The 55,039-nt window shown below is 43.5% G+C and overlaps 1 protein-coding gene across 1 annotated transcript; it reads right to left on the bottom strand.

The window, feature by feature from the left end:
• Positions 1 to 6,701: 6,701 nt before the first annotated feature.
• On the bottom strand, positions 6,702 to 53,160 carry SRPX (sushi repeat containing protein X-linked). The gene is made up of 10 exons (XM_035542121.2): positions 52,992 to 53,160; positions 27,455 to 27,514; positions 20,673 to 20,864; positions 20,017 to 20,193; positions 13,822 to 13,948; positions 12,559 to 12,680; positions 11,731 to 11,910; positions 11,129 to 11,262; positions 9,666 to 9,787; positions 6,702 to 7,245 (listed from the first exon to the last, which is right to left on the bottom strand). The coding sequence occupies exons 1-10, from the start codon at positions 53,059 to 53,061 to the stop codon at positions 7,065 to 7,067; spliced, it is 1,365 nt and encodes a 454-aa protein (XP_035398014.1). The 5' UTR covers positions 53,062 to 53,160; the 3' UTR covers positions 6,702 to 7,064.
• Between the last annotated feature and the right edge of the window lie 1,879 nt (positions 53,161 to 55,039).

The raw sequence follows: 55,039 nt of genomic DNA, 5'->3' as shown, positions 1-55,039 counted from the left end.
CTGGAAAAAGCATGAGATGATTAACTGCAGATGTGATTTCTTGTTTCCCAGATATTTGAACAAATTGCCTGTAATTGTGTGTCATTGTGTACCATGCATTACTAGGCTGCACAAAAAGATGGAAAGCCAGGAGTCAGACTAAAGCCTTCCTTATGTATGTATGTTTGTGATATTGAGGATGTATGGCTGGTTTAAGGCTAACTTTTAGGAGAAAATAGCCACAATGTTAACACTGATTCATAAACTCCTGTCCTGAGTACTTAGGCACAGAAGAGCTGATGTTTCTAAAATATTTCTCCACACAGACTTGAATAACTTAAGATGCTTCAGTGGAGAAGAACTTTTCTCCACACTTTTTTTTTTTTAAATGTAAAACATGATGCATGTTACTAGCAAGGGAACTACAGGGCTTTCATTGCTGTCTTCTCCCTCCTTGTGATTAGATTCTGAGGGTTTGACCCATTAAAGAAAAATTAAAATACAGCTTTGGCTGTAAAGCGTCAAGTGGGGACAGTAAATAATCTCTTGACAGTGTGGTTATTGCCAGTATCCATCAGGAAGAGCTGATGCTGAGCGTTGTCCAAGCCCTGCTATCAGACTTGAGTATCCAGACCTGTTTTCTGGAAGTTTCTCTATTCAGCTTATCAGTTACACAGGGACTTTAGGCTTCTAAAAGTTCGCGCTTGCATATGTAGATGCTAAAATAGGTTAAAATGGCCTCCTTGTCTCCTCCACATCCATCATATTACATTTGAATGAGGGTGGGAGGAAAACTGCAAAGGCAGTGAGGCTATTGCCATCTTCCTGTTCAAAGTGCCATTGCCTTCCTTAAATGCCTTTTAGACACCACATTTTGATTTTTCATTCCCACATAGATGCTTAGCAGATGGTTTATGAGAAAAGGTAGTGGGATGGTGAGTATGCTTTGACCATGATCACAGAATCATTATGGTTGGAAAAGACCTCCAAGATCATCTGGTCCAACCATCCCCCTGCCACCAATGTCACCCACCCAATGACACCCAATGTCACCAGGTCCAACCTTTCCTTGAACACCCCCAGGGACGGTGACTCAACCACTTCCCTGGGCAACCCGTTCCAATGTCTGACTGCTCTTTCTGAGAAGAAATGTCTCCTCATTTCCAACCTGAACCTCCCCTGGCACAACTTGAGGCCATTCTCTCTAGTCATATCACTGGTTATCTGCAAGAAGAGGCCGACCCCTAGCTCCCCACACCTTCCTTTCAGGTAGTAGAGAGCAATAAGGTCTCCCCTGAGCCTCCTCTTCCCCAGACTGAACAACCCCAGTTCCCTCAGCCGCTCCTCACAGGACTTGTGCTCCAGGCCCTTCACCAACTTTGTAGACCTTCTCTGGACACGTTCCAGGGCCTCGATGTCCTTCTTTACTGAGGAGCCCAAAGCTGAACACAGCACTCGAGGTGCAGCCTCATCAGAGCTGAGTACAGGGGGATGATCACCTCCCATGCATTAGTCTGGAAACCTACCATTCTGTGTCTCTTCCAATACAGATTATGCAAAGTTATCATGGAAAAAAAAAAAAGCATTTTTAAGTATTGTTTTTTGATTTTCTTTTCCTGCCTGGTTAGGCCCTGTCAGGTGCAAGTGTCCAAGGCTGTATTCTGCAAATATGAACTAAACTACAACAGCAGAGCAGCCATTGAGCATCCACTGGTTCCAACTGATAAGGTGAGATAACAGGAGGGTTGCATAAAGACTGGCATTATTTTGGCTTCACAAGAGGTATGCACATTGACCAACTTCAGACACGTAAAGCTTGTGGTTTGCTTGAGTCGATGAAGGCTCCTTGGATCTCTTACACCTTAAAAGAAGAGCTGAGTCCTGTCTCCACAGTTGCCTAGTCTGTGGGTTCACACGAGACATTAAGGGTTGTACCTGAATCTTTGCAGGATCTTTTCCTTCCATCCCTCTCTTCAGTTCAGCAACCCTCACCAGGAAATTCTCCAAAGATTCTGTCAGTACGTCAAACTGTGACCCCATGTCCCACCCAAACATGAATCTACAGTACCCAGAAGAAGGCACATGCAGTAGTTAAGTGATAACTCCACTTACTTTCATCTGTATGAGGTAAAAACTGAAATTATCCTTCCCTAACACACAATGGTGATTTTTGATGGACAGAAGTAGTCATCTCCATGTGCACTTTATAAACTCTTTTTTTTTTGATACATTTTTTAAAGATGATTATAATTTATTTATTTTTACATGTGGAAATGTTAACACTTGAGAACCCTAGAGAACTTGAAGTTAATTGTACGAACATGCAATTAATTCCAAAATAAGATGCAGACTTTTATTTGCAGAGATGTCTTTTACCATAACTCAGTCTGAGATACAGAGAAGCGTGCTAGCAGAATCTTACCACTGTGTCCCCTGAATTTCCTGCCTAGTGATTTCATGTTTGCAAATGCCATTTGGTAAGTGGTAATAATTCAGTGTTAATTATACTGTGTATATTGACACTGGAAAGTGAATCTCAACTTGCTTTTAGGTGTTCTTTAGGTTGCTTTTGAAACTCACCCCTGCTGTATATTGGCCCTTTATTTAGATTACCTATTTCAACTGTTCTGCTTTGTGGCAATAACACGTTTATGGCTGTGTACTACTGCTCCTGAGAGTTGGGTGTGTATTTTTGAGGGTAGCTCTAATTGTTGGGGTTTGCTTAAAGCCAACTGTAGTCATTTGTTGCAGCAAATAGAGAATGTCATGTATCCCTCGTGCAGCCTTTGTTCTGCTTAAAATCTGTTGCTAGCTATTTGTTTAGTTATTCTGCTGGACTTGAACAGAAGTAGCAGTGAATGCCATTGCAGTATGTTAAGTTCTGCCCAAATCTAGACAAAAAATGTTTCCTGCCCAGAACATATTTGTACTGTGCACTGTATGTTCAGTTTTGTGGACAAAGATGGCTGGTAATACATTTGCAGCTGTTGTCAAGATTATTGTTCTATCTTTTAAAATTAAAATAATGAAACGTTGCTGTGTCACATCTCTTCTAAAATTCAGTACAGTGAACTATAAGCACGTCTTTCAGGAATATCCCATATTATCTAAATGAGGTAAGCACATTGCTTCATTTCTATGTAATAACAACAGCAGAGGCCTGGCATGTCTTCAGAGATGGGACTCCGTTCACAGTCTTTCCCTCTGCTGTTTTTTTCTTCACTTCTACATATTACATCATTTTTATGTTTATTTTTATTTTTGTTTCGTAAGCATTAAACTTATTTTCTAGCTAAGAATATTGGAAATACACTCTTTTCCACCTTGCTAGAGAATTATTTTATCTGTGTCTTAACCCCGTGCATTCAGTTCCTTTCCTCCATCTCCAGATCTCCTCCCCAATCCCTAGTTCAAGGTCCTGCCCACCTGAAAAATCCAAGTGGTGTGAAGCACCCGTTTTGTCCTTGCTGTGGACGTGCAGCACAGCAGCCATTGCCAGGGGAGGCCGGGACCGAGGTGAGTGGCTGGAAGTGCTTGAGCACCAATATTGCATAACCTGAGCTCCATTATTTCACTGCCTTAATTTAAAAAGCGGATTGTGATTGTAAGAGTATTTAAATGCACTTCAGGTTACTTTTTAGCCGCTGTGTTTTCATTAATCATGCTATGCAGTCTGACTCAAGCTTTTATGTAAGTACTGAGCTGTAACGAAACGACACACTGCAGTCATTTAGCACAGAGCCTCAGTTCGGAGCTGCAAGGGTCATTGGTGCTTTCATTAAAATGTGAGACTTTCTGTCCCAGAGGAGAGGGTTTGAGCTTCGAGAGTTAGGGACATGCAACTTTGACGTTAGTCTCTGCCTCTGTAGATGTAGAATGGTTTTGGGGTGTGCGATGGCAGGGATTGCTCTCATCACATAGGTAGATTCTTGGGTAGGACTGGGGGAAAATCAGGCCATTTAGAGAGTTGTTTGGGGTCATGAGAAATTGCTGCCTCCTACAACCTATCACAGTGTGTTTATTGCAAAAGGTTTTACGTGACAGAAAGAGTAATTCTGTTCAGTTCTAAAATGATTGAGCTTCTTTGGTTGTTGAGAACACATTCACAACCGAAACGTATCTCCACATTGATGCAAAAACCTCGAGCCCGTGGCGCTATCTGCACACTGTGATCTGTCACTTGTGCAGTGAATAGCCTGGAGGGGGAGAGGAAAGGACAAGAATCGCTGCAGGTCTGGCTTCTTGGAAACAGCCTTTAATCCTCCCAACCCAATCTGTGATTTAAACAGGATTTGCATTTTGACAGCAGTGTAAGATTAACAGCTGTGGCAAGAGCCATGTTAGAAGCACAACAAAGCCTCAAACCTGCATGATTTTGAAGGAGGTAAATTTTTTGTTAAACATTAAAAAAAAGCAAAAAAAAAGCACTAGTGTAGGTACTGCACCTTGTTTACACAACATTATTTTTCTGGGACCAGAAGTCTACAGGATGAACTACTCGAATATATTTGAATATTTGGGATTTATTTAGATATACAAAAGCTGGGCTAAAGCCAATAATACCAAGTCTCTTGTTCAAAAAGTCCTTCCCTGAAAGGCAAATCTGCCACATTCCTGCATACCATACTTGCAGGATGATTTGACACCAAAACAGAGATGGCACATGATGTTTTTCACTGTTCCATTCCTCCCCACAAAAATATACAACAGAAAATGCCAAGAAGCTGATATTTGTAATCAAGAACATAAACACAAGATTTCAACAGATGTTCTGTGTAGAACTCTAACCAGTAATCCGATCACTTATGTGCTTCCATCCACTTAATTCAATTTCCTCTAACAGCCTAGTGATTGCAATCACTTTCCTGGTTGTAGCGATTGTAAAGCCCCACTCCTGTCCAGCCAGGCATTAAAGATGACTGGATGCATTGATTCTGCACCCAAACCAAAATGGAGCAGCAGCAGGTTGGAACTGCACGAATACAACAGAAAAATCAGACCCATCAGACCTCCAGATTTATTTATTTATTTGAAAAATCATTGGGGATTAGTTGATGTGCTTTTTTGACTGAGGAGAGTTGGGGGAAACCACCTGTCCTCTCTTGTTATGAGTGCACTGTGGCCATAGCAGTATGTATATAGCTGTGTCTTCAAGCTGGCTGCTCTACTTTTGACTCTTAAGGCACAAAGTGATTTGATGTGCTATCTAGTTTCCATAACCTCCAGTGTTACGCAGGCAGAAGAAAGGAAACTTGTGGGGTACTGCTGTATCCAGCAGCATACCGGCGCTTACCTTCTTTACTCCGTTGTAATTGATCGAGGATGTCTTTTTGGTTTGGCCAGGTCTGGAACAGAAAGGCTATTTATTTCTGTGATTTTTGTCATCAAACCTGTCCTTGCATCTTGGAAATGCTGGGAAAGTGCCTGCAAAGGAAGGCTTCCTTGTCCTCCAGTCGGTCATGCTCACAGACCTGGCAGCACCACCTGCAGAGGTCAGGGTGTAGCTGGATTTTCTTTGCCTTTGGCATCAGCTCTGCAGGCAGTCGCTGCCTTGGCTGCGTCATGCTTTCATGCCTACTCTCGGGTGTTTGGTAAGTCTCCTAATGAGCTCAGAGGCAGACCAGTCTGCTCAGAAAAATCCCTCTGCCTCGATGCCCTTGCACTTCAGTCTACAAATTAGCTTTTCTTAGCTAGTGTCAGGACTGAATTCCCTATCTACACATTCACTCCCTCATTAATTTGTTTGCAGGAGCAACATATTTTTTCTTTTTTTTAAATCCTAATTTCAGAGAGTGTGAAAGATTGTATTCCTTGTTAAGGCTTGCTTTAAGGATGCTGATAAACTGGTCCCCTGCTGACACAGGAGTGTAAAATTGAACAGTCAAAGACAAACAAGCATTTGGCTGGAAAAAAAGGCTTTGCTCTGAACAGTATGAACAGCACAGCCACTGAAATGCTCTTCGGTGATGTGAAGTTATGCACCTGATCCTGTAAGCAAGTGGCCAAAGCTTTAACTCACAATTTTCATTCCTTTGGGTTTGTATTCTTCATGCATGATGTATATTCTTTGCAATGGCTTGTCAAGTTTGTGGGTTATAATAAAACACTAGAGAACTATTTACTGTTTTGATTGCCTCAACACTTTTTGCTAAGCAGTGAACTTTTTTTTTTTGTTAAATTGTAAATGATGCGTTGCAAAAAAAACTTTCCACAGATCTGGAAATGACAAATCCTTGATGAAGCTTCCCTGTAGGGGATGTTCCCCTGCCATCAAATCAAGAGCCTGATCTGTCTCCAAGATGAAAAGGGAAAGAAATCTGTTACTCAGAAATAAGTCACTGGACACGTAACACCAGAAGCAGACACATACCAGGTAGGAGCAGATCTTCTATCAAGTATTGCAGGATAAGGCCTCTAGTAATTTACCACCCATTTTCTGTGTTGCTCACTCTTCTGTTACTGAATTCCTTCTGGCAATGATTTCCATACTCCTGCCATCACCTATTTTCTTTGCCACTGCTGAAAATAGGTACTCGTGTTGCCTTTGGCTTACGCGTGGTGTCTGTGATTGACTGTATTATAACGGGTCTGAAAGACACTGCTGGGTTGCTGTACACTACGAACAGAAACATTAGCCTCTGATTTAAATGGTTTACAGAGGGGTAATTTGATTCAACTTTTGAGTAAATCAGTCAACTTTATCTCTGAGGGTTAGACACCTATTTCTTTGCAAAACAATATTTTATTAAAAAGACTTATAAACAGTAAGAAAGAAACCCCAATTTTACACTGAATGAAAAATCCAAAATAAACTCCTAGAGACGTGCCTCAGGTCTTTGCTGTCTGTACAAGAAATTCCATTGGTTGGTAATCCTACGTACACGTTTCTCTAAAGATGGCTGAAAGTACAAAAAAGCATCATGCATATGTCTATGCAGAGTAGCTACACAGCTGGACAGACCTAACAATACACACAAAAAATCTGTACATCAGTGATTACAAAAGCCATGCTTTGTGTAGCACCAAGGGGAGAATTATGTGGAGAAAAAAAATTCACTGGCAAATGCAAGCCCTGCAATTCTCAATTAGGGGCACGATTGGCCAATTTCTGCTTGCAGTTTCATCTCTTCTTTTCTCAAGGGAAAATTGTCAATAAGTGCAAAGAGCTCGGCTGGCGTTGCTGGGAAAGGATAGCGTTCCTTGTCCATTCCGTGCTTGTCCATCACCACGATGTTGAAATTATAATGGGGGATCCTCAGCAGCAACCTGCAAAATAAGGAAGTCATTTTGTGAAAGCCCATCACGGGCCTCGGCACTTCAGACAGCAATAAATGGCAGAGCCAGGCTGCTGGCTCCAGGCAGAGGACTCTGGGGATGGTCAGAGGGGGCTACACAGGGTCTGCTTTGTCTCAGCTATAAGAATGGAGTCAGGCAGTGAACAGGTGTCTGCCTGTGCTGCAAGGCTGTACCTCTGCAGTAAGGGAGGGTCAGAGTAACTGCACTCAGCGCTGTTTTCTTCTCAGACGTCTGGTTTGGCAGTATGGCACATGCCCTACCTATTGCTCTCACAAGAGAAGAAAAAAGACAAAGCAAAGTACAGTACTATATACATTGCCTAAAGAAAAAACGTTGTGATGGAGCTCAAGAGTTACAGGTAGGCTATTCCCTTTTTTTTTTTTTTTTTGCTGCCAGGCAGTATAAAACAAACAAACAAAAAACAATGAGAAGGAGCAGAGCAAAATTACTGGAGTCAGTTCTCATTGCTTCCTAATAGTAACTACCTACCTGGTGGCAACTCCAATTTAGCAGAAAAAAAAAAAGCCACCACTAATCAGGGCAGAGTCCTTTCCTTTGGAGTGGTGAAATGGGTCATTCAAGCTCCGCTGGAGGTGCAACAGTAAGAAAAGTATATCCTTGATGCTCATTTAATCTCGTCCTTGAAGGAGTTATGAATTATAAGATCCTCAGACATGCATACAGTCAACATCACTGGTGTGGGGAAAATAAATTCAGGCATCTGTGATGGAATGGGGTCAGGACAGGAAAGCTGCCGTGAAGAGGAGGGTCTCTTGGGAGCTGGATTTCAGAAAGGTTTGAAGCATAAAAATCGACCTTCTTCTGCCTTCCAATGGGTTCAAGTACTCTAGTTGTTGCTTTGTTATGGTGAGAGAGCTTGGCTATTGATTTCAAACTAAAACAATGTTGGAGCTAATTTATGGTGATAGGTGAGATAAGGCAGAGGAGGAATTCGGTTTCTTAATGAAAATGTTTACCCACTGCAACTCCAAATGCCAACCCCTCCGAGTTTGCTCAAGTTTTAACTAGGGTACCTGTGACTGGTTAGTTGACAGAGTACTAACTCTGGACAGCATCTCTATTCAAGATGTTTCAGGGAGTGTTTCATTTTGATTTAAGGGCCTTCTAGAACTGGAATACTAACTCACACCGTGGTAGCAACAGAGTCTAGGAAAAAAATCAAATGGAAAGCTAACTTCCACTGAGTGCAGGACAGGTTTTATAGCATCCCAATTTCTGAAATTGAAGGCTGGGGGTGGGGAGTGGGGTGGCAGGCAGCAGGAGGACTCAGGGAACAGGGTTATTACCAGAGTGTATTTTCTACAAAGCCACAAGAAAACCACTTCAACTTTAGTAAATGCACTTTTTTCTTTCCTTTTTTTTTTTTTTTTTTTTTTTTTAAGTAAAAAGCAGCTCTTTGTGTTCCCTCCTTCTTTTTATAGGGAACAAATGCTTTTATTTCTTTTTTCAATCCAAAAAAACTCTCAGACTTGTCAGCAGCCTGAGAGAAGAACACATTTTTATTGTTCCAAATTAAAATTTACACCATTTTCTTAGGCATATCACAGAAGATGCTGCCTAAAATGCTCCTGGACTTCTTTCCCAAGTAACAACTTCTTTCCCTGCCAAACAGGCCTTTGCTTTTGGCTCTTGTAGCCCTCCTAACCCTAGGCAGTGCTGGCACTTGAAGTTTCCCTTTCAAGTAAAAACCAACCCCCTGCTTGTCCAAAACTAAGTCAAAACAGTTTAGACTTTAGTAAAACTGTTGAATGTCAGTCAGGCTGGGGAGGCTGAGCTCAGTTACCCTTTGAAATACTGCCCATATCATATCTACATGTGGGGCTTCATAAAACAACCACTGCTTCTCCTCTGGCCTGGCCGCAGCCATGATGAGCCGGTGGCGACGTTTGGGGCTGCGCTGGCAGCTGCTCCGAGGCTGTTCTTGCAAAGTGATTGCAGGCCAGCAGGACTGCAGCAGGCCAGCTCCAGCACAAATACAAACACGAAGTGTTTTCAGTGACTCAGACCCATAAAGACATGAGGGGATGCACAGAGAGCTCACCTAAATCCAGTGCCATTTGGTTTGAGCAAAGAAGCAAGGGAGGCACAGCACTTGAAAGAGTCAGCCCCTTTAAATACGAAACACACTGAAGCCTATGCTCTTAATTTCATAAATCCCAAACGCCTATGAATTTTCAGCAGCTATTTCACAGTTAATAGAGAGGGAACTAATGCTGAAACTTACTCATGAACATCTACATACCTTCCCATGTTGAGCTAAGTACACTACAGTATAATACACCTATTTAGATAATACGATGCAGGAAATCAAAAGCAATACGTTATATATGCTACAGTGCACACACAACAGTAGCCAAACCTCACTTTACCTGAGTTGCAGTGCAAGTGATGGGGGCAGCAGCTTTACCCCTATTCTTCCTATCTGTGCGGGGAAGACACCAACCAATTCAACAACGGTAACATGTCGGAGGTCTAGACCACACTGTGCTGGCTGCAAGGGTTAGAAGAAGAGAGAGAGATGTTAGAGAGAACATTGGGTTGTTGTTCATAACTGGTCTGATCTTGCGTTAGTGAGATGGTTTAAATTGAAATGAATGTGCTTTGAAGGGTCTCTCATTCCCACTGCAAAGAACTACAGCCTCACAACTCCAAGGGCAGTTAAACGATGGATTCTTAGCTACTCTGAGAACACCACCACACAGGGACCACCTAGGAGAAATGTATACTTGTGTTGTAATGACATGAAAAGATGCCAGCGTATCACTGTATTAAGCTTTGTGCCAGTAATCTCATCTGGTAATCAAAGCAAAGTATGTGAAACGGAAGGCAATTGCAGAAAGTCATTTTTTTTCATGCCGACTTGTTTGACCAAGCAGTGGGAAAAGTAATACGGCCATTAAAATAGTATTTGAAACTACCTCATTTCAATCAATATATTGAATTTTCTTGCCCAAGTAATCTACTGTGGGAAAAGAAAAGCTTTTCATTTTGTTTCTAACACACCTGTGACCGAAGCCAGCAGTTAAAAACATTATCACGTTCATAACACAATAACTATTCTTTCTGGATGTTGTTCCACTTGTGGGAAAAGAAACAATGTGCTAGCATTTGCCACTGTGAAAGAACACAGGACTGACTGCTTCCCCAGGACACAGATACATTTTTGAGGTACACCCCTTAGTCTAGCAAGAACCCAACAAGAGAAAAAAAAATAACATAAGGACCATTACCAGGTGTTCTTTTTTTTTTTTTTTTTTCCCTTATTTGGAACAAAATACCACAGTGGTATCTCCACTCCGGGTGATTTCTATGCTGAGCCTCTGGTCCTTTGTCTGCTGATACACAAGTTATTTCTATTTTATTTCTATCTGTTTCTTCACATTTTTCATATTGTAGTTACAAAGCCTGTAAGCCTGGTTTGCATGAAGTGTAGCCACTGAAGTGCTGGATGTTTTGTTTTGGTTTGTTTTTTTTTCCTAACTCCTCTAGGAACTGAGTTAGGGAGTGCTTATTAGAGCACAAGTTTAATATTAATTTAATCTTGGGAGGGTGGAAGAGGGCCAAAACTGCCCAGGATTGAGTAACTGGTCAGTCAGAGGCAGTACAATCCAGAACAGAGCCAAATTAGAAACTGGGGAGATGTTTAAAGTAAAACAAACATTAAAAGGATTAATCCAGAACCACCACCACTTCAGCTAGATCCTCTGCTGGCTGCAGTGCAGCATCTGAAGTTTACAGATTTATACCAACAGTAGAGCTTGTTCTCCTGTGTCTTTAAAGAGAAAAAGTGGTTGCTACAACCCCCTGCAACCCACCCTGAACTGTGCTTTACCTGCAGCATTCCCAACTGCATCCTGTAGAAGAAGTTGGCTGCAGTAGGAGTTGAAATAATTAGCAGCCTTCGCTTCTCATAAAATTGATCCAGAAGCGCAGCTGCAGTCCTCACATTCACGTTAATATTCATGGCTAGAATTAAATTTAAAACAAAAGTTATAGAGCATAACTGAAAAGAGATCTAGTTCTAAAAGGACAAACAACTGTTAGGTACCAGAAGCACAGCAACAAGAGAATAATATAAAGAGGATACAAGTGAAAGACTGGCCTCATAGAAGCCAACAATTTTATCTTAAGCTGTACTCTGGCTTACAAGGTGGATCGACTCCAGTATGTAAAGTTTTGTACAAAGGTCTGGGCTGAAACACACTGCCAGTTTTAAGGCACCATCGTTACCTCCTAGGACAGAACAGCCAAAGGTAGCCGATGTTTCAGGTGTAAATGCAAATTGGCAGGAAGACGAAGATGCTGAGTTTCTTGTCTCTAGGGCATTAGAGTTTGTAGCTGTATTCCACCCCAGGTCCCCTTCCCAGATTCTCTCTTCTGTGAGAACCAGTGCTCCGGTAGCCCTTCCGGTAAAGTGCTGAAATACTCACTTACGTGCACAGGTTGGCTCCACTCCCGACCACCCCAGATTGTACTGGCACACTCTAGCCGGGCTTCCTTGCAGCTCGTAGCCACCAATGCAGGAGAACTCGCACGTAGCACCATAGTTATTTCCATCACCTGAACACTTGATGTAGCCATTATCCGGGACGTTTAATTTCACACAGCGCCTGACTTAAGGTAAGAAAGAGGTGAAAAAAATGAAAGACAAGGCATGAATCAGCTCGCTACTCGGGTAGCACGGCCAATGGAATACCAGGATGGAAGATGTTTTTCTATTTGCTACCTCTATTGTTAAAGGATGTAAAAACAAAACACAAACAAGCAAACAAACAAAAAAACCAAACCCCTTCTTAAATCATATGTAAATTAAAATGATGCAGATGGGTGTGTGTGCGTAGATGTGACTGTGGTATAGGGTGACCAAAGGTCACGCTACACAAAGAGATCCCTTCTCCATGGATTTGACTCCGGATTGCAACACCCGGTGAAAGAGAAACCCTTCTTGACAGATGTGAAGCATAGCTGAAAAAAATCCCTCAGTTATTTTTTTCAGCAGCCCACGGGCTCAACGTTATGGAGCAGGACTGATCAGCAGAGCCCTTCCGCAACTTGCGGAGCGCCTGGTGCCCACTCTGCTACAAGCCTGGGTCCCCAGGGAGCCAGCAGGAGCAGGATGGTGCACTCAGTTACAGAGTCAACATCAGCTTTATATACACATATTTATGCAGACAAATATAGAGCTGAGGATGTTTCTAAAACTGCCTCCTAAGCCAGATGCAAATCAGTGCCTGTATTTATAGTGTAAAACATCAATCTTACCTCTGACTTTAACGAGAAATTTGCAAGTGCCTTTGTTTTCAGCTCTGTCATATACGGTATATTGGATTTTGTGGTCGCCTTCTGGAAAATGTGACCCTGGTGGCAGGCCTTTCAAAATAACACTAAAACAGGAGATAAAATGGGACAAACATTCATAAATTCACCAGTATTGTCCTACTGCCAAAGCTGTAGAAGCCTAAAAAGAGTGAAGTCTGGTGCATGCTGAGCTTGTCTGGCTGTGCTACATGACTGAAGACAGAGAGCAAGCACAGGAAGAAACTGCAAAGCAGAGACCAGGGCAGTCAAATATGCAGGTCCCGTTCTTAACAAAAGGGACCTGTCCTGCTGACAAGAAGGGAGCAGAGCAGTCAAGGAGTGCTTGTTTCCTAAAAGACAATTCATAGCATAGCCAACCATCATGTAATGCCCAAGAAATTTTGGTTAAGCTTAACCAGTCCACTAATATACTTTTAAAAGATTTAACTTGCCTCCTGAAAGAAGCATATATATATATATAGATATACACACTATACTGCTACCCTTACAATAAGCTAGATAGATGGATATAAATCCTGTATGATACAGGTGGGCAAATCAGAGACAGTGGCACCATCGCATATGCACCTTTGCTCTTCTGGAAAGTAGAACTACGAAACCATAAAGATGAACAGGATTTCTGAAGAAACTGTTAAGTTTAAATGAAATATTTATAGCTACTTAAGTTTCAAATGAGAAGCATTACTTTAAAGGTAACCAAAGAACTCTTTAACAGCAGTTAGAGACTTCTGACAGCCAGCACTGCTTCAGGAAGAAGCTTAAAAATGATCACAAATATTGTGACACAATATATTTTTTAAAGACAGTCAAAATTGTCTTTCCCTTCCTCCAATGCAGTATTCTCTTTCCATTGTTTTGTGTAAAAAAACTTGTCGATATGAGAAGAGACCCATAAAGCAGCTCTGGAAAATTTCGCAGGTGCAATCAAAATGCTACTGTTATTTAATCCATCAGCTCTGAAATAACCACACTAATTTGCTACCATTCTACATGCCAGGTCCTGGGGGATTCACCTCCAAGCTGTCAGTTTTTTTCTTTTTCAGTTAAAGCAATTCTTTACAGGTCATTGATACACAACACCTATAAATAAGCATCTTTAATGAGTGAAGAGGAAAGAGTCCTGGCCACCCTCATGAGCTGAATTACTAACCAAGGATCCTAGGAATAAAAAAAGAGAAAATACAGACATCAGAGATTTCCACCCACTCTGTCAAAATCCCATCGGCGGTGTCCCTTCCCTCCGGGGTGTCCCAGAAGACTCTGGCCGTCAGCTTGTTGGGCTCTGCGGTTTTCTCCTTCACGCTCGGGCACTGGATTCTCGGAGGCTCTGTATCTGTTGAAATAAACCTCAGAGAAATGGGCACCTGTGCGTCTGTTCTAGCAACTCACGTTCTTCACAGCTCCCTGCCGTTGGTGTAACCCGGGGCCGCGTTCAGGTGGCCTCCTCAGCACCAGAGCTGATCCAACCAAGGCAGGCGGAGCCAAAGTACCTCTCATAACTTTCCCTATATAGTCACCATTTAAAACATGTTGCCAAAAAATTACGTGCCTTTAGCTTTGAACTCTAAGGAAGGATGCCTGAGATTGTACCCAAGGAGCACGGACCTTCTGTTTACCTGCTCTGTCTGTTGTACATCTGTGCAGTGTTTGTTGGGATTACCTATGTCTGTACAGCGCCGAACATAAACCTGTCTCTGCACGTTAACTTTGCACATTGCCGTGAACTTGTTGGTTATTTTTTCCTGCAGCAATGGCAAAAGAGAAGCAGCAGAAGATTGATAAAATCATCATTATTTTGCTGAGAATTGCTGCTGCATTTGATTTTCTCAAGTAATTCTTGTAATAATGCCTTAAGGGTAATACAAAGCAAAATGTAGAGCTCGAGTGAAAGTTTGATTAAGTGCTACCAGAATGCTGCGACGATCATTCAGCAGAAAGAGACCAGTGGTGATGATAAGAGATGCTGATGTGCAGGATAAAGGTGATGCACAGCTACTTGTCTTTCCTTGTCAATACAGCCAGCAGAGGAGAAATTCACAGGTGAACCAAGTCCAAACACCATCACAAGCATTGAAACATCTACTTTAAATAACTTAGTCTCTTTTTTTTTTCTTTTTACCATCTCTTGGGTTATGCCCAAAATGAAGTCTAAATCCATGGAGTCACACACCAGGCTTTGCAAATAAGCAGTGACATGGGATTGCTCTTCACCTGCAAATAGAAGACAGTCCCTAAAATGCTGCTGATATTTAAAGGGTGGCAGGCCTTGGTTTTTCATTTGCATGGCAGACACAAATTACAAACTGGCTGTCTTTCAAAAAAGGAAATTAAACGAGAAAAGGTTTAGGTATTTATAAAGCATCAAATATATAAGATGATTTTATAGACCCTCATATTCTAAAGCAACACAGTGTTTCCTACCAGTATAATGAGGACAAGTGCAACCCTGCTATGGTATTCCAGGAACTCAGGACCCCAAAAAATTCGCTTCTCCCTATTTCCAGGAGGCACTGGCAAGTAAGTGTCATACCAAAGTTACTCAGAAAACATGGGGAATATTACAAACTGCCTTACGGAAAGAAAAACTGTTTTTTTCTTTTTTCTTTTTAATAAACAATGAAATATATATCTCCCTATAGTACTGGTATGATAACTGTTCATTTCTTTCTAGATCCTACTAGAAATTGGAGCTAGCAAGAGTAGGTTCACACTACACAGAGTACAGCAAAAATAAAGAGAGTCCTCTGAACAGCTTTTGAAGTTTCCTGTACTTTACACTAACGCACTTTACTAAAGATACATAACACACTTATTTTTTTCTTTATGCTTCTTTTAACTTATGCACTCGGTGAGGGCACGCACAGATCCTGCTGTAGGATGAGTCAGCAGGATTTCCAAGCTTCCACTCCAGCTGCAGGGAGCACTTTGTCTCCTTTCCTCATGTTTCTTTTTCACTCCCTTATTTTTAGAATATATTCCTGTTATGTGTGGAGACCTGCTCACACCGTAGCTGAGAGCTCTGCCCTCCTCTGCAAAACCGCACTGCTCTCAGTAACCCACAGCACAGATGAACTAGGGTGAAAACCAGCCAGATCTCACCACGTCTGCTTCTTGCCTGGTCAGTTTGCTGTGCTACAGCTCAGCACCCCGGTATTGACAGGATGAATTAAATAAATGTAAGGATGGAACAAAAGTCTGAGTGGTATTTACGAACCCAGCGCTTTAAGCACTTAATTCATTAGAAAGCTCATTGCATTATTTAGCATGCAGAAGACTGGCTGGTACAACCCAGCCTGGACTTCCACATCACCAAGACAAGACATACAGCTCCTGCGGGAACCAAATCACCAAGCAGCCAGGGCCCAGGCAGCCTTGTTAGCTGGACGTAAAAAATCCTGGAAAAGATATTTTCTTCGGTCATTTCCAATGTCTCTTAGCATTCAACAGGCACTGAACGAACCCCACCAGAAAGAATAATTCCACTTTGAAATGGACCGCGGGAATGCAGCTGTCTACCAAAGAGGCTCTTTATCTCAAGGGGCCTCTGGGATTGTTACACCAAGCAGCTCCAGCTCTCAGGTCCTTTTTCGCACGCCCTCCTGCAGCGTGAGCACTTTGGCCACAGCTTGGCAGAGGGAAGACAGGGCAGAAAAAGAAATCATTTAAATGCAGAGGTGGTGACCACAGAACATACAGGCAAACGCACAGGTGACAAAACCGAAACACAACCCCCCAAATCTTCAATGCAAATGTGCGACATGAGTGAGGTGCCCACCTGGAGGTTAGAAAATTAAGCTGATTCCAAAACAAACCCCAGCGGAGGTAAGATTGCTGACTGCTGGGGAGGTTTTTAGAAGAGGGAAAAAAGATCCTGGAAGCGGTGGCTTGTCACAGACTCTCACTTAGCACGTAATTCCTGGCCAGAGCTGGAGCCAGGACACTGCAAGGTGCTCCGGCCCCCCACGGCTGTTCTTACGCTGTTACTGCAGCATCACTGCTGAAAGACCGATGACACATCAGAGCCATTTATTTAAGCTGTTTGGCAGAGCTGTGTAGTCAACGGGTGAATCTTGCCTGCAAAGTTGACAGCATAGGCAGGGAAAAGGAGTTTTCTTAAAAAAATTCGGAGCTGTTCTGCCACTGCTCTTACATTCTTGTCAGATACCACTTTTCTTGGCTCCTCAGCAGCAGCAACTGGTACCCTGTCCCATGCTTGGCAGCGGTGTTGCAGAAATGGCAGCATTAAAGCAGAGGAATATTCAGCAGAGGAGTATTCAATTTTAAAGCAGCCTTTTGAACTTCGAGGAGCAAAAATGCTAAGTTTTTTAATAGCTTTTGGATTTACTCTGTTTTACATACTTCTGGGAGTGGCCCTTACTGCCTCGCTCGCAGTTGCTTGTGAGCTTGGGGTGAGGAGAGGTCTTACCAGGAAAGCAGGAGAGGGGATGGTATTGAATGGCCAATGCTTACTGAAGAGTCCGTGTGGGGTAGGTAAACAGCCTGCTGCTACATAAAAACCCTGTCATTACTGCTTGCTGATGATGTTAACGACGGCTGGAAGTTAATTCAAAACATTATTCTGCGTCAAAAGCTTGAAGAGATTAAGAGACTCAAAAGCATGAAAGGGTGAATGAAAAACATTGTTCTGCTCTCCCCACCCCCTCCACAAGGCACTGCTCTGTATTTCAAAACATCCATTATCAGAGCCTGTATAATTAATGACTCAGAGTGCAGAGCTTGTTTCAGGCATCGTGGCTGGAAGCTGTTCGTTTACTACCTATCGATACGAGATCTTCCGAGGAGGTGACAAAAGGATGACTTAGCACGGTGCAAGCCATTTACCACAGCACCTCTTAGACAATCTGCAGGAAAATGAAACCTTCATGGAAGGAAAAAAAGGTGACATTTTTCAATCTTCTGGAGGAAAATACCTGTTTCAATCTATGTTACAGTGCATTATGCATACAATATTCAAGTGAGCATTGGCATTTTTAGCTAACTGATAACCGAACTGGCTATACATTGAGCTTTTATAGTTGAAGTTATTTCAGCATCAATGAGGACATCCTTCTCCTTACAGGAGCGACAGGAGACAGGCTCGTTTTTTAGGACAGAATACTGTAGGAATTCTATAAGGACTTCCATAAGTGACTGTTAAAACATACCTAATTTTCTTGGAAAAAATAATATTTCCCATTTTAATGAATACCTGTTTCAGCAATGATACTAGCCTGATCCCTTTCCTACATGGGTTTTCAATATCGCACTGTGAACCCCAAGTGCTTATGGGCAAAAATGCTAAGCAGTGCAACTACAGTATGAAAGGGTAGAGGAGAGCCCCATGTTTTCAAGAGGATTATAAATTCGGGTCTGGAGTAATTATCCATACTTATGGTAATACCTGTGGTGTCCCCAGGTCTCTTCCCTACCTGTTCCCAGTGACATGAACTTTACCAGCCCGTGGCTGTGATCATGTGAAACATCCCCACTGTGCACAGTGCAACTAATTGCTCATATGTCTAGAGTAACAAATAAATAAATAATAAAAAGCCCCTTGCCTTTGCATTTCATTGCTCCCCTCACCTTAATTTTAATCCTCAGCTGAAAACAAGGAAGAGCCTTTGCTCAGCCAGTTCTCTTCTGGTCCATGGGAAGCTTTGGCCCAGTTCACTACGGTGTCTTTGTACTACTGAATTACAGTAAGGGATGTGTGTTGAATCACAAACCGCATTATGCTGTTATGGTCATGTCTGGTCAGAAAAAAAGTCCCCTTCCTACCTGTCAACAGGCCAAAAATAATCTTCAACAGTTTGCTAAGTGCTTAACTTGCTAAGTGCAAGAACTGTGTGCACACAAGGTTTGAAGGGGTCCTCTCCATACCTCTGTGTGGTATTGTCAGAACTTAAATAATGGTCTTACTTTTACTGGGTTACTTGCGACTTGCAATCGTATCCTGTATAACAACCAACCTGCATTTCTGGAACAAAAAAGAAGTGTAAGTGCTATCCCTAGCTTCTCTTTTTTGATCAAACTGTATTTGCTTACCCCCTACTCTGCAAGACAGCATCCTCTGTAATAAGCACCCTGTTGCTGCAAGCAGATGAGGTTCTGAAAGTGCCAGGAAATACAGAGAAACAACATTTTATCATTCCCAAACCTAAAAGGGTTTGTTTTTCTTCCTCTGCACACACCACTGCAAAGGACACAGCTTGTTTTTGTAAATAAAAACAAGAGATACCACAAACAGGTTGGATCCAAGCAGCAGGATCATTTATACATTTGTACAACAGCAAGTAACAGGAAAACTAAATAAAATTCTATGAATGGAAAGCCACAGTGGAGAGACTCCAAAGATATCTACTAACCTAGACTGAGCCACAGGCACTCTGAGGAAAACCAAATTATCATACACAAAAAAACCTGAGCATAAATATCCTGCCATCCATGAGCTTAAATTACTGGTAGCCAATTCAGATGGCCATAAAGTGCTTTCTTTTGTGGGTAGCTGCTGACCCTTTAATCAGAGACTTCCCAGAAACAAGAACACCAGCTGGGACCTCACTATCTGCTGAAATCTCATTAGTAAGAAGAAAAGTTAAATCTCAACATTTGTTTCTCTCTGTTTTGATGTATGGATATAAAAACAGTTATTCCAGCCAGGGTTCCAAGGAGACTGCTGACTACCTAATGCAAATTGCTGGCGTAACTCACGTGAACTTGGCTGAAACTCAGCCTAGCTCACTGCAGCCACGCTGATGACTATAATCCACCCATATTCACCAGGAATTGCTGGAGGCCTTGATAGCAAAACCCGAATGCAACAAGGGAGGTCAGAAAAAGGGTTTAGTTTCCAACTTGTTTTATCATTAAATTATAGGCAGCATGACAGACAGACAGCATGGCAGCACAGAGACCTTGCTAGAAAAGCAGCAAGGTAATTACAACCTAGAAAAAGAGTCACCCGTGAGATCAGGGAGGGTTGTTGTAAGTGTTGTAAAGCACAGACCACTGATAGTAGCCTCATCTCTGGCGGTGTTTAAGGAAAGGTTGGACATGGTGCTTAGGGACATGGTTTAGTGCGTGACATTGGTGGTAGGGGGATGGTTGGACCAGATGATCTTGGGAGGGCTTTTCCAACCCTAATGATTCTACGATCTTTATTAAAGTGGCAATGCCTGGAGCTGACAGTGCGTGCACTAGAAAGATGGCCACTTGTGACTGAGTACTAAGGGACAGAGAGCATACTGTATCCCTTGGAAAACTGTTCCCTGTTTCCAAAAAGGACAGCTGCTTTTCTTCCCCCAGGAACCAGAGACAAGCACATTTTGGAATTCATTTGCAGGACCCAAGCAGCAGCAGCTCCAGAGAGCCCTCAAGATGCAGACAGAGCATCCTACTCACCCACGCAGGAAGCTGGCCGGCCGCTCCAGACTTTGTTGTCCATGCACGTCACTATGCGGTCGCCTTTCAGCTGGTATCCCGGCGAGCAGTAGTACTCGCACCTCGAGCCGAAGTAGGCGCCATCCAGACACTTGAAGCCCCCGTTGGTTGGCATGGAGAGGGTGGGGCAGCGCTTCTCTGCAAAACAGGAAACACGGATTTATGGAAATCCCACTTTTTAGAGTAGTGTCACTCAGCTACTGTCTTCTCAGAAAATGTTTTACTGCAAGAGCCCACTCAGACATCCAATACAAATAGCGTCAGCTTACAAAACCCATGATGGATGACATTTTAAAGAAGTTTTATGGCTCTTGTCATAAAACTCTCCCTACAAATCAACATCCCACACTCATAAAAATCCCACACTCATTATCTTTGTCCTCTCATGATACTTATCATGCCGTGTACGCCTGCAACATCCTCAGGTGACAAGCCAGTCTACGTAGCCAAACAAATTGTTGATATCTATAATACAAATGACCATCAGCAGATGGCTGTTTCCTTTGAACACCTTAGCACTCGCAGGCTGCAGCTACACCGAGCCCCAAAACAAGCAGAACCCAGTGGCTGCCCAGTCTGGGGAGCAGCCCACACGCACGGAGCCCAGCACTACTCACGCTTGCACAGCACCTTCCCGGACCAGCGTTTGCTTGACTGACAAATGAGCTGCTGAGGGCCGTGCAGTTCGTAGCCTTTTTGACAACGAATGTCGCATCTTGTCCCCAGCACGTTCTTGTAATATTCCCCTTGAGGTGTCCTGCAGTTTGCATAACCATGTTTCACCTTAATGGGAGAGCACCATGGTGTTTCTAGCACAGAGAATTAAAAACAAAAACAAAAAAAACAACACACACAATACTTCACAAAATGTAAAAGGGCAGACACAAATATAAATTTATTCAAGGTCACAGAGAAGAAACAGAAAAAATATCTTATTTAAAAAGACCCCTATCCTCAACAGTGGAGAAGTAACAGTGCTCACACAGCAGAAGGTCAGGCCTTCAAGGCCTGGCAGCTCTTTTTTATTACAAACATTAAAGATCATAGCCAATATACTGGGGGGGTAGGAGGGGGAAATCTGGTTGTTTGTTTTTTTTTTGTCCATGGAATAAGTGTGCCACCATGTGGACAGAGCGATGACAGACAGAGCTTTTTTCCCCCCCCCTCTTGCGTTTAAATGGATGCATCTAACTTCTCTTTGGTAACAAATTTTTGCAAGTTTAATTTGCAAGTTAGCACCCAGGCTTAAAGCTGAACTGAAAAGTGGGCAAGTACAACACCTTCCTTACAGTTCTCAGCAGGTCTCTGGTGCCACACTGAAACATTCAAACACTCTGTATCACCAACAAAACAGCCTTCTACCAGCAAATGCGTACAGTATCACTGCCATGGTTAAATCTGAAGGCAACTGTCTGCTCCAGCAGACTACCTGAGGAGGTCTTGAGAAAGATCTAACCTTAATTTAACTGTTTTTGGCAGTCATTTGAAGCTTCCCCGTGCAACGTGTGCATTCAAGCACAACGCATATATTTGACAGCACAAAACCTGCACTTCCTCCTGTCAAATCCTTCAGAGGGTCTGTTCCTTTATGAGCATACACTTAGCACGCACATAGGAAAAGGAACCCAAGCTGCAGAAACCTAAATCGTGCTCTAAATCCAGTTCTCACAAGTCCAGTCTTCATGTGTTGCACTCCTCACCTCAAAGATGGGTAGGGGGCCACCTTCCCTAATAACATGGACCCACGGCCTGGAGTAGGAGAACCACTTACTAGTTGCTCCTGGACGCAGGACAGTGACATGGATCATGGAATCACAGAGCGGTTTGGGTTGGAAGGGACCTTAAAGATCATGGGCAGGGACACCTCCCACCAGACCAGGTTGCCCAAAGCCCCATCCAGCCTGGCCTTTAACACCTTCAGGGACAGGGCATCCACAGCTTCTCTGGGCAGCCTGTGCCAGGGCCTCACCATCCTTACTGTGAAGAATTTCTTTCTACTATCTAATCTAAATCTACCCTCTTTCACAGTTTAAAGCCATTCCCCCTTCTCCTATCACACTCCCTGACCAAGAGTCCTTCCCCAGCTTTCCTGTAGGCCCCCTTTAGCTCCTGGATTGCTGCTGTAAGGTGTCCCCAGAGCCTTCTCTTCTCCAGGCTGAACAAGCCCAGCTCCTTCAGCCTGTGGATGCATCTGCCAAGTCAGAGGAAAGCTGGAATTTTGCTGGGACTTCATGGATAATGCTTCTACCAAATTTGTGAGAGAAAGGGAAACCCAAATGCCTATAAAATTAAATTTTTAATAATTAATCATCACTTTAAAGTAGTCACGATGTAGATACTGTCTTCTTGTGAGTACTTAACACCATACTGATGGGTGCAGTATCAGATAGATCTCTGCTTCACAGAAAAAGCTTCAAAATCTGTGTTGAGCTTTGACAACAGCGTGCACTAAGAAAGCACTGCTTCTTCTGCACTGGGCAGCTTTTCAGCAGGAGTTTCCTATACAAGCAGTGACTAAGCCTGCCCCTTCTCAGCTCCAAGATCTGAGAAGGACATGCCTACAGGGATGGAGGGACTGCAAGGCGAAAGAGAGAGACGACAGGGCCTGAAATCCTGCGTGACACTGTGTGACATGTGGGACATAGTAACAAAACTTGCAAGGTCCTAGAGAAGTCTGACAGAGAGACAGGAAAAGAGAAAACAAACAAACAAAAAGCCCTAGACAAAGAGTTTCAGCTTTCATCCTTACTAAGTCATAGGAGACATTTAAAAATAACTTCTGGAAAAAAAGCAACGCTTTGGCAGATTTTTACTTCTAACTCTTAATTCTTGTAGTAGTTATGTACATTTTTCTACATGATTGGGATCAGTTTTGCATACAAAAGCAAAACTCAACACAGGCTGTTACAGTTTATATTCACGGTAGGATGTCTCTAGGCCATATTTGCTCTTTCCCCACAGACACTGGATTTACAGCCCACGTTTTGCTGTGTTGGTTGCAAAGAAGCAGTAAAGAGCACCTGAGGACTAAAATCAGAGACTCGTTATCAGGGTTTTGACTAGTCCAAGAGCTCTAGGCTATTTGGTTTCTGAAGAAGTCTTACTGCACTGTGGTGTGCTTATTTTTGAATTTCACCAATACATCTGAAAACTCCTGACAAAGACACATACATGGCATTATTTGCATCGCCACCAAACGTGCCATAACTGAGGCAGGGGGAAATCAGCAGAGGAGCCCAACGGCAGGTTGGGGCAGCGTGCAGCTCAGCTGTTTGGCCCAGCCACACAACCATCCCATCTCTTTTTTTTCTTCCCCACCTATCCTCCTGTTTCCTGAAAGTACTGAATGCCAAATACATACTATTTACCTCACAATATTGAAAAAGTAGTTTGGTGGAGGGTGGGTTTGTTTTAGAAGAACTGATCCCTGTTCTTCAACCTAATCTCTACCCTATAGCTACCAAAATAAATAAATAAATAAATAAATAACAGAAAAAATAAAAAAAAATTATCAACTGACTGAGGCACTGGCACAGGCTGCCCAGAGAAGCCATGGATGCCCCATCCTTGGAGGTGTTCAAGGCCAGGCTGGATGGGGCCTTGGGCAACCAGGTCTGGTGGGGGGTGTCCCTGCCCATGGCGGGGGGTTGAGATTAGATGATCTTTAAGGTCCCTTCCTACCCAAACCACTCCGTGATTCTATGATTCAGGCCACACTGTTAAAGGGTTGTATCATCATGGCTCTCTCACAGTGCTTGCTGTGAACCAAATGAAAACTGGGAGAGCCCACGAGGAGCACAAGCTATCAAGAACAGTCAGCTACTGCTCAAGTCATGAGCAACAGCAGTGCCCATCTCTGCAGCCTCCTCAGCTGCCGACCCCGCTGCTGTGGGCGCAGTCTCAGACCTGAGGGCAGGCCTCGCGCGTTGGATTCACAGAGGCAGCCTCTGCCTCCTCCATCTGCTGCAGAAATCTTCCTCCTCCTCCCGAGCTAACTACACCTTTTGTATAATCACCCCTTCAGTGGGCTGACTAACCCTTCCCCCCAGATTTCAATCCCTTCTGTCCCACTTTCTTTTCTCATGCCCCGGACGTCAATGAGAATAAGGGCCTAAGCCTGAAGCCTGTAGGGGAATGCCACTGACTGAAGGGGCACAACTGGGGTAATGCACAGTGTGCCAGGCTGGGCTAGCTAGGCATTTTTTTGTCTAATCAGCTCTAATTATTTATGCCTAAGGTTTTCTGCATACATAAACTGCAAATGAGCATGACCGATTTCCTTCACAAGGGGCGCTAAGACAAACACACTGTGCAATACGATCGGCAGGCCAGTCAGTAAGGCAAAGCAGCTGCTCCAGGTACTGCAAACATGCCAGAGTTTTTCTCAGAATTTTTGTGGCTTTACAAACATGCTTGCCTTGAGTAAACAACTACACATATTTAAAAAAAATGGCTAACAGCTAACAAATGCACAAACTGAATGCTGAAGAAGAAAAAAAGAACAACTTGCTATGGTATCGTGGCACCTATGGTGGTCTACAGAGAGAAAGAGGGCAAGGCTCCTAGGGAGAGGTAGTACTTCTTTTACTGGACCAAATGATACTGTTAGAAATAAAAAAACAAAAACAGACATGCTTTTGGATGCAGATAACTGGAAGAGCTTAGGAGGAACATCTGTTTGATCTAAAATATTATTATGCTTACTCTGAAACTGAAAGCGATTAGGAGAAAATGGGTGAGGCAGGGTTCATAAGGGGGCAAGAATCTGGGTTTGGACCAACTGATATCACTGAATAAAAACCAGCTAACTTGAAAAGCTTTATGTGCCTGAAAGCACATCAAACAACACTACAAAGTTTCAGATCAAAGCCTGTTTATTTTTAAGTGAAGGCACATACTGTTTTTCAAAGGCTAAGCAGCTATGTGTAGTATTTCTGGAATATTAAGGCTGGATAAGGGCTGGAGAGGTCACATCTATTCCCTGCCTCAAGACAAGATCAGCCCTGTTCCTGGAAGCTTTGGCTGTAAGAGAGGCTTCAAGTTTCCTAGGCATTTCTTCTGGAGCTTCATGGGGGTTCTGTTCAAGCAAATGAAATTCGAGTTTTTAGGTACAAGTCCTATACAGTGTTTTTCTGTTTAATGGACAGTTCTCACCATTCCTTAGCGATACAATAGGCTGCATTATCATTTAGTAGTAAAACACTTCAAAGACTCAGCTCTATCTGAAACCACTGGAAAAGAGACAGCAAGCAGAAATGGCCGAAGCCACAATGTTGCCTCTACAGCTGGGGCTACTGTTTGTTCACTACAGTGTTTGAGAAAACATGTTAGGAGAACCAGGACCATCGGAGCCGCTGGCATTAGAGCAGTGATGAACACAGGAACTGCTGTGTTTGGGAAGCTTTTCCTCATAAAACGCGATCCAAGACAGCCATGCCAAGTGGCAGGAAGGAAAGCGTTTTTGAGAGCATCGTTTTTCCCAGCCCCCTCAGCCCTGTTTAAACATCAGTCTCAGTTTTCCTTCGTAATCAGCATGCAAAATGACCTGTTGTACTGGCCGGTACACCAGCCAGCAGAGCAGCAGGTTCACCAGGGAGGGAGGGAAAAGCTCTGTAAAAATGCTGCAAATACAGAAAGTCTCAGCAATGTTTCTCTGGAAAGCTGAGCAAGCTGAAAAACATCCAGATGGAGACAAAAGGGTTTGGTAGGAGGTCAGTTCCCTCCCATAAACTGCCATTTTTTTTGTTTGCACGTGTCTAATACGGACAAATCTGTGTGCTTGCTTGTGCACTGTTTAGTGTGCAAAGAAAAAAACACAGCACTGCTCACGTATGTTAACACAAGTTAAGCAATCTCATTTAGTTACTTGCTACTGGGAAGTTTTGTTGACCAAGCAACAGGCCATAACCAAAATGCTGGACTGCACATTCAAGGAGCTCCTCTGAACACAGCTACTTAGGCCATTTTTCCTCGCTTTGTCCTTCTCTACTCCCCTTCCCCCCGTTACCAACTTAAATAAGTATGCTAATGAAGAGCGAGCCTTTTCTGCTCCATGCTTTATACTCTTAGATTCGCATTGTCTGATCTTCAACATTTGGCAGTAGAGCTTCCAAGCTCGGGGTAGTTTTTAATATCTGTGTGAATGAGTCATTATGTTTCACTTACCCCAGTGACATTTTGGCTGACATTAATATAATCCATTTTGGATCACCGTACAAAAGGAATTTATACAGAATCCGCATTTTAACTACTTGCCTGCCCTGGCATGAATTGGCATTGATTTATCTTCATGATCTCTGGGATTCTTTTTCTAAGGGTCCACAGAGGGTTACATGTTAAAAGGCAAAGAAAAATTAGTTTACACAAACAAAGCTTTAGAGAAATATGCATCTGTTTTACGGCAAAATTTTACACGGAAGTATTTTACTGTGAGGAATGTAAGAACTTTATGAAACCAGCAATATAACCACAGTATAACTGCTGCTCAGAAATGTCTGAATAACGTTATGACTTACCTCTTCTTTAAGGCCCATTAATTCTCTGCGAAGTAGCACTAACATACAACACAACACCAACATCCAGTGTTCTCAAGTAATCAAAATAAGTACATTACAATTCTTGAATGTTCACAGATCAGTTTACTAAAAAGCAACAGCTGCCATTTAAAGTGATAAAAATACCAAGTTTCTTTATTGTTTGGGCTTCTGATGGATTTTGGCAGAGGAGAGCCATATTGAGATGGACTTTTTCAAGAAAATGGGCATAGCAAATAGAAGATTTACAACTAGTGGCATAAAGTTTCTCAATCTTGCTGAACAGCAAAATATTCTAGAATATGGAAGAAAACCTGAATTCACTTTATAAACATGCAAGCCTATTCACTCCTTCATCCAGCTACAGAATTTGTTTTACAACATACGTGTTCATTTGTTAAACACACTTCACTTAACATTTCAGGTAGCAAGTTTACCTGAAATGAAAACAATTCTACGGAAAAAAGTCATGAAAATCATGTTCTCTTGCATGTACTTCTATACGTTACCATCAATAGGCCCAGGTTTTTAGTCAGCTTATCATTGATGGTTTTGTTACGATGTATGAAGAAGAAAGAAGAGAAGCTCTTCACAGATTTTCATGATCTTGCAGCCTGAACTACCAAGAGCCACAGCAGTGCAAAAGTTACTTATTCTGTGCATGAGTAGTGATCGAGACTTGGTCTAATTTCCGTTGTTAAAAAAAGGTAAAACATAAATCTTGATATCAAATCCATGGGAAAACAAAACAAAACAACAAAAAAACCCATGGAGTTGGATCTGCAAGATTTTATAATCCATGAAAAGAAAAAGGAAGCCCTCAGCAACCAGCTGATCCTCAATTAGCACATAAGCGAAGCATTCACCTTTATATCTATTGCGTGCATACACATCTTCATCGTCTTCAAGGGGTGAATATCCCGATCCTACAACAGAAAAATAAAGAGAGGAAAACTACAGCAAGAAAGGAAATATAAATTAAGAATAAAAGAAAGCTTTGCCAAAAGACATGCAAGATTAGGATGCAATAATCTATGCAACGCCATTAGCATGGGCTTCTCCGAAGCTCAGATTCACAGCAGACCCAATTTATAGTGAATTTGGAAGGGGCAAATTGATTTGATAATCAAGTGAAATAAAAATCTCTCTCACAGCTCCTAGAGCTATGTCGTGCAACGCCATGCTGCACAATTCAAGTCACAGCTCCTCTGCTTTGGAAAGCCCACCCGTCAAGAAGTTGATCTCTTGAGCAGAGGAGGCACAAGCGAAGGGCCACACCAAAGATTTCACTATAAAGTGGTTCCATAGTGTAAGTGGCCATCAGGCCATTGTTAACAGCCACCAGGCCAAACAGCAGAAGTAAAATGTGTGTAACTCAAGAACAACCCTCGTTTACAACCTGTGTGATCTTCACACCAAAACCAGAACACTGAGTTACGTTACCTGCAAACACAAGTTACACTCATACCAAAAGAACAGTTTGCTATCAAGCAGTCTTCTGTGGTTGTTCAAAATAAATTGTACATTCCTGCACTTCTAAAGATCTGCACAACACCTATAAGTTTTGTTATAACAACGGTAGAAACTGCTTTATAACAATCAGAAACCGTTCAGAGTGCAAACATTGAAGTAATTCATCAATAAATCATGGTGACCATCAATAAAGCCTTCAAAAGATTAAATGACATTTGTTTAAAATCAGAAGCACACCACCCAGTCTGAATTCTAGATAAACCTTCTCCAAGAAGAAGGGCTCACGCAGATTTCCCTTCTGCAATATCTTGCTAAAAATTTGGCATGCAACGGGCAGATGCTAAGGAGGCTCAGCACCACCCTACAGCAGCTTTTCACACATGGTACCCCAAATTACAGCTGCGGAGATCTCTCACCACCTGTTGCTGAGGTCCAAGACCATGGTTTGTATGTAGTCCGCTGCTTAGAATAAGGCTAAATAAAACAATCCTCAGTAAGCTACTGATTTCATGTGCAAAGCACGCCATTTTCTGCTGAAATCAAACCCATCAGACATTAATGACTTGGATGATTTAGTATTAGGATGAAGGAGCTACCAAAGCAATGTTTGTCTCACCCACATGACTGTCAGCATCTATCAAGAGACTCCCCACCCAAACAAACTGCCCCAAAACCAGTAACACTTTATTCATTACCCCACCAGCCCCTGGACAACTTAACTTTGTTCCTTTAGGATTTTTTGTACAGCCAATGCATCATTCCTGCATCACAGCATTTTTGACCTTGCTACCCTCCATACGTGTTTCCATTTATGCCACTGTCTCTAAATTTCCAGCCTAGGCTGGAAGGAAGCACACGTTCTCCTCTGCCCCACCAGCCGGGCAAAGGCCTCTCCTCCCCGCACAACAGCACAAAGCAACTAGCAGGCTAAGCCAAGGAGCTAAAAGCCATGGCAAACCTAGCTTCCCTGATCTACTTCCTCACCATTTTATCCAAAACCCAGGGGAGAAACCCAGCCCATGTATCTGCAGCTGCTGCATGGGAGAAACTACAGTGCATCGGGTTCTTCTGCAACGGGACAGGTCCCTGCACAGCATCAATGCAGCACTGCTCACCAGGGCTTGGACCACCTGAAGAAGAGACTCTGCATCGCCCGTGACCCTTCCTGCTGCATTACTTGAACGTCAGGCACAAGTGCCCAGGATTCATGACCTTGGTGTTCAGCAGCACCTTCTGGGAGCTGCAGGGAAGAGAGGGACGCGTGCACCCCACTGCAGACCAAACCCTTGCACTGATATTACAGCTGTGCAAAACATTTAGGTTCCTGCATTGGAAAAAAAAAAAAAAAAAAAAATCAAGAGCCATGCCTATAATAAAAGCAGTAAAAAAAAAAAAAATTCATCTGATTCAAAGCCTGATTCAAAGCTTACTGTAATCACTGGGGATCCCTCTGCCAGTTTTCAAAGGCTTTGAGTTCACTCCTTGTGGAGCTAACTTCCAGTTTCTCCCCTGAAACCTGGGGTTTTATGCAGCACAGACTTCCTATCGCTTGGGAGCTGTTTCTCTGGATTTTTTATTTTTTGTTGTCGCTGTTGAATTTTTGATGCCTAAACAGTGACATCTTAAAAACTCCTCAACATAAACCTTGCTGCATTTGAAGTCTGAGCGTGTAATATAAAAAAGCAAGCTGTGATCCCCAAGGGCTCCATGAAGACCTTCATATGTGAATGAGCACCTCTCTCAACGTCTATTATTCTGTCAGAAATTGGGATACTCTTAGCTAATTACTCAGTTTGAGAGTTAAAAGTGAAAACAGTGAGGTAACATTTTTTCTAATTGTCTGAATTTTCCTGTGCAGTGACTTCAGCATTTAAACATCAGCATAAGTTAGGGCTATGTGAGCTCTCACGTATTTATCTTTCCTTAGATAAGAAATAATTAAATGCTTTTGAAAGTCCTCTAATAAAAAATGGCCTTCGGAGGTGTTCCTACCCTTGCCCTAAAACGAGGCTCTGTTCTTCATGATTTGCTGCCATACGCTGTGGATGAAAACAAATAAAATGAACATATCCAGAAAGCTATCATTTGACATCTTCCATTTCCAGCACATTTTATAGCTGGAAGTGAGAAAGCAGTCAGGTTTCTTTTCTAACGAGCAACGTTTCATTACTGTTAATAATCACAGCAGGCCTGGGTTGGGGGAAGTGCTGAGAAGCTTTTCCTTGCTGTCCATTTGGAGGGTCCCACTCCCACTTTCCCTTGACGTCTTCTCACATCACCCATGGGAACTTTACATAAGCTCAAAATCAACTACCAAACCCTGTGAAGGTAAAGTACTCGTCTGAGTTCAAAGTGCTAAAATTATCACCGTACAAACCCCAGGTGTTTCAAGGAAGGACGACGAGCAACAAGCTGCTTGATAGACATCTCATATCACGGGACGTGTAGCAAAACCCTACAAAAACTGGCTGCAGATTTTGTTCAGGCAGATTAGAAGCAAGACCCACAAAATAACACTTCCATTTTATCATGAACCTCCCATGAGATTAACCTATGGAACTTGATCTGTTTATGTCAGGAAAAATGATTTCTTCATTCACAAAATAATTACTACATTTTTATGACCAGAGGTTATACAAGAAAGCTTTACCTTTTCTTATATTTTACCTTTACCTTTTCTTATATTTTATTAGGGCATAGTATTTTAATGAAACTTCAGGCAAGCTACTAGAAAATGTGCAGTACTGTCTGTTATTGACCACTCAGTAGTCTGTGCTGAATTAGGAAATCCATGGATAAAACTGTAAAGCAGAGCAGGACAAGTGGTAACAGTAAGCATTTAAGCATGCTGATGGATGTAAAAATCCTTGTGTAACTAGAATTCATGAAAAGAAATACGATCTTTCTCCAAGTATTTACATTTAGTGCTCAAACTGGCAACCTAATGAGACGCTCAGACATACAGTAGTTACTCATTGCACTGAACGTGAACCAGAACATTTCAAGAGCGACGTTGCCTTTTTTGCGCTTGCCAAATCTCCTCCAAGTGTGCTACAGATGTCAGCTGTCAAGGCTTCACCAATTCTCCTCCAACAAAACTTTTAAGTATCTCCTTAAGTGGCCTCACCAGCCTCAGGGAGGCCGCTTGTTTGACCCTAAATCCACTCAAAATTGTTTGCGGACATTGACATTCGATGTCAGTCACCTGACAAAGTATTTTGTTGCTTTTGTACCACAGTCTAGACCCTGTGAAGGCAGCTTTCTGATGATGGCTCTTATTTCCGTGCTTACAGCCAGCCCAGCATTTGCTCTCCTGGCCTGGGACCTTGGTCCTCTGAAAAATAAATGGAGGGAAGCAGAGCATACAGCTGCACTTGTGAATTAGCACAGATTCCAGCGTCAGCTCCACAACTGCAAACAACACAAGAAGTATGAATTAAATACAATCAGCCAAGCATGCACTGAGAAAAACACTTGCTATATTTCTTAGATGTGATCACCCTCCCCCTTCCCTATTGATAAGGCTGCAAAAGCTTTGAGATGGGAGTACCTAGACTGATAGCTAAGAACGACAGCCAAGTTGCCAGAGAAGGAAGACAAATGCTGTCAAACAGCAGAGGAAGTTTTAAGAAGATTCCTGCTGTTCCTCAGTTTTGCTCAACAACTTCTTAAGTACATTACTCCTCTGTGCAACACAGACCCCTAAGCGGATAGAAAGTTATTCCAGAAAACAAGATCCTAAATCTTAGGCACACCACTTCAGCCCATGAAAGGCAAAACCCCTCTAACGGGTAGGTAACTTGCACAAAAACACCTTTCAGATATTACACGGTATTAATCCATAGCATGAAAACAAGCTTTTCATTATGCCCTACCACCTCAAAGTTCTCTAGAACTGTAAGAGTTATCATGAATTGCTTAGCCATCTTGATCCTACAACAAACTTCGCACCTTCTCAAGGCTAACAAGGCTAAGTGCCATGTCCTGCACTTGGGGCACAACAACCCCATACAATGCTAGATGCCGGGGGGAGAGTGGCTGGAAGCTGCCCAGCAGAAAGGGACCTGAGGGTATTGGTGGATAGCCAGCTGAACATGAGCCAGCAGTGTGCTCAGGTGGCCAAGAGGCCAACAGCACCCTGGCTTGTATCAGAAATCGTGTGGCCAGCAGGACCAGGGAAGAGATTGTCCCTCTGTACTTGGCTCAGGTGGGCCTCACTAGAATTTACACCTTGAATACTACATTCAGTTTTGGGCCCCTCACTACAAGAAGGACATTGAGGTGCTGGAGGGTGTCCAAAGAAGGACAACGAAGCTGGTGAAGGGTCTAGAGCACAAGTCTTATGAAGAGCAGCTGAGGGAGCTGGGGTTGTTTAGGTTGGAGAAGAGAAGGCTCAGGGGATACCTCACTGTACCTTACAATTACCTCACAGTGAAGTGGAGATTGGGCTCTTCTCCAAAGCACCAAGTGACAAGATGAAGGGAAATGACCTCAACTTGCACCAGGGGACCTTTCGGTTGGATATTAGGAGGAATTTCTTTACTGAAAAGCTTGTGCAGCATTGGAACAGGCTGCCCAGGGACGTGGTTGAGTCACCACCATCCCTGAGGGTCTTCAAGAAATGTGTCGATGTAGAACTTCATAGCATGGTTTAGCAGTGGACTTCAGTCCGTTTAAAGGTTGGACTGGATGATCTTAGAGGTCTTTTCCAACCTGAATGATTCTATGATTATCTAAGCTGAAGTCAGGCATTTTCTCACTGGATCATTTAATTCTGACAAGCAGCAATCACAGAATCATAGAATGGCTTGGGTTAGAGGGGACCTTAAAGATCATCTACTTCCAACCCCCTTGCCATGGGCAGAGATGCCTGCTACTAGATCAGGTTGCCCAAAGCCTTGAAAGCAAGGCGAGGTTTAAAATAATCAAAACGCACAAAGAGAGAAAGCAATATCATTTTGGTTTCTTAAAAACAAAAAAAAAGTACCAGTAAGTGATAACCAGAACATGAAAGTCTTCAGCTCCATGTAAATGTTAGTATAGTTATTAAAAAGAAGACCGTCACCAAGGTCACTGGGATCACCTGCATGGGCAAAGGGACTTGTGCTTCCACTCTTTGACGCCACTGGCTATACAAGTGATGGGCAATTCAGGGATGCGAAAAGGAATGATCTCCCTATAACAAATATTCACCCATGCGCGTCTGCTGGCAGATTGAGGTGACCAGAAATTAATCTCAAGGCATACACTGCACAGGCAGGTGCGTACATGAACAGCATTTAATGTGCTATTGTGTTACAAATCCTGTATAATTGAGAAAAGGAAGGAATGTGGGCTGCAAGAGGCAGATTAGTCATGGGAAAACAAATTTTCCGTGGCTAACAAACTTCTTAACTCTTCTTGTCCTAGATCAACTGAAAATAAGCTACAGACCACAACAGCGTCCCTTGTGAAACCAGTCAGAAACTTTTTACAGTTTACTACCCTGAGACAGTACGAGCTCAGGCACTGAAGTAGAAGAGGTCACTGCACTTTGACTGCAGACAGGGCTTTATTCTGGACAGTTCTGTTCTCCTCCCTTGTTTAGCGCACCAGGCAAACCGAAAAGTTTTGCATCTAATGCACTTACAGATGCAGATTAATAAGAGCTCTGATGTTTTCAGGCAACACTATTTTGTCACTTTCCACCATGGAATTTCTAAAGCTTTTTTTTTCCCCCCATCCCCTTTCTCATGCTCTTTTGCTCAGGGTTTACAAGATTACCTAAAATTGCAACTTGTGTTGTGAAAATCAGCAGCTAAAGTCAACGTGCCAGTTGCAGCTTTGTGTTTCTATTGAAGCTTGAAGTCTTAAACATAGCACCAATTTACTTAACTATGTATTTCAGAGAAGATAAGTACATTTCCAATTTTTGGAACATTGCTGGGAAATGTAAAAAAAAGAACACAGCCCTAAAAATACAGTGCTAAGGCCAATTTCCAGCGTCAGCTGTATGGCAAATCTCAGAGAGAAAAAATAACAATAAAAAACAAAGTGTGGGGGGAAAAAAAAGGTCAGTTGTAATGTCGTTGGGTTGCACACAGAGAAACGAAGCAAGTTAAATGAGCCTAGACAGCATCTTGTATGGTCTACAGACACCAGTTATTCCTGGTACTGAAAGAAAAAGCTCATTCCCATATGCTCTCTATCCTTCGAAACAGAGCTCAGTAGTTGGGAATTCCTTCTACATTCAAGCAACTGATGAGTTTAAACACGTAAAATGCAGATAATGAGTTTCCACCAGTAAGTTCATGCCATCTGCATTTAGTTCCTCCAACATTTTGCCTCCGAGTTTTAAAGCCACATCAAATATATGAATAAAACAACAAAACCTTAGCTTTATGTGCAGCAGACTACAGAGCTTGCTGCAGCGAGGCAGGGCTGGGTCACGGTAAGACCTCTGAAGTCTGGAAGACGTCCATCAGGAGCCAGAAAGGGCACTGAAAATGGTCACGACCTTCATATTTGAGAGCTTTACTTTGGGTGTAAAAATACCTGCACTCATTTTATGATAGTAGCAAAGCTAGAAAGCCAGGTTTTTGATCTCATCCTTTACTGGCTGAATCTTACACCTCACTTTTGCAAGACTCATGCTTAAATGTCATTGGCTTCGGTGGGATTTCAGTATTGGTTTAAAAGCTGACTGCACACTCAATTGTTTGGTTGCATCCGGTCTGTAAGGCATAAAAACCACAACAAATGTAAGACTTATTTTGTTACAGAACTCAAAGGAGAGCAAATAGGAGCATGAGAGCCAGCCAAAAGCAACCTGTATAAATGAACACATATAAACAGAGAGAATTTAATGGCGACTGATTGCGTTAAGCAGCCTTCAAGATGCACAGTAACTCAAAAGACAACACTTGCCTCTTCTTTCCTCGAAGGATGTTCCCACTTGGCCATGCCACCTTTCAGCCTCCTGCTTAACTCAATCAATAGGCCCAAGTGTCTTTGCAACGCAGGGGGAAGCGAGTTAAAACACAGAAACCTGACATTCAGCAAGAGCTGTGCTGACCTGAGAACCACAGCATATTCCTGCAAGCAAATCCAGCTGACTTATTCAGACCAAGTTACCAGGTTTTTCAATAAACATCTACGCAGCTTTGTAAGCCCAGATGATTAACTGCCAGTGATGTCTAGAAGTCTCCCTGCCTGTATGCACGGAAATACGCACGTGGATAGCTCCGATTTGAGCTTCCGTGCACACCCATAAGCCACACGCCGCTGTTTTGCTTCTATTTCTCGCAGGTGTAAACTCTTTCAGGCGCAGAAGGTAATCCTATACCAGGAAGATCCCCTCAGGACTATACGTACATTAATTCACCACACCTCAGCATTGATTAAGATGCAAATAGCTTGCTTTAAAGCACAGGTTTTAACTTGCTTCAAGAGAGATGCCTCCTATGCGATCCCATCGAAGTACAGCTCTTTCAAAGTTGTCGTAATTAAAGCACAATCCAAACGCAGAACAGAAAGCTTCATAATTAGCAAGTTCAAAAGAGGTCAGAGAGGCCTGAAGTTTGCGTGCCAGCAGTAGCTTATGCTTTGTGGAATAAAACCACCCAATTACTCAGAAATCACGAACCCGATTAGGAAAACGCAGGCACAGGTTCTTGTCCCCAAAGACAATCTCTTCCCTCTTTCCTTGCCTTCTGTGACCTAATGTGACTATGAGGAAACTGCAGCTGCCACCAAGCAATGTAGGTGTTGCAGAGGGGGTTAGTTACACATGTTGAGAAAACCATCACTGTACACCCTTCAGCTTACAAAACAGACTCTCGTGCTGCCAAATACTGAGTGAGAAGGAAAACAATTAATACTGGCATAAGGTCTCGTCTATTTCAAGGTAATCACATACCCAGAACTAGGCAAGCCCTGCCCGTGCTCTTTACTCTCCCAAAAGTCAGCAGCGGGATGGAAATGGCAAGGACACAGAAGTTAGTGCTGATCGAGGAACGCTCTGCAAAATAACAATTTCACTTTGCTCCCTTTTGTGCACATACGCAGACATCTTAGATACAGTAAACCCAAAGCAGAACGCTTTCCGCCACTGGTTTGTGTTATTTTTCTCTTCCCCTCCAGACTGGCAATAGAAGTGGAAGTTGTGCAGGTGGCTCCGAGCCAACCCTGGCAGAAGTCCCTTAACAACGCGGCGGTCGAGGGAAAGGCTGGCAGACTTCACGAGAGGCTACGAATAACCTTGCCAACACATGCATGCAGTGCAGGGACGTCAGTGCTCCCTGATAATATATCTGCTTTTACTATAATCACGTGTTTAGTGCCAGGATGAGGAGTGCATACTGCTTATAGCATACATATAAAATATCCAAAGGCCTTGGGTAACTGTTTAAATACTATGCGGTTGAAGCAGAAGATACAAAACCAAAAAAACCTGTGAATATCCTTCACTACAATTGTGTCCTTATATTCACCAGGAACAAATGAGGGATTTCCAGAATCCTGACGTATGCTTTACACTGGATGCTCCTGTGAGATTTCAAATGACTCAATGGAAAGAGACGACTTTATCACATTTTGCTTAAAATACAATCGCAGAGTTGCAAAATATATGTTCATACATATAGCTGTTTTTCAACAGAAAATTCATTTAAGAAAAATCTAGATGAAAAGGAGAAACATGGATGAAAGGCCTTTGCTATTGAAATAAAGTGTTCATTTCTGTTTAATTAAAAAAAAAGCTAAACAAGCTAATAAAGATATACTTGGGAGCTGACATTGGTATGTCTTCAAGAGAAATACCACCCGTCTCCTGTGTTGCTCTCCATTTCCCACATGGTCCACGCTCCCCTGACTGCCGAGCAGCACATCCCAGAAGGTACCACAATGATTCATCAAGCAGACGGGCGATGGGGGTCAGGCTGGCAGCCTGGCTCACAGAGAAAAATCAGAACATTACACACATGAACAGCACTCTCATGAAATGCTGATTTTCAGATCGGCCAGTTAGTTTTTTTTCATTGACTCATTGCCAAATTAAACATTTGAATAACTAGGTGCAGAGAAAGAGGAAGAAGTTGGTTTCCATGATTTTTCTTAAGCTGTCAGGAGAAGGCCCAAGAGCATATGCCCTTCCCTTTTAAAAGGCTACATCTGATGATGAGCTTACTAGAAACTGGAAATCCAGCGAAACAAAATAAAAACCCCAAAAGGACAGAGGAACAAAAGACATCCTTGAATATTTAGAATGGCAGCATATTATGCCAGCAGGAGTCCAACAGAGAGAGGTTGGAGAAAAATATTCCCTTTGTTCAGGCTGTGAGGAACTTCAAGTTTGATTTTTGCTTAAGGACCTCTTCAATAAATAATGGTTAAAAAAAATAATAAAGGCTCTTCTCATGATCAGGGATGGTCACAATACCACAGACTGCTTCCAAAGAGGAGAAAAATATGGCACGAACACTGAAACATAAATCAGTTTAGGTGAATAGAATGCATATTCTTTAACTTCTTTATATAGAGTAAACACACTGCATTACATCTGTGTAAACACAACTACCATAGATTCATGCTATGTAATAATATATTTGCTATTCTGAGCACATACGCTCCGTATGTAAGTGTAAGCCAGAGTGTAAACATACCAGGAAAGCAGTAATTGACAGCAGTTAGAGGGCTGTGCATGGAAAATGTATAGACGGCTCTCGATACAGAAAAATACACACCGTCTGACAAACTAAGACAGGAGGCTCCGCGAAGTCTGTCTGTATGCTGCCCGTGGTCCAGACATCCACAAGCTTTGATTGTTTCTTTGCTGCTCTCACACAGCATCAGCCATCAGGAACACTTGTCCACAGCTCAGCCCAGATCTGCCCCATCCCGGCGGGCACCCGCTCATCTCAATCTTTCACAGCTTCAGTGCTGTTCAAACAGATTACAATAACCTCATCTAAGCACAAAGTTCCCAGCAATCAAGGAAATTCCAGCTGCTTTATAACCCTGCAGCATGTCTCCACCTGCCCTCGGTTTTCCACACTAGTTTCTCACAGCGCTTACATACCCCTTACACGCCTGCGGCCCTTTTCTCCACAGAGGTTTCGTAGCCTGACCGGAGAACTTCCCACCTGCGTCCTGCTAGCCACCGCTCCTCTTCTGCCAGGACTCTGGAGACTGGTACTGCATACGGACATGCATAACCCATGCCCGGAAGCACTCTATTTTCAAAGGCCTTCTGCTGACAGATCTTATTTACACATCCTAAAAATCACAGGGACCTGTAAATGCAGTCACGAGAACTGGCAGGGCCCTCAAGAGCTTTCACCTCCCTGAAACAAAGCTACAAAGGTGTGTTGGCAGCGTCGCTCAGCTGTGCACACCTCGTCTCATCAGAGGTTTCCAAGAGCTGTGATGGCTGGAGCCCACCAGGACGTGGGATGAACTGTGTACTCCAGCCAACAGCCACCCTCAGAAAATGGCCGCAAGGACCAGTTTGCCTCCAGGCTGCTCGAAAGGGCGAAGGACTACGGTGGCCTTTGGGACGAAAACTTGCTGAGAGGAACACGATTTGTTACGACAGTGGTCCCCATCCCCGACGGCAGAGCACATCTCCAGCAGGACAGCAGGTCCTGAGGACAAACCATGGCACAAACCCCTGCGGCACAAAGGGCTCACAGGCCATGCCGCCTTCTGCACTGAGCAGAGGATTGGGTGTTTGGGGCTTTTCTGTTGTTTGTTTTTTGACTTTTCTCCTATAATATGAGTTTACAACAAATCATAAATAAATAAATAAATAAAAAGGCATAACTGCCGGTAACTAGCTAATTAAACAAAGCACATTTAAGCTGAAAATCTCCTTAATGACAAGTTCCAAGGGACTTTAGGATAACTTTCCAAAGGAAGAGATTGAAAACTAACCCTGATCTATTCTGAATTGGTGACAGATGGAAGAAAATACTTTTTCTTTTATTTTTCTTCATTATTTTAAATGCAGACAGTGGAAACTGGCACATCTCAATATCTAACTTTTAATAGTATAGCACCAGGTATACTACTTTCCTGCCTTCTCTCTATCCCCAATTCATGTGTTATTTCTGAAGCTCTGCCATTTTACAAACATTTTTCAGATTTTATAAGGAGACTAAAGGAAAGGCTCCCTAGAAAAAAAAATATCCCAGTTTTAAGTAGCCAACATTACTTCAACATTTGAAAGCTAGCATCAGGAGCTATCTGTACTCCACAGGAAACCCTCTATCAAGATCCTAGAAAACAGGAGGAGGGGAGGGGGGAAAACATACATTTAATGACTGAAGTTACTGACTGTGATCTCACCTTACTCCTTAATAAGCACAGTCACAGTGTCTGAAGCAACACAGAGCTACTGTATACTCCATGCTGGCAGTGAGCTCCCTTGAGGATTTCTCCCCTACACTACTTTTCCTTACCTTCTCTGCTCAAGTCACCACTTACAAAAAGCAACATATGTGTACACTATATATATATATTTTGTAATATATACTAAGTAATGTAAGATGTAAAGATCCAACGTGATGTAAAGATCTGTAATGTAACGATCCAATGTGTAACTGTTGTGGATCATTATCCTTAACTGGCTCAAGCAGGACATCTTCCCAATTCAGCTTGCATTTTCTCCCTTTTCATGCATAAATACAATGGCAGTCCAGAAGCCTGTCACAGTGTACTTTAAGTCCCAATTCCGTGTGAGCAACTTCTTCTTCTGAGAAACTGGAAGCATACACTTTTTTTTTTTTTTTTTTACAAAGCCCATGCTCTAGAAAGTTTGTTATTTAATCCATGGCACCTGCAAAAACCCCGTGAACAGATGAAAGCATGGAGATCTATTGGTATTAATAGCGGAGGACCCCTTGGAAGAAAAATAGACTTCTAAGGAGTCCACGACTACTCACACTTTGCCAGTGCTTTGCAAGGGTAGCATGAAAGGAAACAAAACAAAACAAAAACAACGGCATCACACTGGGGAGGAAGAGCTGAAGGAACAACTGAGAGCCATGTATGGCAGCAGGTCAAAAACTCGGGAAACAAGATGGAAAAACAGGTGGAACTTTAAAAGGAAAAAAAAATCAGGTAGAGAGGAGCTTAAAATTAAATAGCAAACTAATCAATTGAAAAGGAAACAACTGCTGTCGAGACTCAGGAGGTAGGAATTTAGTTCATCTCTGAAGACTTGTATTAAAAACAGCTTCAAAGCAAACAATATTTAACACGGAGTTCACAGCCAAAAGCACAGAAGGTGTATAAAGCAACCGATGAGAACTGGCTTGCTCATTTTGCTTAAATGAATGAATGCTAATTACATCCTCAGGGAGACTCAAAAGGAGTTTGCTACAGCCAGCATAAAATAATGCAGATTTTAAAGGAACATTTGGGATGCTCTCTCCAAATCATCACTCCTTTTTCATTAATACTCCTTCCAGTGGGAAGTCCCAACTGAAAGAATATTCTCCCAAGTTCTCACTTACATTTAGAACACGAGAATAAACAAGTTTCCTTCTGAAAGCGGTCACCAAGGTCATTTGTGAGGATATTGACTCTGAAATCTCAGCTTCACTAATGACACATGCATATCACAGAAGTTGCAGGAGTATTACAAAAACAAACAAACAAAAAACAACTGTATTGTATTGCTGGCTTTTGATACAATAGACTTTGATCATTTGGTGATTCTTTTAAACTATACCTGAAATTACATGACTTATGAGAAGCATTAGCTTTAGATTTAAAAATATATAAATAAATAAATAAAAATACAGCTTTGCTGCCAAAGACAATGCTTAGAAAACCTGCATCCTCAAATGCCCCAAACTAGAAAATAAATACGAAATCAACATAAATGTCCTCAATCTTTGGAACCCTAGTTACTGGTTTAGGGCAAAGAGAAACCTGGCAATACCAATATAACCACTTAAATCAATCACCTCAATGCACCAAAGCCAGTTGTCCAGAATTTACACCCTACTCCTTGAGGAGACAGAAAAGGGCAGTGAAAATTCACTGTGACTACCAGAAACAGCAGAGGTGGCCAGAGCAGCTACAGATGGACTCCAAAAAAAAGTTTTTTATAGAGAAGAGAAATACGTACAAAGCCAATCCATATTTTTTTTTCAAAAGGTATGAGCTTGAGGACAGAATAGAAATATATTTTTTTCTCAGTCCTTGCAGTAGATGCTGTGGACTTCTCATCCTCCATTGGTAACCATGTCCTGTCTTCACCAGAGCCACCCAGCACAGCTCAGCCAGCAACCTGGAGAAGGAGACACCAGAAGGAGCGGTCCTGCTCACTTCCTCTTCAGACACAGCTAGGACTACCAGCTCTTCTGTGAAGGACATCTGGAAACACCACCACAGCACAGAGTGGGAAGTCCAGCTCAGCCTCCTGACATCAGCGCAGCGCTTGCTGGGAAGCAATGGGGTTAATCAGAAAAATATGAACTCACAGGGCAACCTTATGTTCAGGAAAGGCTGACGTCTACTGCTGATGAACAACGTCTAGCAGGAACGACCAACTTCAAATTACCAAGATCAGGGTTCACTTTACTTCATTAGGATATAGTCCTTTTTATAGTCCTGGAGCTTTGATCAACCTGGTGTAGTGGGAGGTGTCCCTACCCACGGCAGGGGGGTTGGAATTAGATCTTTAAGGTCCCTTTCAACCCAAACCATTCTGGGATTTAACAGCCAGTTCTACCAATTTTAGCTGCCAACACAGGCAGTTTATTTCAGAAAAACTGCTCAAGTTCTATAAACATCCTGAAGACAGAAACGAGAGGCTCTTAACAAGCCAAACTCATAGAAAGTGAGACATTTTTAAATAACAGATTTATGGGTTTGTTTGCATTCTAGTCACACCAGTTACATTTCTTTTCTGAGCATGAAAATATTTTGTTACCTAATGAAATGGGCATACAGCGAAGATCAGTCGTTTTGCCTTTTAAAGACAGTGTAGGGGCCCCAATCACACTTCTCACTAGGTTTCCTCCTCACGGAAGCGTCAAAGCCTGAAAGACTTGGTCGTGAGATTTCAGGGCATGCTCTTAAAGGTTGATGGACAAACTGCACATTTATTACACAGGCCTGAGATACGGGTGCCACGTCAAACACTCTGGACAAAAAGAAAATCCACAAAAAAAGTACCAAGCTAGTAAAAAATCTCACAGAAAAGTGCGACCATCATCTAAATCATTACCAGGAACTAATAAACCCTAAATAAGGTGGAACTTAACCCAAAATCCAGCCGGAGGTCAAACATGAGAGACACGTACGGCTTCCCATAGCACCCACACCTGCCTCCAACCCCACCAGGTCCCCCAGCTCTGACTGGGAGCTGCCCTGTCCCCATGTCCCCACAGCCCCAGGGTCCCAGTGGGCCCCAGTCACCACCCCGGCCTGGCTCTGCTCACCGCCTGGCCATGGTGGAACGGGGCCGCTCGGCAAGGCCTCTGCCCCGCTGCTGGCCCTCGTTGTGCCAGGATGGCCCTAGCCCTACACTCTGCTACGCAGAAATGAGAAATCCAACATACCTTTCCCTTTTATATATATATATATATATATATATATATACACACACACACACTCTACAGTCTTTTATGCAGCTCAACCAAACATGAAATTTCACAGAACGAAGTCCTGTACCGGCCTTTTTACACACGTGAAAATGGGACACGGCACCAAGCACACAGTCCTGGCAGAAGGCCAGGGGTCACACAAGCTGTGTCCTGCTGCTTTTTCACTCCTTTGCCCCTCAGCACTCTGCCCCTCAGCAGTAGAGGGCTCCTCAGCATCCCCTCCTTGCAAAGAAGCCAGCTCAATAGCCGCCTACGACACGCCAACATCTGCCGACGTGAAACCAGACAAATGGGCAGCCTCAAACAAGGTCTGACAGTAAAACACCCCGGTTCACCAAATCCCTAACCCAGCCAGCTCTGTGGGAAGAACACATATCCTGGGGAAAAGCAGTAACATTGGGGTTTGGTTTCAACCACCCCTGGACAACCCGCTGCCCCAGCAAGAAGCATGAGTAGGACCAATCCAGCAGCCAGCCCCCGATTTAAAACACGCTCTGGTCTTCAGTGGTTTGCAGGAGCCTGTTATGGGGCTGAAGTATGCTGACGGCAGACAGCTGAGGACTAAGGGCCTGGAAGAGATGCAATCCTGTATGAACTTGCAAACTGCCGTACGGTGGAGCCTGCCAAGCCTTCCTCCTCCCCTGCTCACTCACACACTGTGACGGCTTTGACTCCTCACAGCTCCTTCCACAGAGGAAACTAAAAGTGACTAAAAAGAATTAAATAGAGTGGTTTTAAAAGAACCGTTCAAGCAAATATACCCCAAAACATAAGTTGCTGCATCAGCTCTCACAAAAGCTTGGGATGGGTGTGATAAGAGCCTGCAGCTTGCTGACAGTGCTGGTGTGCTGGGTTTTTCAGTTGAAGTTTATTTAAATTGTGCAAGAGTAAATTTATACAGCCACAAGATCTTATTTATGCCTTCCCTTCCTGCATTTCTGCTGTTCGTCAGTCCCTCTTACCTTCACCTAAATCAGACTCAAAACATTTTGGAGAAGACAGCTCTGTGTGAACTGGAACCCTGAGAAGCATCAGCCCTTACACCACCAAAATCATTAGCAATAAATGAATTCATTTTGCGCCACATACTGCAATATGGAATCTTTCTGTTCCCTGTCCCCCTCCTTTTCATTGTCTCGATGCAATAAAGAATTAACTTTGTTACAGCCAAAAGAGTAGAGAAAGACCAGAACTGTACTTCAGAAACAACATTAATCAGCTGCAAATAAATCACAAGCTGCTTTCACTGTGAGGGGCTTACAGATATGAAAATATTTTATACGTGAAATGGCAGACTTATTTTCAATTCCTCTGTACTGATTCATTTTGACAAACAGGCTTACGTTTCCAGCAGGGGAAACAGACAGCCATAAATCAATCACGTTATCTTTCTGATGAGCTGCAAGTTGTCTTTTACTGCACACAAGCAATGTATGTGGTTTTAATGTATTTTACAGCTAAAACATCTGAGGCATTTTATAAAAACGCCACACATCTAAGATTTTCCTAAACAAACTGGCAGCCAGAAATATTACAAGAAGATGATTTTGAGTAATAGCAAAACCAAAGAACTTGCAGGGCAGCAACGTGCAGCCTGTGCCATTACTGGTATCTAAGGGGTCTGAAATGCCTTGAAGTCATCTACAGATGCTGTTTAATATTCTTGGTTTCAGCACTCAGTCCCAGACACAGAATCATCAACCAGAAGAAACAAAAACAAAAGAATTCAGGCATTCACAATTGCAGAAAAGACCACAGGACACATTGCTGACAAGTTCTCAGGCAGTTAACTGCTGCAAGCTTTCAGTGTGCTGGTGGAAAGGATAAAAAGGTATTGGTGATAACACAAAGAGCACTGCTAGCATTTATGCAGGTGTTGCCCTCCCTCATTACAGAACTGCTCAGAATTTGATGCATTTGATCATATGACTTCATTTGATGTCAACAAGAAGTCAAAGCATGTTCACAGAGTTATCTCCTGGTTCTCCCAGACACAGATTTCCTGTCTAATTACGGCGTGTCCAGCAGCAGTGAGATACTCAGAACGTGGTTCCTGATACCTACGAAAAAAGGAAACTCATCCAGATGTTGTGATGGATGGAGAGACTAGTCAGGCGAGCGTATGGATACGCCCCAAACAGCAGTCATGCACAGGTCATACTTTTCCAGTTTTGAAGAGCTGCAGGAGCTTCCTGTAGCAGTTCCATAACTAAACACAGCCACATGTTTTCACTTAATATGATGCATGGCACATATAATAGTGCTTGCTCCTTATATGAAGGTTTTTAGCCAAAGCCTTCCGAGTGTGCTCTCTGGTCAGATAAACCATTTATAAAAGGGATCCAGCAGACACAGGCTAACCAGCTCCCTTAATGTCTTGAAAAGAAATCAGTGCTACAAAGTAGAAGCACATTACCAGCCAGATGCCTTCACAGAAGACACCTTCAACAAGCCGTGTCTTTTCTTTCTTGCTACATTAATAAGGAACATACCTCCTTTCAGCAAGTAATAGCTTTCTGGAGCACTCACATCCACTCCTTTCCCAGAAAAAATAAAATATGGGAAAGACCTTTTTATTATTTGTTTTATTATTATTTTTTATTTAAACGTTCCCTGCCACCATAACCCAGTGTCTGGTGCATTGTTTCTGGTATCTGTCTCTGGGCAGCTTAGAGCAGTGAATGGCTGTGAGCCAACATGTTTTTAACCTTCAAGAATAGCTGGATAGAGGCATGCAAATTTTGGCCTGTTTTACTTATGAGCGACACATTATAAATAGAGAGCCACAACGGACAGACTCAAGACAGGGAGATTCAAATTAAGTCATTATTTTAAGTGCATTGTCTGAAAACTCTGAAGAAAAGTGTAACTGGCAGAGGCTTTTAGCTTGGTGTGGGAGTTGGAAGCAGCATCTCACCCCATCCGGCAAGCCAGTGTCAGGAAGTCTGGCAGAAGACCTCTGAGGGACACCAGTAAGGACCACAGACCCTGCTAGGTTAAAACTCATGGGACAGCCACGAAGGAAAGACTTTGCAAAGTGACTCACTTGGCCAGCCCACGCTGGTTAAGTGCAGGCTTCGGGTAAACCGTGCAGCATGACAAGGCACTGCTGGAGAAGCCTGAATACATGACTGCTTCCAAAGTGTGCTGCTATTCTTAGCGTATAGATGTACGGCATGCCTAAATCCAGTACCCTGAAAAGCAATGGCATTTCCTGAAAAGAAGAAGAGGGCAAGAAGTAGGGAAGACTAAAATCAGTTGTCTTTAATCACATCTCCAATTGTAAGAAAACCTGTCCGTACAGAGCTGGGTGAAATTTAAGATTTGTCACGACTGAAAAAAGGGATTCTTTCTGTAACAGCAACATAGTAATTTCAGAGTCTTCAAAACAAACTTTCATTATAACACAAGCTTCTAAATCATCCAAATTACATATATGAAGTATTTTCACATATGCATATTTTTGTCTACTGCAAGATCTGAAGCAAAAGATAGCATAAAATTTACTGCTATGTTTTCCTGCAAAGCTGCAGAAGTTTCTTCTGTGCCTCCCTGAAGGACACGGCTGCATGTCACAATTCAAGCATTGTACAAATCAAAGATCTACACGCACATGTATAGGTATTTACTCACCAGTTTCAAATAAATAAAAATACAATCAAAAATCTTTGATATGCATCTTGAATGTTTCGGTTGTGGCTTCTTGCCCCTTGAAAATAGCTCGTGACGACCTGCAGACATCTCACAAAAGCAACCCAGAACATGTATCATTTTAAGCCTTCTCACTGTTTCTTTTTGGGCTCTACGCATCGGGTAAAACTTGGTTTCACAACAGCTCCTAGCCTAAACCACACTTACGTTACCTGTCCTCAGCTGAAGGCACATTCTCATTGACTAAAGCACAACACACGAAGCTATACAAGGGGTATCTGCTCAAATGGCTAAAACCTTTGCCAAAAGCGCCCGACTTTCCCCCACTGGAGTTGCACACGTTGGCAGAGGCTGGGCGATCCAATACTGCAGGGGTGCCTTCATCTCCCAGGCTTTCGTTTGCCCTGTGCACTGCAGGGGGGCAGCAGCTTTCCCAGCTGCTGAGTGGACACAGCCGAAAGCAGCCCAGGGGAGAGCTGCAGAAGGCCTGCTGAAAGGGACAGCACCACTGCGAGAATAAAGCGCATCTCACCCTTGCTGCTTATTTTGTGCCAAATTGCAGGGGAGGGTGAAGGAGAGCATGTTGCAGTTTGGCACTGCTGGTGTAGGATGCACCAGAGGGCCCTGCTGAGAATTTGGGAAACCTCTCCTGTACTGCAGACACCCCTGGGAGCCTCCAAACCCTACCTTGTAGCATCTGAACCAACAGGGGCCAAATGAGGGATCCTGCCAAAGATCCCAGCAGTTGGGCAGCAGGGACAGGTACAAGGAAGCCCAGGCAGCAGGGGAGAGGAGCCCACGATCAGCAAAAGCAGTCGCACGGTGGTTCCTGGAGGGAAGGCAAAACTCCCAGAAGTACCCTATAAAGTGACGTTTTCCTGTGAAGGAATACAAAGCAGCTGCTTTTGTAAAGTTGCATTTCCTAAGCACTAGAGAAGAAAGCGCACAAAATATATATATATACACGTATAGCTGGTGATGAAGGCTAGCCATCCAAGCCTGGAAACAGCTTCCCGGCCAGTCTAGAGACTTCTGGACATGAAGCACATAGAGAATCCAGAACAAACAAGAAACCAATAAGCAACACTTCCTCCTCAAATAAGCCTTTTCACAGAAAAGTTTAACTCTAGTCCAGCACCAAGACATTTTTGACAGATTCACTTCAGCATGCTGGTAGCAGGCTATTGAAGTGCTCCCATGCTAAACATATTCTCCTTTCATATTCGCAGAACTTAAGGGGAAGATGTAATTTTAGACATTTCTCTCAGGAAAAAACCTGCAGCTGCCAAGAAACACGAGTTAAAGATAATGGGAGGTGGGGGAAGGATTTCTAATCATCCTTACGTTGCACTTGCTAGAACTTTACCCTCCACATACCTGCTGCTTTCACATTTCTGTGTGTTAAGTACACAGCAAAGACACCATTTACCTCCTCAAGCACAACAAAACTTTGTCAAGATTGTTCAGGAAAATTAACAGAAGACATTGGTAAAGCTCAGCTTTCCGTACTTATCAACTTGGGTAAATTTAATTTATTTCCATTGTCATCTCTGAAGGAATATAAAACCCCCTTCTCTCTTCACGTAGAGATGTGCAAAAGGACAAGTTAAAGTTGCGTCAAAACCTGGCAGACCTCTAAAGTGGCTCTCTCACGTTACAGGGAAGAAGAGAATCAAAGTTAAAACCTCTAATTTGGAGCCACTTTCAAGGTATTGCAGCATAAATTTTCAGTCTGAACAGCTTTAACAGCGTTCCTTTAAATATAATTAATAGTTAGAAGCAGTGGCAGAGAACTGACGGCCCGCCAGCAATGCTCTGCGTGCTGAGCTTTCGACTTACCCCACTAAAAAAATTTAAGTGAAGATCTTGTGAAACGAACTATCCCCAGCACATCACAAGTACTTCACATATGACATAACCTGAAGCAGCAAATCAAAGAAAAAACAAAAACACATTTCAGAAGCAGAAAAATTAGCCAAGTATTTCAAAGAACATCTACTTTGTTACCCCAGTTGGCAAAAAAAACATTTTTACCTCTCCCCATGAAGGTGCTCCTGGGACCCTTGCACTGCCCTCACCTCACATATGGCAGCCCAGTAGAAGGCTCACGAGTCAGGACTACCTAAGTAGAATATTTTTATACACCTTATCAGCTATGAAACAATCAAGTAAGTGCCTCCCCCCCAGGTTACTTCAGCGACCCCTCTGAGATGGCCTACCTGCAGTAACTGAATTACACAAAATTCCAGCATGGGGTCAAAAAAAACAACCAAACAACAACAAAAATAAAAATCACCAAACAGGAAGACTGTATTCATTCACTATTTGTGCCATCAATGCAAATTGTGCTCTTCACACACTCTCTGGCCTTCAGTCAGTTACGCAAAGTTTGTAGGCACAGCATCAAGGCACCTGAAAGCACGGGCTGAAGCCTGTGCCCGTGCCAACTCCTCTCTTACTGTTAATCAGTACACAGCAGCATCTGCACAGTGGACTTTTTACGTAGGCATCTCCAATTACTTCACAATGGTACACATTTATGCTATTTTAATTTACAGAGGGGGAAAGCGAGGAAGAGCAAGCAAGCCTAAGCAACTTGCACAAGGTTATATGTCAAAGAGCTTGACTTTTCAACCCAGTGGCCCATTCAAAGAATGCCAAGTATTTTTTTCCTTGCATCTTCAACAGCCACAAATTTGACTCAGTTGTTACCAATTCCGTTCTTATTTGTATAGCGGAGGAAAAAATAAGAATATTTCAGTAATTCAGTTTATTGACATCTCTTGGTTTCAACTGTCGGAGAAGCGAGGGGACTACAGTGAAATGCATCTCAACATCACCAAACTGTTTAAGAATTGGGTATTAGACACTTCACGTTACATGCTCATTTACACTTTTTCACAGACAAGAATCTCACCTGCACTGATAGCAACCTCAATTGCAAGTTTTTATAAACCCTTTGTTCATACACTCTAGTCTCTCAGGAAGCCTGTGTCATGCCTGCTAGCATCGACTACTGCAGAGGACCAGCAGCAAGCGGCACCCAGCAGCTGGCAGGGGTGAAAAGTAACTGCTTCTGAGCTCTGCTGCATCTCCTTGACATCCATCCTCGAGGATGCGATCCCTTAAGAACCACCCAGAAAGAAATGCACGGTGCTTTGATAACACTCGGTGGTGTCAGGAGCTCTCGGTGGGAATGACTGTACCTCATGAAGATGGCTAACTTTATGTGAGAAAGCAGAGATGCAGCACCAAGGGATGACAATGTTCTTGATGGATATAAACAGGACATCTGTTGCGTTCGAGGTCACTTTAACATGTCATTTCTGCTAGGTCTCTCTGCGGCTGGGAGTCTTGCTTATTTCTTCACATACAATCATCCAGCTATCTGGAACTTATTTAGGAGGAGACAACTGGTCCAAAGGACAACTCTTGGGATAAAGCTGTGCCTTAGGACATACTTATCTGCTTGTATTCATGTGATGTTTTTTGTCTTTTACTTGGCCTGCAAGCTATTTGAGGGCAGATTGTGCCTTTCTGTCCTGTGTTTAGGTTCAGACAGCCTGAAGGACACCCAGGTCTGCATCCTCCACGAGCTCAGCATCCGTGCAGTTGGCTTCAGGGGACCAGCACACACAGAACCAAGAACACAAGTGGGTCCTGTACGTACTTCTACGAAAGTTGTCACCTAGGATTAACGGGCAGAGAGCAATCTGCATTAAAAAAGCAACAAGAAAAACCTCAGCTGACACAACGGGCCCCACCCTTGGCAATGCAGAACTCCAGCTGCTTAGGGGCTTGGAGACAGTTTCTTGACTGCTGCAGCCCGGTCTGATGGATAGGAGCTATAATTGGGAATCAAGACACTAATTGCAATGCCAGATTTTTTTTTTTAAAGCCTGCCATACGACTCTAAGCCATCTTAAATATTTACTTCTTTCAGTTTTCTCCTCCAATCCCTTGCCTATTTGCAGCATAAGCTCAGCTGGGCAAGGAGTGCCTCTCTCTCAAAGGCTGCAGCACTGAGAAGTCTCACCCACAGACGCACCCCTTGCTCTACAGCTTTGAGAAGAGCTGCCCTTCCTGCAACCAGACAGACATCCGTCTGCTCCTATTTAACATATATCCAAGTATCCAAACATATATATATGTTTACAAACATACTATGCATATATATTGTTTTTCAGTGATTTAAATATCATAAAGGTTTTGAAAACAGTTCTCTAGTATTACATATTCCTTAGGTGATCTTAATGGCATCTCTTGAGGTTCGTAACCCCTTCACACCAATATTTTCCTCTAAAACGCAGCTTCTTTTTTAATGCAGCATAACTGCTTCCCATTATTTTTGTCAGAGGTTAGCTTTTCCTTACAACTGTCTACTAAAAGTGTGAAGACACGACTACAACAGTCTTATACCATGCAGCATCACTTGATTTCAGTTCCACGTACCTGTAGTATTGAACAAGTGATTTCCTATATACATATGTTTAGCTGTACTCTCATCCGGCCCTACCAGAAGGTCATCAGTGCTCTGCCTGAGCCCAACAGAAAAAGGATCTACCTGGGCTTTCCACAGCTCTGAAAACCAGAAAAGAAAAAAAAAAGATAGGAAGAACTCTGGGGAAGGCAAGAGGAACCTGACAAGGAAAGAGTCACTCAAGAGCTCAAAGGTCTTTAGTTTCTCTTTTTACTCCCTAGGGAAAAACAAACAAATCTCTTTGTTTTAACTTCCAGAAGGTGCACCTCTAAAACGCTCTTGAAGGGCAAATGGACTTCTTTCTTAGAAGTGCCATGAAAGAAATTTCACCAGCGCATCATGGGCTTTGAACAGAACAATGTAAAAGAACTAAGGGAAATCTTTCAAGATTAGAAACTAAGAATTCAGGTATTTTTCAGTCACCTTCCTAATCCCAAGGACAGAGTTAACTCATCACTCAATGTTTTTCACTGCCTACCATCAAATACAGATCACAGAACTCTGTTTATAGCACCTAAATTACTTTTATTTAGTATATCGTTCACCATAGCCTTTGGGTTATGGAGCACAGACGCTCTACAATAAAAACTTCAGTTTTATCAAGTTATGAATTCAAGAGCTGATTAAATTACTCCTGCTGTTTAAATAACAATCTGCTACCAAAAATAAGCAGTTTGTGTGGCTCTAAAATAGGCTCCTTGGCTTTGTCAATTAAAAAAAGCATTCAGTTCCTAGTAACAGTTCATTACAGTACACGCACATATAATCTGTATTCGAGGCGGCCACATACACATACATCCTATTGAAATTACTTGGAGAAGCTATTTCAATTTACCTAAAGGCATTCGGTCACCTGATGAGCACAGTTAGAGACCAACACAGTGTCATGCTGTGCAAAGAAAATGCTAGAGTTCATGTTGAGAATAAAGGTTTGAAAGAATATCACATTTTCTCTTAACAAAATAAACAAAGAGAAGAAATGGAATGTGAAACCTTAACTCACTATTAGGGTTTACAAATACAGCTGCTGATGATTTAAACAGTTTGGAGTCTTTATCACTAAGCTTAATAGGAAAATTGGACTTTCAAATGAGTGAAAGGTGAAACAAGCAGGCTATTGTGTGGTCAGCTTGAAGATTACATGCAAAAAGTGTATTTTTGATATGGGAGAAGTTACATTTGGCCTTCTAAGAGGAAAGAGAAGAGCAGGATATTAGCATCCTCTGCAAACTAATTGAAGACTAACATTCACATGAACCACAAAATAAGGCGTTCAGTCATCTTCCTAAGAAAATAAAGAGTTTGGCAGCACAACAGTCCTCAGAAATGCCAGGACAGAAACTTCTGTTGTCTTTGTTGATTTAGCAACTGATGTGTCCAATACCTTAGTGTTTTGTAAAGGAAGAACACAAACGCGTGTTCCAGCATCTTTCACGCTGGAAAGAAGTCTGTTGCTGCATGCCAATAAACCCAAGAAAAGCTAACTTCAACTCACAAATACCACCACTAGGACATTTTATGGCCCTACACAGACAGGGCTATCACTTACATAGGGATGGCTGCTGGATGCAAAGAGTAGGAACCAGCAACAAACAGCAGCTGCCCCCACGCACAGCTGGCAATCGCACCAGACACCTTCCTTACCTGGTTATCACTTCTCTGCGGTGTCAACCCCCAGTAACACACCTGAATTTGAACCAATACCTCTGCCCCCGGAGTTTCACTACCTACACCTGCTAAGCCATGCCTGCACACCAGCTAACCCCGGCTGTACCCGCACAGTGTCCCCAGTCAGCCCCCCCCGACCTGCCGAGGCGCGGCCGCTCCACACGGGCAGGCAGCGCGGCGGGATCATTTTCTTTCCCCGCCAAAACCGGGCCTAAATCCCCCCCCCCTTCAAACTCCGCTAAACCCTGTGCAAACGACCAGAGGCCAAACACCACAAATACAGGACTCTTTAACTACCAGAAGACCGGCGCACCGGGCCGGTTTCCACCCGGGGAGATGAGGGGGGGGGGGGGGGGGGGGGGGTTCAACGAGCGGTGCCAGAGCCGCCCCCCCCCCTTCCCCTTCCCCTTCGAAGTGCCCCCGAGCCGGGCGAGGGTCGTCCCCCGCGGCCGTCCCAGATCGCCCCGGCTCGGCAGCCCCCCTCATCCCCCTCGGGGGGCTCCCGGTCCCCGCGGCTGCCGCCCCCTTCCCTACCCTGGTAGGCGCGGCCGGGGCAGGCGGTCAGGGCGAGCAGGGCGGCCAGGCGCAGGCAGCGGCTCGCCATGCTGCGCGGCGGCGGCGGCGGCCCTTCCCGGCTGAGGGCTGCGCGGCAAAGGGGCAGGAGGAGGAGGAGTGGGACGGAGACATCCTCGGAGCGGGTTCCCGGGCTCGGCCGGAGGCTCCTCCTCCTCCTCCTCCTGCGGAGGGCGCTCGGCCCGGCCCCGCCTCGCCTCCCCTCGCCTTGCCCTGCCCGCCGGGACCGGCCCCGACGTGGCGCCCGTGCCCGTGCCCCGGGTCGGCGGCCGGCCCCGGCCCCATTCCCTCACCCGCGGCTCGGGTGCCCCCGACCCGCAGCCCGTGAGGGAGCCGGAGCCGAGCCCCTTTCGCCTCCAGCAGCCTCCCCCGGCGGGGAGGGGAGGGTGAGGAAGAGCAACCCAGAAAGCACGAGTCGGGCCCCTGAACAGCAGGGTTATGAGGGAAAAGCGCGGGGTCTTTGACTTTACCCCCAACGTTTTGGGCTGCCGGGGTGCTCGGGGTCACGTTTTTGGGCTTTCTGCCAGAACCACAAGGACTGGAAGCCTTCCTCCCACCCCCTGCCAGATGAAAGCGATTCCCCTAATCGTAGCCTACAGAAGAGAGGGCTCCAGGCAGAGCATCAGATGTTCCAGCACTTGATTAAAGTTGGAGATCTGTCAGCCCTGAAGCTTGACTACAGCTAGGCATAGCTATTTTTTTTATTATTATTATTTTTCCATGTTAGAGAGGTAGCATCTACGTGTACAAAAGATACTGGCGGTGCGGTGAAGCACGGGCCCAAGCTGCTGTGCTGCTGGAGTAGAAAGAGTTTGTGCGCTAGGACAGGAGGGGGACATCCTAAGGTGGCTCCTCACAGCCCACCCATGGGCTGCCCTATTCCCAGCAAAGCACTGGCAGATGGGGGAATCTTACCCAGTAAGTCACGGAATATTCCTTTAGAAAGACGAGGCACCAGTTTTCAGAGGGAGGATGTCATCTCAAGGGGAAATGGAAGTTTGGAAAGTGAGATACCAATTTTGCCCACCTTTGAGGCTGGCTATACCAAAGTGGCCTAAAAAACGGGATCCTGCCAGTAATGACAGTAAAAATCTGGATGGGTGCTGCATTTGGGAGCTTCCTCCCAAACATTTTATTCTAAGCAGAGTTTTTGTTCAGATCAGGAATGAAGCATCCCTCACCCCCCGAATCCACCCAGCCTGGTGTCAGAGGTTGAAGCCTGCCCCAGGTGTGCACCCTCAGCACCAGCTCTTCTCCCATGGGATCGTGCTCTGCCTATTGCAGAAGCAGCTGGACTAGGTCAAACTTCGATATTCAGTTTTTATCATTTTCTTTAAAAATAAAAAATAAAAATGACAGCAGTATCATCTGAGCCATTACAGTTTACCAGCCTAAGGAAAGAACAGATTTCCACGTGAGGAGAGATTAAAAAGACCAACATTACTCTGTTTGAAAGTGGAAGAATAAGGGAAAAAGGCTTGCCTTAGGCTGTTATTATTGGCACAGGTATTGTAGAAAAGATTAAAGTAAAAGGTTAGAAGTCTGCAATAAATAGTGATTATCTCTGAAGTTTATCTGTGCTGCAAGGCTTTGGTAACAGTTCAGCATGAGAAAGTGCTGGAACAGCTGGGATACCTGAAGCAGACTGTAACGGAGCAGGTATCTCTCGCTTTCTCTTTCTGGGAGTCCTTCCAGCCATCCATTTCCAAAGCAGTGGCTTTCATTTAGAATATTCTTCTTAAGAGTGTAAGGTTTATACAGGACTGGTAGCATTGTACAAGGAGCCACTGCCACTCTGAATGCAGCTGCTGCTTCTCCATCAGCTGTCCTGACAAAATCCAAACCCCTGAGGCCACAGCCATTCTTGGGTCACCTTTTCTAGCCATTTGAAAATGCATTACTGCAATACAGAAACCAGGTGCTGGTGACAAACCCACCTTGCCTGGTTAGTCAGTGTAAGAAGCTAAATTGTCAGCAGCACGTGCTGTTAGTTAACTGCTGTTTTGGTA

This window comes from Cygnus atratus, chromosome 1 (assembly GCF_013377495.2).
Source record: "Cygnus atratus isolate AKBS03 ecotype Queensland, Australia chromosome 1, CAtr_DNAZoo_HiC_assembly, whole genome shotgun sequence".
Lineage (NCBI taxonomy): Eukaryota > Metazoa > Chordata > Aves > Anseriformes > Anatidae > Cygnus > Cygnus atratus.
This window is presented reverse-complemented; position numbering and strand designations above follow the sequence as displayed.

Excerpts from the sequence above, each read along its gene's own strand:
- SRPX (XM_035542121.2), bottom strand. The coding sequence starts at position 53,061 with ATGGCGAGCCGCTGCCTGCGCCTGGCCGCCCTGCTCGCCCTGACCGCC. Across the intron at positions 12,681-13,821 it reads GCCGATGGGATTTTGACAGA|TGTTATTTTGAAAGGCCTGC; the intron begins GTGGGTGGAAAT and ends CTCCTGTTTTAG. Across the intron at positions 11,911-12,558 it reads ATTTCTCGTTAAAGTCAGAG|TCAGGCGCTGTGTGAAATTA; the intron begins GTAAGATTGATG and ends TCTTACCTTAAG.